Source organism: Amphiprion ocellaris, chromosome 10, assembly GCF_022539595.1.
Source record: "Amphiprion ocellaris isolate individual 3 ecotype Okinawa chromosome 10, ASM2253959v1, whole genome shotgun sequence".
Lineage (NCBI taxonomy): Eukaryota > Metazoa > Chordata > Actinopteri > Pomacentridae > Amphiprion > Amphiprion ocellaris.
The window spans coordinates 21,374,799-21,445,567 of NC_072775.1; the positions used below are offsets into that span (position 1 = coordinate 21,374,799).

Below are 70,769 nucleotides of genomic sequence, written 5' to 3' on the forward strand. Positions count from 1 at the left end.
TTGTGCTGCATTAATTTTAGCTAGTTGGATAGAAGAAATGGTAAATGAGTGTGCTTTGAATGCAGTCGTAGACCCACACAAGTCTACTGAGCCTGATCAGACCTTTGTGTGGGCGACAGTGTGGGTGTCACACATCATACTGGATTAACATCTACCTCACTCTCCTCTGGCACCTGACAAAGTGGAGCATTTAACACCTGCATTGTTCTTATGAGCCATTTTTACCACAATTTGAGGCCCTCATTTATGCAGATTAGTCTCTTTCAGACTGTCATATTTTATATACTGTGCATCATATGTGTAAGTTGTTACTACTGATACATCTACTAGTAGTTGGTATTTAAGAAGTATTTAAATATTTTAGCAGGCTGAGGTGGAGCTGATTTTAATTTTTTTTTATAAAATGTTGGTTGACTGAGGGACATTGCATCATATTTCTTAAACTGTAAAATCTGTAAACCAGTAGTGGTAAATGTCTAATCGAATGTATTTCTACCACTGTTTGAATGTCATGCAGTTGTGCACATTTTGAAATATGTTATTCTGCTTTTTTTTTTTTTTTTAAAGTGCATTGTCATTATTCAGTTAACAAGACTTAAAGACAGATTTGTGCTCTAGACTACAATGTTAAAAGTTCTATAAATAAAGTGGAAGGTCTGTGGCATGAAATGGCATTCAGTATTACCAGCTATACAACTTGTGATAACTGTGAACTGCTTCGGAGGTTTTGCAGAGAAACAAAGTGTCAGAGTTCATAAATGCACAGTGAAGTTCAGTGCATGAGGAGCATAACTTTCCAGTAAACATGAAATAAATCACAAACTGACTGAGCACATGCATTCAGTATTTTCGCCTCCCTCTAATCACGATATGCTGCTAACCGAGGACGGGTGCTCCCTGAGGAGGTTGTTGTCAGGCTTGTTTTGTCATGTTCTGCAATGTAGGATGTGTTGCTGAACACACCACTGCAGAGCAGAAAGGTACACTATCTGTAAATCAGGCCATGGTCTTCTGTTGCTCCCTTGAAGATTTTCTGTGTAGGAAATAAAGGCTGCGGTTAGTGTGTGGCTAGTGTTGCGTCCCAGCAGCTTCTAGATGAAAAGTGTCAGTGAAAGATGCCCTTTAAATGTCAGGTGTTCAAAGGTCAAACACTGTGTGGATGGCTGCCTTTACATAACAGGGTTTTGTTAAAAGACCACAAAAACTGACAACACATGCTAAGTGTTTTTCCATCGAGACTTTGTGAAAATTCATATCATTCAGGGAAAAAAAAGTACAATCAGGTGTGAGTGTCTCAGACAAAGCCAGTGCATCGACTGGCGAGCGACTTTTGTAAAGAACGAGACACAAAGAAAAGGAGGCGTTTTTAGAAATGATGTAATGAACTGGATTTTCGATCACATCCACACAGCTCCTACAGACATTCCTGTCTGTGGTGCAGAGTCCGACCTGCTCTCACATAGCAGCCAAAACAAGCTTGTCTCACACTCTCTGTGGTACCACTGGGAGGTATTTCTGCCTTTCCATTCTCTGCAGCCAGTCTTAATGCCACACTGAATTTCAATCCCATATTTTGTCTATTTTTCTGTGTGTTTATTTTAGCATGAATATGTGCAGTATCACCAAAAGACTTTTTACTGTCCGCCCACCCACCTTACTCATTTGACCACATCCCAAGAACTACCCTGGAGATATGAGCATACAGCCGTCATATATTAAATTTCAGTGGATTATGAAGGTAAAAGTCTCCCTGTCAGGATAGTCTCTGGCATGTAAACTGCAAGAGGAAAAAAAAAATGCTGCAAATATGGATGTTTTTGTTCATACAGTAGAAAGTTAAATTTTTATGGTTGCTACAGGAAGTGTTTGGCAATTTGGTAAACACACTTTTATATTTGCTTTCTTTCTAATACTTAGAAGATACAATGTTTCTGCTGTAAGTGGGAAGTTTTGTACTTTGTTCAAGTACAACAATAAGCCTATGAAAATCTGGCAGCAATAAAATTGTGTCATTTTTGGTCACACATTTTAAAAGATGCCACATGGATTTTTCATGTAGACATTTTGCACAGTGTGGTTCTTTTTTATTTATTTATTTTACAGTCAGTATGTAAATTATCACTTTTTTCTGTGATTTTGCCAGATATCTGTAATTTAATAGAACCAATAAAATCTGTAAAATAACAAAAAATAAAATAAAAAAATAAAAACAAAAAGTAAAATAACAATATTTTCTTCCTATTCAAATTCAGTAAAGATTATTTTACAGTCAGATATTGCATAAGATAAAATTACAATTCATAAAAGCACTTTTTAAAAATGTGGACATTATTTACAGTTTTGGCCTGTTTTTTATTTAATTTTTTATTGCTTTATGGTTAACATGCGAATAAGACTTTTTTTTCTGTGAGTTTACTAATTACTCCACCAAGGAGGTGGAGTCCTCGGCGGAGTTACGTGACGATCAGCGTTGGTTTGTCTGTCTGTCTGTCTGTCTGTTAACAGTATTACTCAAAAACGGATGAACGGATTTGGATGAAATTTTCAGGGAAAGTCAAAAATGACACATGGACCAATTAATGAGGTTTTGGCAGTGATGTGACTTATAGTCTGAATCCACAAATTCTTTAAAGATATCAGCCATCAGAAATGATACAACTGAGCAGCCTTGGTGGAGTATTGTGCTCACTGAGTACTTTTCTAGCTATAATCTGTAATTTAACAAAACAAGGAAACGCTTATTTGGTAAGTCATAAATGTGTTGATATACCAGCAGCATGTTCACTGACACCGTTGTTTCTTTACCAGTACAATGCTTGTAGTATGAAACAATACAGAAGCATGAAAGTTTTTTTTGATGTTTCAGCACTAACAGCACTTGGTTGAGTTTAGGAAAAATTCACAGTCTGATTTATTACAGAAACAGTTCACAGTAAACTGAGACACAATATGATTAATTATATTTAAAGGTGTAGTCTGTGGTTCTGGTTAGCATATATAGATTTAGAATTATCTTGAGCCAGATAGACTATCACTCTCACTCTCGCTGGTTAACCAAAAACGTAATAATCAGGATGTCTTCTCTCTTACAAAACGGTCAGAAATGTAACCACACAGAAAAGGCCAGCTCTCCAGTGAAACTGTCCTACACAGGCTGCCGTAGCCTGAAAAAGTCCCAGACTGGTGATGCTGCAGGCCTCACAGGACCCAGACGCTATCTGTCCATTTCCAATGCAGAAATGGAGAAACCTTCAGGAAGACGGTGATAATGATTGAGTCTTACACATGTAGCCTTGATTGCTCTGGTGCGTAATGATATTCATTATCGCCAACAAAGCGGCCTCTAAACTTAATCCAATCAGCAGCTACCTTGCACCTAATTGTAATAAGGAAAACTATTTCATCCTTCCAGAGATGCTTTTTGGCAAAACAGTGGCAAAAATCATGTATTAAAAATCCGGGAGAAAAATCTGTTCCTAACAGTTGAATTACCTCAAGCATGGTTTAACTTCCAGGCCTGAAGTAAATCAGTTTTAATTCTTCATGTTGAGTTTAACCTCCCTTAACTGTGCTAATTTGCACCACCAGTCAAAAGGATGTCGGGAGAGTCTAAAATGGAAGAAACTCTCATAGCTCATCAGTGCTTATTAGCTGAGTCACACCTGCCCTTTATATTTGTTATATAATGTAAAAAGGAGAAATGGATTGCACTTATAAAACAGTGCTGATGATACAGATTCATCTGTTAAATTCTGTGGGGGCTGCACAGTGGATCGGTGGTTAGCACTGTTGCCTTGTAGCTAGAAGATTCCTGGTTTGAGTCCCAGCCTGGGTCTGGGATCTTTCTGCATGGAGTTTGCATGTTCTCACTGAGCATCTGTGGGTTTTCTCCGGCTTCTCTGGCTTCCTTCCACAGTCCAGCAACATGCTGAGGTTAATTGGTGATTCTAAACTGTCCGTAGGTGTGTGACTATTTTTCTCTATATGTAGTCCTGTGATAGACTGGTGACCTGTCCATGGTGTCTCCTGTCTTCACCCTAAGTCAGCTGGGATAGACTCCAGCCCCCCAATGACCCTAATGAGTATTAAGCAGTGTGCAGGTAATGGATGGATGGATGGATTCTGTGCTGCTGCTGATCTGACAGCAAGTACGTTTGCTCACTAACTCTTCATGGAATAAAATGTAGTCATCCGTTTATCATCCGTCCCTTTTATTGTGATTCCCACCACAGCTTATAGATCAGTCTTTTTATCTATCTCTCAAAAAGTAAGTGATTAAGTGTATTCCCCAAGACCAAATATGAAGTTGTTAGACTGACAGCATCTTCAAACTAGTGGCCTATTCAGAGAAATGAATGAGTTTAAATCAATGCACTGGCAAACTTTTTTGAGCTGAAGTTCCCTTGATCATGACACTGGCTCTGACCCTGAGCTCTGACATTCAGAAACAGGAAACAATAATACATTTTCTCACTTTTACACTTACATTAGAATTCATACAACTTAAAATACATTCACATGCTGCTGTGTGGGAACGGAACATGCAAAATCCTCCCCAAGTCCTCCAGCTGCCTGTTTTATATCCTGTGTTCCTCTTACCTAACATGGTTCTGCAAATTCTTTATATTACAGCTTTGGAGGAAAAGTTTCCACTCTAAACCACAACAGTCAGCGATTTCCAGGCATCGGTGCATTCACCGAACTCACGCTTGTTCGCTCTTCAGCTGCTTGAGCTGGCACCGACTCAAACTGGCCTTTGTAACCTCAGTTAGATAAGAAGGAGTCCGTGCCAGTCTGCTCTGCTCTGCCTCTTGTTCTCACAGGTTATAATGAAAGGAAAGGCATTTCTCCCTGATCATTTTCATTGTTCTTTGATGTGGATGGAAGAGGATGCTTTTTATCCTGGCAGCTATTTCAAAGAAACCTACAATGTTCATCCTGAGAGGAATGTTGCTCTAGGCATTGCTTAAGTTTTCTTCTTTCTTTCTTCTTTTTTTGTGCGTGTGTTTCTCATTCTGGACGCTCTCAGTCAGACTGAACAAAGGATTCCTGAGGTTCAAACATTCCAGGAGGCTCTGCTCTCCTTTTTTGAAATACTGAACTCAAACACTAATCCAAACTCTAATCCATCCACACCCTAATAGGTGACTAATGGGAATCTCACCTGTGACTTTTAACACTGACATGGTTAGAATATACAAACCCTGATCACAGACAAAGTGCAACAGTCTAAACACAGCTTCAACCGACATAGAAATCCACTTGGTTATAGAAGTATGTAGCTTTTCCTCAATATTTATGTCAGAACTTGTGGTGGCCTGATGTTGAATCCCTCCAGGAGCTGTGCTCACATGCATGTGGCTGATGATGAAATATTTCAGGCTTCTTGCTGTTTTTTCTTTTGCCCTTTTCATAACCATATACTGTATCACCAGTAGATAAAGTGTCTGTTTTCTAGAAGAAACGTGGCCAAGAATTAAGCAAAAGCACATTGTTACACTATTATATAAACAGAAAGATAACCAGAATAATGCATTCATGCAGCACAGAAGAACTTACACTACCGTTCAAAAGTTTGGGGTCACTTAGAAATGTCTTTATTTTTGAAAGAAAAGCAATTTTTTTTCAGTGAAGATAACATTAAATAATCAGAAATACAGTCTAGACATTGTTAATGTGGTAAATGACTATTCTAGCTGGAAATGGCTGATTTTTAATGGAATATCTACATAGAGGTACAGAGGAACATTTCCAGCAACCATCACTCCTGTGTTCTAATGCTACATTGTGTTAGCTAATGGTGTTGAAAGGCTAATTGATGATTAGAAAACTCTTGTGCAATTATGTTAGTACATGAATAAAAGTGTGAGTTTTCATGGAAAACATGAAATTGCCTGGGTGACCCCAAACTTTCGAGCAGTAGTGTAAATATTATCCAGTCAAAATGCAGGGAGGAATAAAAAAGCAATTAGTGTTTAACAAAAGAACAATAGAATAATTCATAATGCAGTCAACAGTAAACAATGAAATCCATTGCTGGTTCCACTTGATGGGGAGAAAGAAATGAAAATAAAGAATGACATGGTTAAATTGGAGAGACAGTGTTGGCAGAATGGAAGCTGTGCAGGGTGGTTCTTGGCACACTGAGTGAAATGGGAGGAGGGGGGGCTTCTTATGGGCTTATGGGAGGATGTGTGGAGAAACATTCCTCTCATAGTTTCGGGACACCTCTTCAGCCTGTGCATACGTCACATCTGCCCGGGAGTGAATAAAAGGAGATGGGGACTCCGAAAGAGGGAGAGCAAGGACTAGTCACCTCCCTGCAGGTCTGCTGTTTGACTGGAAGGAGATTCTTTGTTGCTCAGGATAGATGCAGTCACTTCTGAAGATGTGGAAAGTCTTTGTCATTGTGACTGTCTTCGTTACACTGGTGAGGAACGAATCACTGTTCATTCATTTGTTCATGTGTGTTTAAGAGTTATATAATAGCTACTTTTGGAACCAAACTGCTGATTAGAAACACATGATCTTTTGTCTTATCTCAGGTGTCAGCCTCGTGCCCGAAGGACTGCCGGTGTCCCTCTGAGGCCCCAAGATGTGCAGCAGGAGTCAGTCTCATGCTGGATAACTGTGGATGCTGTAAGGTTTGTGCACGACAGCTCTTTGAGGACTGCAGCAAGACGCAGCCATGTGACACCTCAAAGGGACTGGAGTGCAACTTCGGAGGCAGATATGGTTCAGCTAAGGGCATCTGTCGAGGTACACTGACTTCTATTCTCTTTTCTCTTTTTTTAAATCTTACTTTTTCATATTTTTTCCACACTGCACTCTTCATGTTTCTCTTCAACAGCCAAATCAGATGGGAGAACTTGTGAGTACAACAGCAAGATTTACCAGAATGGAGAAGCCTTCCGTCCAAACTGCAAACACCAGTGTACTTGCATGGACGGTGCTGTCGGATGCATCTCTCTGTGTCCACATGAGCTGCTGCTGCCTAAACTGGATTGTGACAAACCAAGGCGGGTCAAGATACTGGGACAGTGCTGTGAGCAACTCGTCTGCCCTGAGGAAACAAAGACAGACAGCTCTGATACAAAGAAGCACAGAAGAAAGGCCAGTAAAGGCAAAACATCCGAAGATGAACTATTCAGCAAGAATGAGTTGGCTCCTGTATGGAGAGAGGACTCAGAGTCTTTACCTGGTGAGCAGTGACTTTCTGGTGACATTGTTAAAGCTTCTATGGAGCCAAATACAAGAAAATGGTAGTGAAATGTGCACAAGATTTTGCTTACATTTGTTTAGTCAGTTGTTTCCTTCATCCATTAACCCATTGTTTTTTTCTTTTTTTTAATCTGTACAGCTTTTGGGAGCCATCCAAAGGGCCACCTGGTTGCCAGAGGAGTCCAGTGTTTGTCCCAAACCACAGCTTGGTCACCGTGCTCTAAATCCTGCGGCCCTGGAGTGTCCACCAGGGTGACCAACAGAAACACCCGCTGCAAACTGGTGAAAGAAACTCGGATCTGTGAAGTCCGCCCCTGCAAACAGCTGACCTTAAAGGTACAATACCCTAATAAAAATATATACTCATCATTATTACATTACTGTTGTATGGTTATGTTGTACTGTACTGATATCTATTTACTAGATTTAATACATAGGTTTTGATGTCTTCTCTCTTACAGAAAGGTCAGAAATGTAACCACACAGAAAAGGCCAGCCATCCAGTGAAACTGTCCTACGCAGGCTGCCGTAGCCTGAAAAAGTTCCAGCCAAAGTACTGTGGCTTCTGTTCAGACGGGCGATGCTGCAGGCCTCACAGGACCCAGACGCTCTCTGTCCATTTTGAATGCAGAAATGGAGAAATCTTCAGCAGGATGGTGATGATGATCGAGTCTTGCAAGTGTAGCCTCGACTGCTCCAGCAGCAACGAAAAGACGCCTGACCTCTACAGACTTTTAAATGACGTCCACAAACTGAGAATGTAAAGGAGAAGCTTGTTTAAAGTGTTGAGTGGTTCAAAAAAGCACTGTGAGGTTGCAGGCATCAGTTCAGTGAACTCAAGTTCAGGATTTTGCTTCATAACACTGGAGCCTTTTGGTTTGCTTCTTTGGGAAGCTGCTTTTACATGTGAAACTTCTGTTAAACCAAAACTCATTTATTTTGTATACATACTTAACCTCTCTCGACAAAACGTGTCTCATGACAACATGGAAATGACGTTAAAAACTCTGGCAGCTATGAAATGATGAAATGAAAGTCATTACTTAATATGTTGCCATGTTTCTGTTGATTTACTGTACCTATTGAGTTTATTTATAATGATTAATGTTTCATATATTGCTTAATGTATTGTTATATTTAATGTTAATTATGGAATATTGTACAATAATTTCAGTTTATCATCTTGATTTCTACACTATACAAAAAATAAAAACTATGACTGAAGGCTGGTCACATATGGTACTGTATGTAAACTGGTCAATTAACTGCCCCATTGTAAATTTCACGATTAAATGTTTGTCTAATAAATACGAAGAAAACTGAAGACAGCTTGCCACTGTGTTACCTAATGGAAAAGAGTGCAAATATGCCTCATTGCTGAGGTAGTCACAAAAACTCGAAGTTCTCAGGGGGCTTTTTTGTAACAATTTTCAGTAGGAAATGAGCTATACTGTTTCCTCAGCATCTGGCTGACCCACTTCTGAGAGGACCTACATGTCACTGAATACTTGGGGGAACGGCTATAATGTAAACTTCTGAGTGCTTTTCCTGCTGCTGGGCAGATGCTGGGCACAAGCTGCACAATTCTGTTTAATGAAGAAGCTACAGGCTTACAAAGATAATCTAAACTTTCCACAGAGATTTATGACACGCAGAATGAAGGAATCCTGAAGTTGTTCAGCAGCAATGAACTGCAAATCTGAAATACGACTGTGTGCAGATGCAAATAACCAGGGGTGATTTTCCATCTAGCAAAGTTTACACAGCACTTAGCGAACTGTGAGAGAAAATGTTTGTTTGTTTTTGATAATTGCCTCTGCAGTTCTGAATTCTTTGAGAAAAAAAAAACACAAGTGGGTCATTCAGCTCGTTTGAGCGTAATGAGCACATATAAGTCCAGGGTGTGTTCGTCACAGTGCTGAATACCAATCAAACTGCCAAAAGTCAGAGGTCAGGTTTTTTTCCAAGTAAACAGCAGAGAAAACCAAACTCCCAAAGTGATCAACAGAATTACGTAAACGGGCAAAACCAAGAGAGCACGAGGAAAAACAGGGGTTCTGACGCACGCACAGATGAAATGGTTCCATCCCCTGATGGAGAACACAATAGAGCTTTGTCTCGGGGAACTTGAGAGGAGCCCTGCTCACTCGAGGGAATATGTCTGTTGCAGGAATATACCAGAGACTTGCAGAGGTCTGCACTCAGTAGTTTATTGCCATAGATACAGTAGAGAACCAAAAGCAACAATGGTGGAAGAAGAACATACAACTATGGTTCAGTCTCGCATGTGACTCATGCAGCAGCGGATACCTGAGATCTTGTGTTTGCCCCTAAGCTTCAGTGAGATAAAACCTCCATTACAAAAGCATTACAGTCCGCCAGTTACCGAGTTTAAAGTGGCTGGGAAATATTCCAGAGTTTTATGTACCTCCGCAATTATATTTGCAACCTACGGGCATGAGCTTCTCTACTGACAGCTGGAAAACCGATTCTCAGCTTAATTAATCTCAGTCCAGCTGAGAATCAGAACAAAAGATGATCCATTATACACCACACCTTTTCTACCATCGCTACAAAAAAAAAAAGTTTGTTGACAACATCAGCAGGATTTCAATGATATGTCACTTGTTGAGTAGGACATTTAAGATGATTTGAAATGTAGCAAAGTTAGAGCATAATTCATGTTCACATTCAACAGGTAAACAAGGTTGGGACATCAGAGGCCTGTGCTATGAAAAGCAGGCTCATCTTACACAGTATATCTGTGGGGTATCGGGCTTCACTACACCCAACAACCGCTGTCAGGCTCAGCAGTCTCACGAAGCTGGTGATCAACTGGGTAAGTCAGCCCAGGGTTTCTCAAACTGGTTATGAGGGTGTTGACACGAAGAGGAGGTGTTGGCACCAGATGACCAAACATGGACATGTTTAGAGCCACATATTTCTCACAAGAGGACAAACTGTAATCCCAAACCAATATGAAGAATTTAAAACTATGACACAGGTTCAAAGCAACACAGCTGCTGCAGCCAACACCAGGAAGAAAAGTCGAGAAATACACTGCAAAAACTCAAAATCTTACCAAGTCTGTGTCTTATTTTTAGTCAAAATGTCTCATCCCACTCGATTTAAGATAAATTCACTTAACAAGAGACATTTCAGCAAGATGGAGGGACTTGTTTTAAGACAATGCATCTTAAATATCTTGTTAAGTCAAACAATCTTGAAACTATCTTGTTTTGAGTTGAATTTTACAAGAAAACTCAAAATAAGTTTAACCCTCGTGTCATCCTGCAGGATAAAATTGACCCGTTTTAAAGTCTGAAAATGTGGAAAAAAATATATTTTCACAGTGAAACTTCTGATGTCCACATTTTCAACATTTTTGGGAAATCTTTGAACATTTTTTGGTGGAAAAAAAAAAGTTTCTTAAAAACATTCACATAAAAATCAATCAAAATCCAGTGAATTTCACTGGATTTTGGTTGATTTTTTTGTGAATGTTCTTAAAGAAAATATCAGAAATTTTACTTATGTATATGTAATCATTTTAGATATTTTTAGGATTTTTTTGGAAGATTTTTACTCATTTTTGAAAATATTTACAAGAATTTTCTTGTCAAATTTGGGGGACTTTTTAAAAAAATAAAACCTTTAAGGGGAACTTTGAAGGAATTATTGAAATTTTCTTCCTGTTTTGCAAACAAAACAGTTCAGTTCAGTTTTGCAAATTTACAGAAATTTGGGGATTTTTTTGCTGATTTTTTTCAGACAAGGAAACAATATTTTTTGGTGCCCATAAATGAGGACAACAGGGAGGTTAAAACATCTCAAATTAGGAGGTTACATGAAAGCAAAAATCTATTTTTGAGTGACAAACTACTATTTTTTTTAAGCATGTCTGGCTTATTTTAAGACATCTAAGCTTGAATATCCTGGTAAAATATAGCTTAAAATAAGTTTTCCCAGCTAATTTTAAGATCTCAATATTCTAAATATCATATCTTATTTCAAGAAATCTTACCAAGCCATTTTTCACTTGTTCTATTGGCAGATTTTTTTTTTTCCACTTATTTCATGGTAAAAGTTCCTTGAAATAAGTTTTTTTTTTGTTTGTTTTAAGAGGGGCATTTTTTCCAGTGTAAGTGCTGACTATGTGAACATAAGTTAATAAGCTCATCAATATCACTGTCTCATATAAGGCAAGATCTGTAACATGTTTTTTAGGTGATGTAGGTTTTATGTTCAACTTACTTAAACTACCGCAAATCTTAAACTGCAAATCTTACAAAGTCAAGAAATACAAAGCTGCACTCTCATCTTCCTCTCTCGCTATCTGCACACCAACTCCACAGGATCTTCCAGGAATGATGAAGTCATTTTCCAGTCAGTAGGTGACGTTTTAATACACGCTGATCTGTTATTTGGAACATAACCTGCTCTGGACTAGAGGAGGTGTGCAGTGAAAATTGCCATGGCAATTTTCCCCAGCAAGAAGTGAACCACCATCATTGTGCAAAAAACACAGAATTACACCTGAAATTTCTTCGCTAACCTCAAATCCTCCTGCTTCACAGCACAGACCTCAGCACCCACATAATGTTCGGTTTTCAAGCACCACTAATATCGGCTAACAATTGCTTTCAGAATGTTTTTACATACAGCATCAACAATAAGACTTGACAAGTTTTCCTGTCTGAATTGAGTGGAAAATGCAAAGCTGCTTTCTTAAGGCTTCCACAGCAAACTAAATATTTGCCAAATTGTTTAGGGAGGCGATCAGCTCATCAAACATAGAGCTGTTACAAGGAGGTCTCTGCCAATCTGAAGTCACAGTTAGAAAGGGAACATATTATTAACAAGTTCAAAAGTTAGGCCTGTCCTAAACAATATGTATGCAACTGACTATTTGTCTTATGGGTAGCACTAAGAGTTCACAGTCACAAAAGCTAAATGTAAGCCCAAATCTATCAGAAATCTGCTTTTTCTTCTCCTGAAAGTTCTTCCATCCCAATTCTTAAATAAGTTTATTAAATATAAAAAATACAAAAACAAAGATTGAAAATCAAACCTTCATCATTTTAGAAAGTATGATGATCCAAAACCTGATGTTTGTAGTCCTTCATCAAACATGGTCTTATACGAGTTTTTGAGGAAGTCAACATAGTTCTGAATGCTTCGTTTGTGGCTCTCTGATTGGTCCAGGCTGAGCTGCAGGTCCTTCAGACGCACCTCAAACTGTTTCTCTGCCTGCAGAATGAGAGACAACGATGGTTTTCCTCAGATTTACTCTTCAACACATCTCATCATTTGCTTTTTGGACAAGTTCTCTCTGGTCTGAACATGTATGCTCCGGGATATTCTTCTGTCTTTTAGAAAAGTGTGACACTCACAGTGAGCTTGCTCTGGCGAAGAAGCCTCAGCTCGTTATCCCTTCTGCTCTTCTCAGCCTCCAGCTCAAGGATTTTTGTCTGAAGGGCCTCCTCTCTGGAAACAGCCTGGTCTTTCACCTTATCGACCTGGACACATGGTGAAAAATGTGAAATGTTAGACAAAATGAGACACATCACTTTTGGTGCATTAAATGTTCTTTCTTTCTTACACGTACGGCATCAAAGATGGGACTGGGTGCTGGCTGTTCATAACAGAAATAATAATAGAAAACTGGGGGCAAGTGATATGTTTCTTTCACAGCCAATACAGATTAATAGCAATAAAGACAACTGAAAATAGATTTGCAGTAAAAGTAAAATCTTGGACTCAAAATTTCACTCCCTAAGTAAGATTTTGTTGAAATGCATTTAATTGTGGAAAAGATAACTTTTTGACATTTATCCTTCAGCGTTGACAGGCTGTTACTCGTGATGTGTAACCAATCAGATAGTGCTGTCGGTGGGACATGAAATCACGTCTTCGGGAATCTGATTTTTAAAGACAATACTGGTAATTAGTCAAATACAGAATTGCAGATCTGATAATTGGCTAGGGCCATAATCATTTGACCCCTAAAAGAAAATATAAAACAGTCTAGGAAACTGGAGACATAGAGGGCCCGTTGTGGTGTATTGTATCGGTTACTGACACAGGGTGGCAGAACAGATGTACAAATGATTACTTTTCAGCTGTGGTAAAACACTAAAATTGGTCCGTGGGCATGACCAGACATGTTGTCATGGTTTAAAACTATAACATATGCGTGCAGTAACTGTCATGATGTCACATGACACTGCGTCATCAACAGCAGGACCTGTGTAACGCATGTATTTGTGACCACTGGTGAGTGTGCAAATGTCCCGTTCTGTGTGTCGGCAGTGAGATGATCCAACCTTCATGTTGGAAGATCATCATTGGTGATGAGAGGCGGGTCTGCAGCTGCCATCAAGAGAAGGAACTGCAGGTTTCAAAGTGGAAGAGCCATAGTTTCCAGAACTAGACAAGGCAGATTAGGTGAAGGTGTAGTTTTAGTGTAATGTCTAAAGGTTTCTGAAGGATTTGACCTGAACTGTGACACTATTGTGTGTGAGTGTAACAATGTGCTGAGCACCCAGTCACAATGCAGTAATTACGTACAATCATCATTCTCCACCCACCCTGCTCACTAGATTTGGCTCCCAGTGGCATCTTACACTTCATCAAATAGAAATTCAAGTTGAAGGATCTCCATTTTGACACAATTTAAGCGACTCAGCGCAAATGATGCTTAATATTATATAAAATGTGTGGAACATACACTCCCGTTCAAAAGTTTGGGGTCACCCAGACAATTTCCTGCTTTCCATGAAAACTCGCACTTGTATTAATGTGCTAACATAATTGCACAAGGTTTTTTTAATCATCAGTTGTCCTCTCAACGCTATTAGCTAACACAATGTAGCATTAGAACACAGGAGTGATGGTTGCTGGAAATGTTCCTCTGTACCCCTATGGAGATATTCCATTAAAAATCAGCCATTTCCAGCTAGAATAGTCATTTACCACATTAATGATGTCTAGACTGCATTTCTGATTAATTTAATGTTATGTTACATTAATGTTTAATGTAATGTTTTTTCTTCATTCAAAAAAAAAAATTTTCTTTCAAAACTAAGGACATTTCTAAGTGACCACAAACTTCTGAACAGTAGAGTATGTCCTGCTGTTGATCATACAGTGTCACATGACATCCTGACTGATGACAGTTACTGCTTGCTCCATGCAAACATGCCGTGTACAGTCTCAAAGCCTTTTTGATCAACCCTTTGTAAGTATGTTGAGTGACTGTTAAGTTGCACTGTGTAGCTTGATGATGCAAGCGAATATATATGCTTGCATTGAAATGACCTGGTCAACTGATGACATTTTACCATAATCTGCTTGGCAGCATCGAAACAGTTCTAAAAAGATGAGATGCTTTCTTGTCGTTGTTTGGTGGTGCCAGTGCGTGCATTTATGCTTTAGCTGCAACTTAAATCTGATCCCTTCTTACAGACACATTACTATAGCACTTCAGAGATGTACCTGCTGTCTGACGTCTGACAAAGCTGCATCCAGCTGCCGGCTGAGGGCCTGACACTCTGATGAACGATGGTCCAGCTGCCGGTTACTGTAGCTGAGAGCTTCCTCCTGAGCTGCGAGCCTCCGTACAAGCTCCAGGTTCTCCTGCTGCACGTTCTCCATCTTCCTATAAAGACACGTGGCACATATAGTCAAACAAGTAAATCTGTACAAAGGAGACAAACTTTCCATATTCAGTGTCTTACCTTTGGAGAGAATTTATGCTTTCTTGTAGCTGTAAATTGTTCTCATGAATGGACTCTTTCATCTCCACAGATGATCTCAGCATTTGGGTTTGACTCTCCATCTGTACATGTAAAATGTAAAATTCTAAAACGTCTGCAGCGGTTGCAGAAAATGGTGCAGAAATGGTGGATTCACGTCACATGCAAAACTGATCAACAAGTTTCCAGGATAAAACATTTCTGCTAGAAACATGTGGCTGACTGAAAAGGACTCACAGCACAAACAATCACAAACAATTACAGATGGTTACAATCTAGATGTTGCACTGCAATCACATTATTTATCACAAACATCAAAACTCACAGCAGCACCAGAACGCTAGATGCACCAGCAGACATATTGGGTTGTACTACCGCCTAGTGGTCAGATGTAGAAAAATGACTGCATTTTTTACATTGTCTGACCGCAACAGCTGGAGTTGCACACCTTAACCTGCAGTTGTCTAACGGACTCTGACTTTTCTGAGCACTTCCGCTCCGAGCGTTGCAGGTTCTCCTGGCACTCGAAGAGACTCTGCTCAGCTGCACTCAGTAACTCAGGATAAGACTTCAGTTCGTCCACACGCCCCTGCAGCTCCTGCTTCACCTGGGCTCCAGAGGACGGCAGAAGGAGCGAAGTGTTGGGGAACAGACACAGTGTTAACCTAGAGATTCATCACACCTCTCAAAGAGGAATTAATAGATGAGCAGAAGTCTTTCAGTGGGCAAAATATGCCGTTTTTACGACTTAGACTGGGCAAGGACCTTGCTACCCAGAGTTGGTGTGCAGGTTAGGTTTGTGAATACGCATGCAGGTCCAGGTGCAACAAATGCTATGCAGCTGCAAAAGAAATCTAACAGCACACTGACTGGCCATTAAGCAGCAGGAGAAACAGCACTGCAGAGTTAGATAACACTTGGTAAAATTGCACCAAAATTGCAAAATTGCGCTGCTAGCATGTGTTGTCAGCAGAACAAAAGAGTTAAATTCACCAACTGGTAGTCATTAAGATTTGTGCACATAAGAGTTCAAAACTTTCATAAAGTAAGATGTGGGTACCTTCTCAAATTCTTTCTCTTTTCCATCTTGTGTCTTCTCTGTTTCTCTTGCAAGATTTGCATATTTTATCCTTAAATCATCTCTCTCAGCTTGAAGCTCTGCAACCTATGGAGAAATACAGAATATTATAATGAATCCTGCTGTGTGCGTCCCTACAATCATAAACTGCAAACTACAGTCTCAACCTACCATAATCATTGTTAGACATAAAAGGCTCAACAGTATGTGCAGATAAAATCCAGATGGTTACAAGACTCTTTGTAAAACTCTTTTTAAGACACAGCTTTCCAACTGCTCCAGGAAGTAGTGCTTAAAATTTGAAAGATCACGACAAAAGAAATAACTGAAAACAGTGTTAGAAGACAATTTATTGCATAAGAAGGAAAGACAAAGGGATTAGACGTTGCCTGTAGATCAAACACCTACACCAAGGCTGTTCATTCCCTCATATGTCATTGTCAGAAATGCAGCATGTTTTTTAAAAAAATTTTCTTTTCATGAATGCAGAATTTGTTTAACAGATATTGATGATCAGAAATTATGGCAACATAGAATGTGGCCATTTAATATAGATGTACCAACAAACAAAATGACCTTGCACTGAGCACAGGTGTGTGTTATGCATGTGTACGTTATGTACAGATACCGAATCGTGTGACCTAAATATGTAGCGGGCAGCGAGAACTGATGGGACTCAGAAACACCCCCACAATTTAATCAATTGTTCCTTGTATTATTTCTGATGGATAAGTCCCGATAAATCCACAGCGGTCAATTGCAACCATGTGATCATCAGCAGGCAACTGACGTAGTGTTCACTTGTTGTCATAGTCACATATCTCGCAATGACACAGAAATCTTTAACAAATCCATGGATTCGGACTATAAGCCGCATCACTGCCAAAATCTAATCAGTTGGTTCTTGTGTCATTTCTGACCTTCCCTGAAAATTTCATCCAAATCTGTTGGTCTGTTTTTGATTAATGTTGCTAACAGACAAACAGACGGACAGACAGACAAACGTACGCCGATCGTCACGTAACTCTGCCACGTTTCTTGTCAGAGTAATAAAAGGCTGTCATTGTTTCCAGATAATCTACATGAAGAAAACGTTTACATATTCCAAATGTTGCTCTACAAAAAAAATAAAGAAAAAAAAGAAAGTAAGAAGTTCTATAACAAACCTGACATTGGTGCTGTTCAGCTTCATGTTTCCTCTCCTGAGAGACAATTTTCTCCTCTATGAGGGCAGACTCACAATCAGCAAGCTGCTGCTCCAACTGAGCAATGGATGCCTGCAGTCACACAGTAATGAATATCATATTAGTGACAGAAATACGATTAGCAACACACTGCTCTGCCCATTCTTAAATATGGGGCTGATGTGCAAAACTATGTAGCTTCAAGCAAAAATGACAACAGAATAGAATTCCTTTATTGTTATTGCACAGTGTACGACTAAATTTAGCAGGAATCCTGTGGGTGCGAAACTATAACACTGTAAGTTAGCAGCAGCAACCAGCAGCCTGTGAAATGACCATTGATTTTACACTTCCTTCTAAATGACTGTGCAATTTACCACAGGAAACACATTAATGCAAGTGTTTTTATGCTTTCTACAGTAATGACTCTCACAGGCGAGCTGTTCGCCAGCTTGTACCTTGAGTGTTGCATTATTGACGCTGAGATCTCCATTTTCAGCACTGAGTTTTTCAACGCGTTGCATTACAGTTTCATTTGCTGCACTTAGCTCATCCCTCTGCTTCTGCAGCCTCACTGTCAAGTCTGCAATTTGACTACAATGGAGGTAAACACATACAGTTCGATAGTGAAAACTGCTGGCAGCCACATGCGCATATTGATTTCTACTTGATGGTGTGTGTAACAGAGAAACAACCAACCTTTCCAACAGTTCTATATGAGCAACAAGTCTGTCTTTCTCATCTGTCATTTGCTCCTTCTGCCGTCTCCTGGAGTCTCTTTCTGAATGGGCTTTGGCCAGCTGAGCGTCCTGGAGTCAAACAAGAGAAGGAAAGTCAAAGCAAGATCTTGAACGTAATATAGAAAAGGAACTACTTCCAAAACCAAAAATAAAAGCCATTTTGATTTAACACCTTTTCCCTCAGCTGTGTATAGCATTTCTCAATAGCAGCTTCAAATCTCTCAGCTCTCAGTTTCTGTGCTCTTGTGGCTTTCTTCAGAGATTCTTTGTCCTGTGCTGCCTTTTCTGTCAGAGAGGTGATGGACCCTTTCAGATCATTTATCTCCATCTTCTGCTCAGTCAGAGTTCTCTCCAGAGTCTGGAAACACCATGAACCCATACACATACACTACCAGTCAAAAGTTTGGACATACCTTCTCATTTAATGGTTTTTCCTTTATTTTCATGAGTATTTACATTGTAGATTCTCACTGAAGGCATCAAAACTAGGAATGAACACATATGGAATTATGTAGTAAACAAAAAGGTGTGAAATAAGTTAAAGCATGTTTTGACTTACTTCACACTTTTCTGTTTACTACATAATTCCATATGTGTTCATTCCCAATTTTGATGCCTTCAGTGAGAATCTACAATGTAAACAGTCATGAAAATAAAGAAAAACCACTAAATGTGAAGGTGTGTCCAAACGTCCGACTGACAGCGTACAATATAAGTTTTTACACATTTTTGAACCAGTCTACAGAACAGCCGGCTGGTAAAGGTGTTTTTACCCGTAACTGTACAGTCAGACGATTGTTTTCAGCTTCCTTGTTGCGCAGCTGGCCTTGCAGGTGAGCACGAGTTTCCTCCACAGCCTTGGACATGTGAACTGCACTTTTTATGTTCTCCTGTGGAACATGCTTTCAAATGAATAGTTTTATTCATCAAGACACACATATCGAGACGTGCTGCTGTGCTTACCTGCTCTTCTCTCCGCAAATTCATCAGCTCCTTGATTTTTCTCTCACTCTCATTAAAATCTTTTTTTAAATGCTTGGGGAGAGAGAAGAATGCAATCAAAACATGTTAGAGAACGTTTTCATCACTTTATCTTCGCTGTAGCTTTTTTTGCATTAAAAATGCCTTCTTGAATGTCATATATTTCATACAATAAATTCCTTTTTAACATGTCTTTCAGTTATAACAGTACTATTGTGGCTGTGCTTGTGACATTCATTTGAACAGCTATTACCAACTGAATCATCCAAAACTGCTACAAAGTTAACCCAGATCAACTGTTTTTACACATCTTAAAAAAGCATTTTCCTTTGTGTCATTGCAGTAAAGTAATAAACATACCTCATTTTCACTTTCAGCCTGTGTGATCCTCTTTAGTAAGACATCAATCTGTTGGTCCGCATTAATTCGATCAGCCTGTGGAAAGACAAAGGTCACATAAAATAAGCTGAGGAGATACAAAAAACAAACCCTCACATATATCCAAGAGTCATCCAAGTCTTAGTGTTGCATTTGCTGTCATGAACTTAAAGTAACTCGGAATCTAGACTCATTACCCCACGACTTACATAGCAGTAGTGTAACCAACCTCTGCATCTTGCAGCTGTTTCAGCTTCTGTCGCACAGATTTATTTATTCGTCTAAAATCCTCCAACTTCTCCAGCAAAAGTCCTCTTTGTCTTGCAGCTCTGCACTTGTCTTTCACAGACTGCCTCGAATCCTTAATTGACAGAAAAATCTGTTTGAATATTTGGTAGGGAATGTGAAAACAAGCTTAATATCGATAGTACATACAAGGGCCATGCTTGGACCCAACTTGACATGTGCAAAATTGTTGCAAACAAACGTACAGCAAATTCATCTTCCATGGCATCTTTAAAAGACACGAGCTGTATTGCTGCAGAGGTGGCAGCTGCTTCTGCATCCATCAGGGTTTTCAGGAAAGGGCTCCTTCTATTGGTTGAGTCTCCGTGGCTACATGTAAAACAGGAAAGAAAGAAAATCTGTGATATCAGTAAAAGTGTGAACACTGGTGGGTGAACTTTCCGACAGATCAGGTTACATATTCAAATGTTCATGCATCACCAGATGATCCCAGACTCTGGGGTTCTTGTTTGGAGGCTGCTCCATGCCCCGATCCTTCTCTCGGGATCATGACTGCTGTCTAGATCACCACGACTCAGAGTGAGATCAGAGCTGAATCCAAGGGGGGGACTTTGGAGTTCATCCTCTGGAGACATGCTTCTTACTACAGACACAACAACAGACAGAGTAAGTCAGTGTTCAAACACAGTAGAGGTCAGGTAGTCCACATTAATATGAGTTTTTACACGCAGTATATACACACTACACTACACAGTCCAGCTAAGACACTACTATAAAAGCCTGAGCGCCAGACGTCAAGCAAGCTACCTAAGCTTCCTCCATAGCAACAGACAAGGTTAAGTGGCTGCCACGCTTAACGTTGTACTAAACACTGCAGGAATTTTGTTAATCCTTCCACGTAAAACCACCGGAATCTCTATTGTGATAACTGGAGCTAAAACCTGGTAATACTTTATGAAACAATGCCAGTGAAAATGTAAATATTACTTACGCTTTCGCCTTGTGTCTGCTGTGACTAACGCTGCTCCAAACTGAAGAGCCTCCTCTTGAATGTTTGAACTGGATTGGTTGGCTTTGAGGCAACGTCAGGACACCAACTTATTTTCTCGCTGTTGATTTGTTCTCTAAGACCAAAATAGGCGGGATTAAGTTTGATTAGAGTGACAACCAGCCAATGAACAAAAGAAAGCAGAGCGATTGGTTGAAACCATAGAAACGAAAAGGAAGTTTACTGCCACGGCAACCTCTTTACCCATCCTCCGTTAAAATCAATTTACGATTATTATTTTGTGCATTTCATTGCGTGAAACTCAACACCCAGCCTATCGTTGTTCATATATTCTCCGCTAAGACTAAGTGAGTGTTATTCACCTCGCTGTTGAGGTATAGCGTTGCATTGCCAGACGTCTACAGTCGAAGTTAGCTGGACAGCTAATGCTCGACTTCTTTTGAAAGGAGATGTTCAAAACCAAAATACTCTTTGTTGGTCCTAATGAGGTAAGTAAATGTCCGTCTTTTATTGTGGAGTTTGTTGTTGTAACTTTCACATGACAGGTAGTAAATAAACCTAAAACTGAACATAACATTAGTCGTGTTAGCTAATGCTACCAGCTATGTTCAGCACTCCACAGACTGTTGCTTTCAAACAAACGAAGAAAGTCAGCGGAAGAAATATTCTAGTCTTTATCGTTCAAACTTAAGCCTATTCATAATTTTAAAAAATGGTTAAGCACAACTAAGATTAGTGTAAAATGGGGGTGTACAACCGACAAAAAACAAAAGTGATGTGTGTCGTAGTGGAATTTCACTGCAATTTTACTCACACTATTTACCCAGGTACAATTTTAAAGCACCTGTACTTACATTTTCGGCCACCAGAGATTTTTTTTTACTCCACTACATTTATCTGATAGCTGTAATCATCACTGCTCTGCAGGTTGCATTTTGTATTCAAAAAAAACATCTGATAAACTTAGGAGGCACAGTTCAATTCAGTTTTTAATATAGTGTCAATTCAACATATGTCATCTCACAAAATAAGGTGAATATCTTATAAAATTATGGGGAGAAACAAAATAAATTGAAAGATTCCTTTTAAAAGAAGAAGAAGTAAAAAAAAAACTCTTTTAACAGGAAGAAACCTGTGGCAGAACTGGGGAGCATGGCCATCTGCTTTGAATAGTTGGTGTTATGGCAAAGTGGGGAGCAATAAAAGGATAACACAACATAACACAACACATAACAGAGCAGTAAATACTTTGGAGGTTGGTGAGGCCAGTAACTGCAGTAGAAACATGTAGTTTTGCCACAAATACCTGCAGACAGGACAAAACACACACTACTGGAGAGAGAAAATACAAAGTTAGTGCAGTGATATGCAGTGATGGTATATAAACACACATACATATATATAGAGAAAGAGGGGAGTAGAGGTACTTGGTGCATCATGGGAAGTAACCCCAGTAGACTGGTCCTATAGCAGCATAAGGATATGCATAAGGGATGGTCGCATTAGTCAGCCCTAACTATGACTATTAAAGAGAAACCTTTAAAGCCTAATTTTAAAATGAACACAAACTGTGAGCTGACTCTGCAGGAGAGGAGCCTGATAGCTGAGGATCTGCACCTGTTCGCTTTTGAAAACTAGGCAGCACAAATAAGCCTGCAGTCTGAGAGCGAAGTGCTTTTTAGGATATTATGGTACAAGGAGGTCTACACTACTCTACTACAAGATAAAATACTGCATTCAGAATTTTACTGAAACAAAAGAACTTTATAACCTGCCACAAGAGGAAAAGGCACAGGTAGAACTGACAGAATTAATACTGGCTGCATGTCATTTGGGATTCCCAGTAATTAATGCCAGAGTAATACCAGGGCCCTGGAACAGGAATATGTACACTAAATAAAACACATCCATTTATTATTATTAGTAACACTGTTGCCTTTCCTGTCGTGACAAGTCTGTAAAGTCTTGTTGTGAAAGAGAACTATTAGTAGTACGATTTTAAAGATACAAATTATTCACTCTATGTAACATACTGGTCCTTTTCGGAATATTTTAATCAGTGAACCAGCATACAAGTGGCATGCAGCATTGTAGTTTACACAGGCAATGCTAAATACTTCACAGACAAGTTTTAAATACACAAAAGCATGTATCACAAGCACGTAATATAAATTATTTGCAAAACCTTTATTTGCACAGTAAACGTTAGCTACAACTTTCAGACAAGGCTAGTAACGTAAACTACAACGGTTCCCTCAGATACAGGGTGGAGTTCACTTGAAGTGTAATGTTGCAAAATGTTAGAAATAAAAGAGCAGAAGTTCCTCAAAGCTGGATTTGAATTGTTTGCGTAAAGGTAATTTGCATCTATGAGCTTGATTTATGCGTTACTGTTCTGGTATTGTAACCAATGTGACTAAAGCCGTATTTCTCTATGTGTTTCAGAGTGGGAAAACGGTTCTTGCAAATTTTCTCTCAGACACAACAGAAAATGTGGGAGGTGAATATAGACCTACTGAAGGAGTCAGGTACAAACCCTCACGATACAAGTTTACCCAACCTCATAAAAAGACCTAAGATGAAATAATGCCCTCTAGCACAATTTTAAACTGTTAACTTGGTGTAAAGTCAGTCATCTTGATCACTCGATGATTGCATGTGTATTTTCCCTGAGTAATATTAGCTTGTCAGTTTATAAAACTAAGCACAGCTACTTTCTATTGTTTGAAGAATACTGGAATTTGAATCAGCACCTGAGGGCAGTGGTGACAAGACATGTGAAGTTGAACTTTGGGACTGTTCAGGTGATTTCAAGTAAGTAAAATATCATAAACACATTTTTCAAAGGCTTACCCTTTTCCTTCTGGTGATATTTAAGAAAAGTCTTATTGCTTTACTTAGTACTAGTGACGTAAAATGCCTGGATGCAGAAAGTTTTTTCTCTTCAAACAGATTTGAATCATGCTGGCCTGCGCTCATGAAGGACTCCAGCGGTGTGGTTATCATTTTCAATCCTGACGTTCCAAGTCACCTCAAAGAAATCGAGACGTGGCATTCGATGTTTATCTCCTCTCAAGGTTTGCAGGATGCTCAGTGTCTACTCATAGCTCACCACAAGCCTGGCAGCGGAGTAGAAGACGGACGGCTGCCGTTAGGTAATTCCCTGCAAGGCCGACCACAGCTGTTCTATGAGTTATTACTGTCCCGGGTTAACATATTCACTCTCTTTGATGCAGCGTCACATCTGAGCAGATTGCCACTTACTCACTCCAACCTGGAAGACGAGCCAGAGGATGTGAGACAAGCTTTCTGCAGATACTTGGGAAATGTTGTAAATACGATGTCAGAGAGTCGAGAGCGAGAGGAGATGTCCATCATCACATAGCAGTAAAATCTATTAAATATGCAGCTTAATGAGGATGGATTTTGTTGGCAGTACTTCTTTATTTTAAGTTATTAATTATACATCTTCACTGTCAATCAGCTGCGCATGAGTTCTTACAAACCCCATTGCAAACTTGAATATTTTCCTACAGTTTGGTAAGTTTATTTGTGGTTTCTTTTGTGAAATAATATGATTCATTCTAGATATTAATACTCAAGAGACACAAAAAAACACTTCTGTTTCTAAACATTTGTTTATTAGAAAAATTGGTGCAGGTTGTGGGGAATGTGATTATTCTAAGTGCAAAAGGAGAAAGAAAACTTCAATATCTAGACATCATATCCAATAATGCCTCCTTTGCCAATACACTCTCCAATATAGAACCACATCAGCACCTCAGTGGTCACAAGTCCGTTCCTTAAGGCATCCTACAGCACGAAAACAAAGAAAAAGAACTTCAACTCAACACAACTGCATAACTGACAGTCACCAGAAAAACACATGATGGTTCGTGTTTAAACGAGGTCTGACAATGTGACCCAAACAGTGATTGTAGACTGCAAAAATAAGATCTTTTCAACTTTTCCATCCATTCAAATATCTGCTCCAGACACAGAGCACGTTCTGTGAATACACACATCAACTGAACATTCAAGGTTGTGTATGAAATTTGTGCAGTTGTTAACTTTTATATCGCCTGATGATTCTGCAACTGTGTTTTTCCACTTACATTCTATATTAAAATCACAACACGTTGTCAAAATTTCTTTGTGTGTCACTCAATGTTTACTTGTGTTGTCTGATACAATTCAGTCAGTCATTTGTGTACTTTGGCCAATAAATTCATCAAGGTTTATTTACGGCCTACAATTAAGTGAAGAGTTGATGTAACAGTCTTGGTATATATACTTATGTTTTGTGCTGCACATTTAAATAGTATTTTGATTTACTCATTTACTAGTTTGGTAAAAAAAAAAAATCTGGACTTTATTGTTTCGATGTGACATCTGTAAGTAACAAGTACTTCGAAAATTGACAAATGCTAACTGAAATAATTAATTTGTCCAAAAATATTCTTAGTACATTATCTGAAATGACCCAATAAAACAAAAAAACCCCCACAATCTCCTGGCCAGCAGTCCCATAAAATTTTTCACGCTGGAATCACATAAACCAGAAATCTTCAAAGTGAAGAAGCTAAAAACATTGAATGATTCATTTGACTAGCAAAATTGTAATATCACACAAATAAAACTGCAGAATGTGATCAGTCTTCTTTTCTGATTTAGAGAAAAAGCAAAAAATGATTTGTTGTTTCAGCTAAATTTAGCCAATTGCACGCAGCTTGTTTTTGAGCTGTTGAGTTAATCTACAATCAGTGATCACTACACAGACAGTCCTTTGACTTAAAAGTCCACCCTAAAATGCGGTTTTAATAAATGCCACAGATGACAAGAAAAGGATAAGAACAGGTTGTTGGCCTGCTGGATGCTGGTATGTCAGTTAGGCTCATAATCAGGTTTTGAATTTCCTCAATTACATCATTTGTTGTTTAAGAAATGATATTAGCACAGTATAACAAACACTCTTCTTTATGATGCTCTGGATGGACACGTATGACAACAGGATCCTGTCTGTAAAAATGTCTGCCTTCTAACTTCACCAAAGCCTTCAGAAATGTTAGGACAACATTGGACAAACCAGCATCAGTAGTCTTACTATTTGTCTTGTGACTGACCTGTGGCCATTGACTCCACTCTAAATTCGCACATAAATCATTTAGAGTACTTGCTCATTACTCATTTACTTGTTTTTTTTTATGACATCCATTCTGCTGAGATGCTGTGTTTTCACAACACAAATACTTATTCCCTGATGTTAAAAAAAATGGAAAGAATTTAAGAAAACAATACATGCTGTGTTTACATTTTTGTTGACTACACTAATCAATATTCATAATTGTTCCATAGAGCTTTCTGTTGCCTGACTTAATGATAAATCAGCCCCATGTGACTTCCAGTAACTATTTTCCTGATCTCCCATCGCTCCCTAACAACAAACTGTGAAAACAAGTAACACACAACAAATTAGACTTGTTTTTGATTAATGCAAGTCTATTTTCTGTAGACTTAAGCCAATCAAAGAGGTCAATTAATATATAATAAATTGTAAATATTACACACACGCACACAGCTACAAAACACACAGCCCTCAGGCTCACCTTTACTGTGGTCTGTCCCAGCCGTCCTGACTGGAGGCTCCTGACCAGGCCTGAGGAGGCCTCCACGGCTTTGTGGATCTCAGCGGGGGTCGAAGGGACCAGCTCCACCCGGGCGTAGTGCCAGAAGGTGGCCAGCCGGGGTTTGGAGTATATGACAGCGGCTGCAAGAGAGACACAAACTACCTGAGGCAAGGAGTCAGAATCAGCCGAGACATTTCGCCGCTGAGCAACAACTGCTTGAAAGAAAAAATGGAAATTTTAGAACTTTGTGAGGAAAATCTGTTGTGCTTGTTTTGACCCTTGCAGGTTTCCGTATAGTCTGTCAGAGTGAGGCTGGAACAGCTAGACCTAGCTGGTGTTGTAAAGTTTCCTTCGTTAGCTCACAACAGAATCAGAATAATAGAATATCTTATTAGAATAAGATAAAGTGAACGCGGGTAAAGTAAAGCGGGTACTTTAACAGCGAGCTTCTGAACAGCCTGAGCCATAGTGGAGACCAGAAGAAGAATTACTTCCGGGTCGCTGATTCGAAAACGAAGCGGAACGTGATATGAGCCTGTACTTTTGTTAAAAAAAAAAAAAAAAAAAGGCCTTAAAAGTGAAAAGAATTAATCAAAATCGGTGTCGTACATTCATCACATAATTGATTTGTTTTAACATGTGTAGTGTTGTTGTAGCAGTAGATTCATCCACTATTTCATACAGTGGCATAGCAATTAATTTTGTAGAATAATATTTATTATACAGTCTATGCTCTAAACAGAGACTCGAAGTGCTTTGAATAAGGGTCCGAGTATCAGGTACAGAATGATCTGTAATACATTTGGAATTCGGAAATGTAAAACATTTAAAATCTGTTGTGTACATATGGACAAATACGTGCCTATGTGTGACCGGCTGATGAGCCATCATGCCATACAGCTGTGGGGGAACTAATGATTGGTTTGGCCGTTGCAGCAGGGGGTTCAAATTGATTGACGGACGTAGCTCCACTATACTCCTGAACACTCCTGGACAGGTACGCGCTGTGCAGCACGTGAAACAATGGTAAGCTTTAGATTTTGTATTAATATTGTTTCTTCTTTTAAGACCAGTCTTCTGTGGCTGCAGTGCCGAGTCCGCCGACGGTGCTTATCGGCGGCTTCATGCCCGTGTAGCGTCGGACAGCCGAGGTAACCAAAATGTTTGTTTATGCTTGTTGTTATCGTTCTGTTGCTTGATTGTGGTTAAACATTTCTTTGTTTCATTACAATTTTACCTCTGCTGCATTGTGTTTTGGCTTGTTTATTTTGTTGTTTCTTTCCTTTAGTTTGTAGTCGTTTTGCCTAGTTTTGTATCAGTCTGCTTGGTTCGAGTTTAGTTTTGTTTCTCCCCATGTGTGTTTATCTTTAGGTTGTTGTGGCTGTGTTCTCTGGCTCAGTAATCAGGTTTCTCCCTTCCATAGCTGCGTAGGGCCTGTGTGACTTCCATTTCTAATAACTGCGTTTATATTAACATTAGTGTGTGTTGTGTGCTGAACATATTTTTGTACCAGAATAAAATTGTATTTATATTTTTCTATACATGCCTCTGTATTCATTTGTGCACGTACCTGTGTTTAGTAGGGGAAACCCTCTGTTGAGAGGCAGGATTGTTGACATTCTTAGGGTGAAAGTCCCTAGGTGGCGTTGTCGGTTCAGTGTTAAAAGAAATCAGAAGACCCTCACCAGTCCTAACTTGGTTACACCCTTTTTCTGGCGTTGTCGGCAGGATGGTTCACAATCAGAGGCGATTGTAGTTTTTGTTTATTGTGGTTGTTTTTGTAGTTGGGTGTACTGGAGGGTTATACCCCTTTTGTGGTCTGGAGTAGATGGCTGTTGTGAGCAGAGCATAGCTGAGGGAGCATTCTTTTTTTCCTTCCCTTTTTCATCCTTTTCCCCCTGTTTTTCTTTAAGACAAGGCAACAGCTGGCATGCTGCGGGATCTACTGCTGAGTCGAGGTCGTGGTTGCTGACTGATTACGTGGGTGATTGCTGGAGTGTTCCACCATGACAGAGGAGCTGCAGGACCTCAGGGAGCACTGAGACAGCTACAGGCAGACAATCGCAGATACAGGAAGCAGCTGCGGGCACTGCGGCCCATGAACGCATCATCTACCTACCATGAGAGAGAAAGTGCCCCATGTTCTGGGGTACCCATGGTATTGGGGTAGATGAGTGGGTGGAGGAGGTACAGGCCAGTATGAGGGCTAGCCATTTGGGTCCCAATGATCAGGCCAGCTTCATTTTTGATCATCTAGAGGGTGAAGCTATGGATGAAAATGAAGTATAGACCACGTATCGAACGTGAGGACCCAGACCGTGTTTTTACAATTTTAAAGGATCTCTATGGGTGTTCAAAGTCTTGTGTCTTTGCAGGAAGACTTCTTTTCTAGAAACCAGTTAGAGGGAGAATCCCTGCAAGAGTATTCTCATGCCCTATATTACTTGATGGATAAAGCTGTTGCTTGTGCCCCTAATAGAATGTCTAACTCTTCTATTCTGTTGCAAGACCAGTTTGTGGAGAATGTGCAGCGCTCAGATCTTCGCAGGGAGTTAAAGAGGCTGGTCCATGCTGACTCCACACTGTCCCTACTCGATGTACGTGCGGAGGCTATTGGATGGGAACATGAGGGCAGCCCTGCTAATGGTAAATGCCATTTTATTTCCCCTTTTTGTGCTGTGCAGAGCTCTGGTGTTCATTGTAATGTTGATTGCCCTCCTAGCAGTTCCATCACTGAGCAACTTGCAGCCTTGACTGCTTTAGTTCATAAGCAGCAGGAGCAACTTAATCAACTCACTGAGGCCCTTAAGGTGAGGCAAGCGCCCCTGGACCCCAGCCCGGGTCGTCCTACTAACGTTGTGTGTGGACTGTCAACAAACAGGCCATTATGCCAGAGAATGTGATAATGCACATGTCTCTTCTGGCCCTATTAATCCTTCACGTCCAGCCTGAATCCATGTTGCTGCTTTTCAGCCAGCGGGCAACTAGAGCCCCCTAGTGTGCAGAGCCAAACACTAGGTGGGGGGCTGGCAGGCTCCACAGACCCTAGCTCAGTAGATGAGGCACTGATGGCTCGGTTAATTGCCCCTTGTCCCCAAGTGGACATTAAAATGGCAGGTGTTGAGGTTAGGTGTGTGTTAGATACAGGGTCCATGGTATCTACCATTAGAGTGTTTTTTTTTTTTTTTTTTTTTTTTTTTTTTTTATAAAAACGCTTTCAGGATAAGTTGAAGCCCTGTCACTGGTTGCAACTTCGGGCTGCTAACGGTTTTTGGATTCCCTATGTAGGTTACATGGAACCCGATGTCGAGGTGTTGGGCCACTTTATTCCAAGAAGAGGTGTGTTGGTAGTGAAAGACCCCCTGAGCTTGCAGTCTTGTCTGAAGTCCCAGGGATTTTTTGGAATGAACATTATTAAAGCTCGTTATGACTATCTCTTTTCAGAGCATGGCCCCAAGCTGTTTGACCTCCCTTGTGTATCCGGTGCCCCAGAGCCATGGTTGAGGGCCCTCCAGTTGTGCCATCAGGCTGAAATTGGGACTCCTGCTGGTAAAGCAGGGTTAGCAAGGCTTAGGGGAAAGAGGTCAGTTTGTATACTCTGAGGCAACCACTCAGCTGGTTGCCGCTACTTGTTCGGCACGGTTTGGGTCTTCTGGGTCGGCTCTAGTGGAGCCCCTGACCTCTGGACAGGGGCTCCCTGAAGGGCTGTTGGTTTCTCCTGCCTTAGTCAAGATTAGCAAAGGTACTGTCTACATTCCTGTAGTTAATATTGGTGTTGCTCCTGTAACACTCAGACACCGCTGCCCTATAGGGCTTTTGTCACAGGTAGAGATGGTAGGTCTACCACAGGGGGTTCGTGAAGTCTGGCCTGATCAGGTAGAGGGGGTGGCTACCATGAATTCTCAGGTTCAAGGGAGCAGTTCAGTGCAGGAACAGATCAGGGCCTTGGACTTATCTGTTCTTTCAGAGGTAGAGCAGCACAAAGTGAGGTTACTGAGTCATGAGCCAGTGTTTTCTGCATTTGAGGGTGACCTTGGCTGTACTGACCTTATTACACATGACATCCCATTTACTGATGATGTACCCATGCTGCAACGTTATAGGCGAATCCCTCCATCTGAATATGATACAGTGAAAGCCCACATACACCAGCTGTTGGAAACCCAGGTGATTAGATAGAGTTGTAGTCCCTATGCTCCACCCATTGTTCTAGTGAAGAAAAAGGATGGTACTCTGCGTCTTTGTGTGGACTATCATTGGCTAAATCGAAAGACCAGGAAGGATGCCTTTCCACTCCCTTGCATTGAGGAGTCCTTGGACGCCCTTTCTGGGGCTAAGTGGTTCACTACAATGGACTTAGCCAGTGGCTACAACCAGGTACCAGTGACAGTGATTAAAGCAAAGACTGCTTTTTGTACCCCATTTGGCTTGTTTGAGTTTAACCGGATGCCATTTGGGTTGTGCAATGCACCAGGGACCTTCCAGCGGCTGATGGAGAGGATGTTTGGGGTGCAGCATTTTCAATCATTACTGTTGTACCTTGATGATATTTTTTTTTCTTCCAGTGTGGACGAGCACCTAAGCCGTTTGGATGCAGTTCTAAGTCGCCTGCAGCAGGAGTGACTCAAAGTCAAATTGGAAAAGTGCTCTTTCTTTAAGACAGAGGTTCAGTACTTGGGTCACCTCATTTCTCAGGATGGAGTTTCCACTGACCCCAGCAAGATCTCTGCCGTTACAGGTTGGCCCTGTCCTACCACTGTCACTGAACTCAGGTCCTTCCTTGGGTTTGCCAGCTATTACAGGCGCTTCGTGGAGGGTTTTGCAAAGCTGGCTGCTCCCTTGCATCAGTTGGTTGCTGAGTTGGCTGGCACGAAGACACGGAAGGGACGAGGCCCAGGACTGGGAGAGTGCTGGACTGAAAGCTGTGGGGAAACTTTCCAGAAGCTGAAGGCCTGCCTGGTGAGTGCCCCCACTCTTGCTTTTGCTGACTTCTCTCTCCCCTTTAGTCTTGAGGTTGATGCTAGCCATAGTGAACTAGGTGCTGTGTTGTCTCAAGAACAGGATGGCAGGGTGAGTGAGGCCTGTTGCCTATGCCAGCCAGAGTTTGCACCCAGCTGAAAAGAACTACAGCTCTATGAAGCTAGAATTCCTGGCCATTAGGTGGGCAATGACAGAGAAGTTTAGAGAATACCTGTGGGGCCAGTCATGTGTGGTTTGGACTGATAATAATTCTTTGAGCCATTTAGAGACTGCTAGGTTGGGTGCCACGGTGCAGGGATGGGTGGTTGAATTGTCTGCTTTGAACTACACCGTCTGCTATCGCCCAGGCCGCATCAGTAAGAATGCAGATGCCCTCTCAAGGCAGACCATGCTCGAGGAAGCCCTCCTGGGAATAGCGGTACCGGATGCTCTGCAAAAGGCGACAAAACGGGGTAAGCAACAAGTTGCATTGCAATCTGAGATAACTGTCCTCCCCTCTTGCACTCCGGCAGACCTGCAGATGTTCCAGCAGGCCAATCCAGCCATTGGGGCTGTGCAGCAAACACTGGTAAGCTTTAGATTTTGTATTAATATTGTTTCTTCTTTTAAGACCAGTCTTCTGTGGCTGCAGTGCCGAGTCCGCTGACGGTGTCTCTGCTTATCGGCGGCTTCATGCCTGTGTAGCGTCGGACAGCCGAGGTAACCAAAATGTTTGTTTATGCTTGTTGTTATTGTTCTGTTGCTTGATTGTGGTTAAACATTTGTTTCATTACAATTTTGCCTCTGTTGCCTTGTCTTTTTGCTTGTTTATTTTGTTGTTTCTTTCCTTTAGTTTGTAGTCGTTTTGTATCAGTCTGCTTGGTTTGAGTTTAGTTTTGATTTCTCCCCATGTGTCCTTAGGTTGTTGTGGCTGTGTTCTCTGGCTCAGTAATCAGGTTTCTCCCTTCCATAGCTGCGTAGGGCCTATGTGACCTCCATTTCTAATGACTGCATTTATAGTAACATTAGTGTGTGTTGTGTGCTGAACATATTTTTGTACCAGAATAAAATTGTATTTATATTTTTCTATACACGCCTCTGTATTCATTTGTGCACATACTTGTGTTTAGTAGAGGAAACCCTCTGTTGAGAGGCAGGATTGTTGACATTCTTAGGGTGAAAGTCCCTAGGTGGCGTTGTCGGTTCAGTGTTAAAAGAAATCAGAAGACCCTCACCAGTCCTAACTTGGTTACACCCTTTTTCTGGCGTTGTCGGCAGGATGGTTCACAATCAGAGGCGAGTGTAGTTTTTGTTTATTGTGGTTGTTTTTGTAGTTGGGTGTACTGGAGGGTTATACCCCTTTTGTGGTCTGGAGTAGATGGTTGTTGTGAGCAAAGCATAGCTGAGGGAGCATTCTTTTTCCTTCCCTTTTTCATTCTTTTCCCCCTGTTTTTCTTTAAGACAAGGCAACAGCTGGCATGCTGCGGGATCTACTGCCGAGTCGAGGTCGTGGTTGCTGACTGATTACGTGGGTGATTGCTGGAGTGTTCCACCATGACAGAGGAGCTGCAGGACCTCAGGGAGCACTGAGACAGCTACAGGCGGACAATCGCAGATACAGGAAGCAGCTGCGGGCACTGCGGCCCATGAACGCATCATCTACCTACCATGAGAGAGAAAGTGCCCCATGTTCTGGGGTACCCATGGTATTGGGGTAGATGAGTGGGTGGAGTATGAGGGCTAGCCATTTGGGTCCCAATGATCAGGCCAGCTTCATTTTTGATCATCTAGAGGGTGAAGCTATGGATGAAAATGAAGTATAGACCACGTATCGAACGTGAGGACCCAGACCGTGTTTTTACAATTTAAAGGATCTCTATGGGTGTTCAAAGTCTTGTGTCTTTGCAGGAAGACTTCTTTTCTAGAAACCAGTTAGAGGGAGAATCCCTGCAAGAGTATTCTCATGCCCTATATTACTTGATGGATAAAGCTGTTGCTTGTGCCCCTAATAGAATGTCTAACTCTTCTATTCTGTTGCAAGACCAGTTTGTGGAGAATGTGCAGTGCTCAGATCTTCGCAGGGAGTTAAAGAGGCTGGTCCATGCTGACTCCACACTGTCCCTACTCGATGTACGTGCGGAGGCTATTGGATGGGAACATGAGGGCAGCCCTGCTAATGGTAAATGCCATTTTATTTCCCCTTTTTGTGCTGTGCAGAGCTCTGGTGTTCATTGTAATGTTGATTGCCCCCCTAGCAGTTCCATCGCTGAGCAACTTGCAGCCTTGACTGCTTTAGTTCATAAGCAGCAGGAGCAACTTAATCAACTCACTGAGGCCCTTAAGGTGAGGCAAGCGCCCCTGGACCCCAGCCCGGGTCGTCCTACTAACGTTGTGTGTGGACTGTCAACAAACGGGCCATTATGCCAGAGAATGTGATAATGCACGTGTCTCTTCTATGTCCGTCTATATTGCTTGATGGATAAAGCTGTTGCTTGTACCCCTAATAGAATGTCTAACTCTTCTATTCTGTTGCAAGACCAGTTTGTGGAGAATGTGCAGCGCTCAGATCTTCGCAGGGAGTTAAAGAGGCTGGTCCATGCTGACTCCACACTGTCCCTACTCGATGTATGTGCGGAGGCTATTGGATGGGAACATGAGGGCAGCCCTGCTAACAATTAGTGGAGGAGGTACAGGCCAGTATGAGGGCTAGCCATTTGGGTCTCAATGATCAGGCCAGCTTCATTTTTGATCATCTAGAGGGTGAAGCTATGGATGAAAATGAAGTATAGACCACGTATCGAACGTGAGGACCCAGACCGTGTTTTTACAATTTTAAAGGATCTCTATGGGTGTTCAAAGTCTTGTGTCTTTGCAGGAAGACTTCTTTTCTAGAAACCAGTTAGAGGGAGAATCCCTGCAAGAGTATTCTCATGCCCTATATTACTTGATGGATAAAGCTGTTGCTTGTGCCCCTAATAGAATGTCTAACTCTTCTATTCTGTTGCGAGACCAGTTTGTGGAGAATGTGCAGAGCTCAGATCTTCGCAGGGAGTTAAAGAGGCTGGTCCATGCTGACTCCACACTGTCCCTACTCGATGTACAGGCGGAGGCTATTGGATGGGAACATGAGGGCAGCCCTGCTAATGGTAAATGCCGTTTTATTTCCCCTTTTTGTGCTGTGCAGAGCTCTGGTGTTCATTGTAATGTTGATTGCCCTCCTAGCAGTTCCATCACTGAGCAACTTGCAGCCTTGACTGCTTTAGTTCATAAGCAGCAGGAGCAACTTAATCAACTCACTGAGGCCCTTAAGGTGAGGCAAGCGCCCCTGGACCCCAGCCCGGGTCGTCCTAGTAACGTTGTGTGTAGACTGTGTCAACAAACAGGCCATTATGCCAGAGAATGTGATAATGCACATGTCTCTTCTGGCCCTATTAATCCTTCACGTCCAGCCCGAATCCATGTTGCTGCTTTTCAGCCAGCGGGCAACTAGAGCCCCCTAGTGTGCAGAGCCAAACACTAGGTGGGGGGCTGGCAGGCTCCACAGACCCTAGCTCAGTAGATGAGGCACTGATGGCTCGGTTAATTGCCCCTTGTCCCCAAGTGGACATTAAAATGGCAGGTGTTGAGGTTAGGTGTGTGTTAGATACAGGGTCCATGGTATCTACCATTAGAGTGTTTTTTTTTTTTTTTTTTTTTTTTTTTTAAAAACACTTTCAGGACAAGTTGAAGCCCTGTCACTGGTTGCAACTTCGGGCTGCTAACGGTTTGGGGATTCCCTATGTAGGTTACATGGAACCCGATGTCGAGGTGTTGGGCCACTTTATTCCAAGAAGAGGTGTGTTGGTAGTGAAAGACCCCCTGAGCTTGCAGTCTTGTCTGAAGTCCCAGGGATTTTTTGGAATGAACATTATTAAAGCTCGTTATGACTATCTCTTTTCAGAGCATGGCCCCAAGCTGTTTGACCTCCCTTGTGTATCCGGTGCCCCAGAGCCATGGTTGAGGGCCCTCCAGTTGTGCCATCAGGCTGAAATTGGGACTCCTGCTGGTAAAGCAGGGTTAGCAAGGCTTAGGGGAAAGAGGTCAGTTTGTATACTCTGAGGCAACCACTCAGCTGGTTGCCGCTACTTGTTCGGCACGGTTTGGGTCTTCTGGGTCGGCTCTAGTGGAGCCCCTGACCTCTGGACAGGGGCTCCCTGAAGGGCTGTTGGTTTCTCCTGCCTTAGTCAAGGTTAGCAAAGGTACTGTCTACATTCCTGTAGTTAATATTGGTGTTGCTCCTGTAACACTCAGACACCGCTGCCCTATAGGGCTTTTGTCACAGGTAGAGATGGTAGGTCTACCACAGGGGGTTCGTGAAGTCTGGCCTGATCAGGTAGAGGGGGTGGCTACTGTGAATTCTCAGGTTCAAGGGAGCAGTTCAGTGCAGGAACAGATCAGGGCCTTGGATTTATCTGTTCTTTCAGAGGTAGAGCAGCACAAAGTGAGGTCACTGTTACTGAGTCATGAGCCAGTGTTTTCTGCATTTTAGGGTGACCTTGGCTGTACCGACCTTATTACAGATGACATCCCACTTACTGATGATGTACCCATGCCGCAACGTTATAGGTGAATCCCTCCATCTGAATATGATACAGTGAAAGTCCACATACACCAACCCATGTGATTAGATAGAGTTGTAGTCCCTATGCTCCACCCATTGTTCTAGTGAAGAAAAAGGATGGTACTCTGCGTCTTTGTGTGGACTATCGTCAGCTAAATCGAAAGACCAGGAAGGATGCCTTTCCACTCCCTTGCATTGAGGAGTCCTTGGACGCCCTTTCTGGGGCTAAGTGGTTCACTACAATGGACTTAGCCAGTGGCTACAACCAGGTACCAGTGACGGAGTGATTAAAGCAAAGACTGCTTTTTTTGTACCCCATTTGGCTTGTTTGAGTTTAACCGGATGCCATTTGGGTTGTGCAATGCACCAGGGACCTTCCAGCGGCTGATGGAGAGGATGTTTGGGGTGCAGCATTTTCCATCATTACTGTTGTACCTTGATGATATTGTTTTTTTTTTTCTTCCAGTGTGGACAAGCACCTAAGCTGTTTGGATGCTGTTCCAAGTCTCCTGCAGCAGGAGGAACTCGAAGTCAAATTGGAAAAGTGCTCTTTCTTTAAGACAGAGGTTCAGTACTTGGGTCACCTCATTTCTCAGGATGGAGTTTCCACTGACCGCAGCAAGATCTGTCGTTACAGGTTGGCCCTGTCCTACCACTGTCACTGAACTCGGGTCCTTCCTTGGGTTTGCCAGCTATTACAGGCGCTTCGTGGAGGGTTTTGCAAAGCTGGCTGCTCCCTTGCATCAGTTGGTTGCTGAGTTGGCTGGCACGAAGACACGGAAGGGACGAGGCCCAGGACTGGGAGAGTGCTGGACTGAAAGCTGTGAGGAAACTTTACAGAAGCTGAAGGCCTGCCTGGTGAGTGCCCCCACTCTTGTTTTTGCCGACTTCTCTCTCCCCTTTAGTCTTGAGGTTGATGCTAGCCATAGTGAACTAGGTGCTGTGTTGTCTCAAGAACAGGATGGCAGGGTGAGTGAGGCCTGTTGCCTATGCCAGCCAGAGTTTGCACCCAGCTGAAAAGAACTACAGCTCGATGAAGCTAGAATTCCTGGCCATGAAGTGGGCAATGACGGAGAACTTTAGAGAATACCTGTGGGGCCAGTCATGTGTGGTTTGGACTGATAATAATCCTTTGAGCCATTTAGAGACTGCTAGGTTGGGTGCCATGGAGCAGGGATGGGTGGTTGAATTGTCTGCTTTGAACTACACCGTCTGCTATCGCCCAGGCCGCATCAATAAGAATGCAGATGCCCTCTCAAGGCAGACCATGCTCGAGGAAGCCCTCCTGGGAATAGCGGTACCGGATGCTCTGCAAAAGGCAAAAAAACGGGGTAAGCAACAAGTTGCATTGCAATCTGAGATAACTGTCCTCCCCTCTCGCACTCCGGCAGACCTGCAGATGCTCCAGCAGGCCAATCCAGCCATCGGGGCTGTGCAGCACGCGAAACACTGGTAAGCTTTAGATTTTGTATTAATATTGTTTCTTATTTTAAGACCAGTCTTCTGTGGCTGCAGGGCCGAGTCCGCTGACAGTGTCTCTGCTTATCGGCGGCGTCATGCGCGTGTAGCGTCGGACAGCCGAGGTAACCAAAATGTTTGTTTATGCTTGTTATCGTTCTGTTGCTTGATTGTGGTTAAACATTTGTTTATTTCATTACAGTTTTGCCTCTGTTGCCTTGTCTTTTTGCTTGTTTATTTTGTTTCTTTCTTTTAGTTTGTAGTCGTTATGTCTAGTTCTGTATTAGTTTGTTTGGTTCGAGTTTAGTTTCGTTTCTCCCCATGTGTGTTTATCTTTAGGTTGTTGTGGCTGTGTTCTCTGGCTCAGTAATCAGGTTTCTCCCCCCCATAGCTGCGTAGGGCCTGTGTGACTGTCAGTTTTAATAACTGCATTTATAGTAACATTAGTGTGTGTTGTGTGCTGAACATATTTTTGTACCAGAATAAAATTGTATTTATATTTTTCTATACATGCCTCTGTATTCATTTGTGCACGTACCTGTGTTTAGTAGGAGAAGCCCTCTATTGAGAGGCAGGATTGTTGACTTTCTTAGGGTGAAAGTCCCTAGGTGGTGTTGTCAGTTCTGTGTTAAAAGAAACCAGAAGACCCTTACCAGTCCTAACTTGGTTACATATGTATATTTTATTTTGATCAATGTCCCTGTATATTTTTTTTTTTAACTATCCCCTTTGCTGCTGTACCAGTGCAATTTTAATGAATCAAATATTACATAAATAAATATTTTTCTCATCCCATCACGCCCAATCTTACCTATTTTTTTCCACAAAAAACAAAACTAGAAAAACGTTTCAAGTGGCATAATCAAACACACAATGAAACCAAACAGGGTTCATTTTGCATAAAAAAAAAACAAAACTTTTTGTTGTTTTCATTTGGAAACCAAAAAAGTGTTTATCAATTGTTTTATGTAAGATAAATGAATCTTTTCACTCAATTGAAAACCGCATGTCTGTGGGTTACATATTCAGAAATGGGGTTTTGTTTGTTTTGGTTTTTGTTTGTTCTGCATCAGTACTGGTGGTCTTACTACCTGTCTCCCCCGCTGCTCTCTCCTCATGGGCCGGATCCACACCAGACTGCCTCTTACTGTGCACTTCACAAACTTCACACGTCACTGTATATAGTTACTCTTAGGCACGTATAGGGACATGACAGTTAGGGCCCCGAGAGCAGGTGGGGGCGTGAACGATGGGCTCTGTGGTGGGGCAGAGGGCAGGGCTTTACGGCCTTGTCTCTTCCCCATCACTCTCTTGCTTGCCTCCCCTGCTCTCTCATTTGTTTTTAATGCACCACACACACTCACACCTTGGGGTAGGTCTGGGACGGCTCTGGGAACTTGGGCCAGGGTAGGCTGCAGAGTAGCCATCCTCTGTGGTCCTCTGGCCTGCCCCCTGGACGCCTCACCCAGCCTCCCCACTTTTAATGCACCACATGACACTCAGGGTTACACTATCACGGTGCAGGGATAATGTCTCCAGTCTGGGATCGGGAGACATATTAATAGGGAGTAATGGGGGAGATTTCACTAATATGGCCTCGCGGGTGGGACCCGTGTTGCTGTGGCTGGGGGGTCCCCGGGACCTGGGGGGTGTGTCCTGGGGGGGGTTCTCCTGCGTGTCCAACGGATCTGGGCTGGTGCGGTGGCTCTTGGTGGGCTGCGGGGGCTGGATTGGCCGTCCTGGTGGGCGCTGTGGTGCGAGCTGGTGGCATGTGGTGGCTCTGTCCTGGTGGGTTGTCGGGGCGCATTGCGGGGGGTGGGGGCCCTGGGTGTACTGCGCTCGCCTGGGGCGGGGGGTATGCGGGGTGCCTCCCTGTCGGCATCGCCGAGCCCCACCACACTGTTCATTTTTATCCTCTGGACTCGCATCGGGTCCCGGCTCCGATTTTCTCTGACCGGCTCCCGGTGGCGGCCTGCCTTGTGATGGGCTGGTTGCCATCTCTTCGGTCTGCTGCTCGGCCCCTGTGTCTGGCTTCCTGGCTGTGTGGGGCCGTTGGCCCCCTCGGGGGAGGGGGTGGGGGTAGGTGGGTGAGGTGGGGGGTTTGGTGGGGACTGGGGTGGTTGGGGTTTGGGTGGCGGGTGGGTCCTTGTGTCCCGGGCCGCCTGGGTCGGTCTTGTCGCGCTGGGGGTGTCGGTAGCTGCTCCCTCTTGTTCTCTGGGTTCGCGTCGTTCACGGTGGCCCTGGTGGCTCTCTGGGGGTGCCGCCCTGTGGCTCCTACGGCCTGGGGGGAGGGGTGCCCTGTTGGCTTGGCCCTGCCTTGCTGTGATTGCTGTTCTGGACTTCGGGGTCCTTCACACTTGCATGTTTGATCAGGTCTCACCAGCTACTGCCGAGTCCCATTGTCAGCGAATGATGGGACCTGCCAGAATGTCCTGAGAATCTCTCCAGAGTCTCTACCCTAAACTCATTCTCTCCTTCACTAGTATTCTCTTCTGGCCTATTCTATTCCATCCTATTCTATACTGTCAAGACATCCACAATTATGGTGCTCAGTACTACTTGTTTATTTATTGAATCTCTTTTTCTTTTGTGTTGTTTTTTTTTTTTTTTTTTTTTTTCTGTTTTATTGATGGATAGTTAGTAGTTGGGAATAACACACCATCTCACAATCTTTAATTGCAATAGCACTGCCTGTTAGTTTCTATCCCTGTTCGTCCTGTCCAGTCTTTGTTTCCCCCACACATCACTGAGGTGTAGCACTGCCCTCCCTGGCTCATAATAGGGAATTCTAATAAAGAATATCTGCTTAGCTTTCAGGGAGGGCTGGTGATGGTCACACACATGCACTAAATATTGAAATATTTGGCTGCAAGACTAAAATATGCATCAATCTTGTATAATGTTGACACCTCTTTTGTGGAGTTAAACAATGAGAACAAATGCAGACAAAAAAAGGGGGGGGGGGGTTGTTTTTTCGCCTGAAAATATTCTCTTTCTTGCCTAACATTTCTGATATGTGGCCCTACAGTATTTCTTTTACACATACATATATATAAAGTCCCTGTCTCTCTCTTTCCCACTCTCTCCTCCTTGCTCACTGCAGGTGGAGCACACCAGCTCACCTGTGTCTCTGCTCCAACAGTGTAAAACTTCTCTACACACCGCTATTGTGAGCTGCAATATTGGAGCAATTCAGCCATGTATGTTGGAACCAAAAACGGATTCTAATCAATTCTAATGATATGAAATGTCCCCCCTTTCATTATCAGAATTGGTTCTTTTGGTTTGTTAATATGAAACTCATATTTCCCTTGTCATCCCAGCCAGTCCCTCTACAAGAAATCAACATCCAGCTTGAATCAGCTCAACTCAAACCAACAAAGTCTGCCAGAAACTTGGGTGTCATGATTGTTGACCAACTAACCTTCAAGGCTCACGTGGCCTCTGTTGCTCAGTCGTGTCGATTCATCCTGTACAACATCAGGAAGATCAGACCCTTCCTGTCTGAACATGCAGGACAACTCCTGGTACAGGCTCTCGTAATATCACGCACCAACTACTGCAACTCCTTACTGGCAGGCCTCCCTACATGCACAGTTAAACCTCTGCAGATGATCCACAATGGAGCAGCACATTTGGTTTTCAACCAGCCAAAAACGGCATGTCACCCCGCTATTGCGATTCTTTCACTGGCTTCCAGTTGCTGCCTGCATATCATTCAAAACTCTGACACTTGCATAAAAAACTACAATGAAAGCATCTCCCTCCAACCTGAACTCTCTCATTCAGGTCTGAATAGAGCCTTGCTTGTGTATGTACTCTCATATATACGTTGTTTTGGATAAAAATGTGTGCTAAATGAAATTATAGAATTCTAATTATTTTCTATTAAGTCTGAATATGCGTTTTTGAGACTGCCATCAGTACGCTGTAGTTTTAAGGTGGAAATGCTCAGCCATGGTGTTGATTGTTTATTACATTCATGACATGTCTTTCCGTATGGACAAGGTAAAAATTTAGATTTTTATAGGAGGGGTCTTCACACATATTAAATATTTGCAATGACATGCTTCAGTGATGTATTTTTTTAGGATTCCCCAAAAAAATTTAATTAAAAATTAGCTCACAAAATGGGTAGTTATAGGACCTGTACTTGGGTGTGTGAATTATGTCAAAGTGAGGGAAAGAAAAGAGTTAAAGACAAAGACAAAATGTATCAAGCTTTTTATGTATTCAGTAGTGCATGGACAGTTTTTTGTATTACAGGAATGACTAAATTATTACTCAGTCTCCTCTGCTTCACCCTGTACACCTCAAAAAACAAAGAACTGGTGCAGTAATAATGTATGAGCAAGAATGGAGGACAGACCTGCAATCCCCGAGTGGAACCTTGTACCATCTATTTTATTTAGCTTTAAAAAATTCTACTGATTTACTGTAAGCCTGCAAGATTACTCGTACATACAAGAAGATAATGTGATTAATGTCTCCCAGAGCAGCGAGAATATCTCAAAATTGGACATAAACAGCTGTAAGCTGGCTGTTATGAAGCAATTAAAAAAGCTCAGTGATACCTTCCAGAGACTTTCTTACAATGAAGTACATGGTACAAAGAGGAGTGAGAGAAGCTTAACTGCAGTGTTGACCATGAGAATAGAGATACACAGAACAGGAGAATGAGTCAGCCAAGACACTGAGCTACATTGTATTCTGCAGAAAGATTGGTTGGGCTGTTTTATTTAAGTGGTGAGGTGGGTGGTTGTGCATTCTGGTATTTTCATTATATTTTTATGAAATCCCTTTAATACAACATAAAGCACACTGCACATACCTGAAATGAAAAGTGCTCTACAATAAATTGCCTTGCCTCATGGGGGCAGTCCTTCAACTCCTTAAGCCATACATTAAATCCTTTGGTGGATTTATCACTACAAACTCATATTTCACAGACTAACTGTTACAACCCACAGAACTTTATTTGGAGCTGAATTTAGAATGCCCTGGTTTCCAGATTTACTAAATACGTCAACCTGAATTATACCGAAATACCTTCAAATAAAAAAAACCCCTTTCAAAATGCATTAGGAATTTTCCATTTCAAGAAGCTGTGGGAATGTCACATTGGATTTCTTTCAGCGTGAGTGTGAAAGCTGTTGAAAGTTGTAGAGGAGCAGAAGCATACTTCAAGCAGATGTGATGATGGTCAGACAGTGTGGAAGAATGTTTCACTTCTAGAACATTTCAGAATAAGTTTTGGTGGACTGTCAAAGTCACAGTATTAAATAATGTCTGTGATTAACTCTAATGCACGGCACAAATTGCATATCATGCCACTGCCCTCACTAAGGAAGAAGTTTGACACTAAAAAAAAATGTTTGATGACTTTCCTGCCAAGAGTTATATGAGAAGATAGATACCACATAGCTCTGACATTGATGTTCATTGCTATGTGCATCAAACGTAATTACATGTCCCGATAAAGCCTGGTACCACAGACGCATCATCGGCTTTACTGAGATAAAAACTTGATGTCCAAAAATGTCTTGCAACTGAATGACTCCAGATCAAAGGCAATTATTTCTAACTATCCCCCATGGTCCCAGTGCTAGCATCATTAATAATCTGTTCACTAGTCTGGATGTCTTCTCTAATATTCATAAGGAGGTCCGCAACCGAGAGGTTATTTTTGGCTCTGATTTGTCCTTTGATGCTCAGGTGGCTAAAGTTGTACAGTCTTGCTTTGCCCAACTGAGACTGTGAAACAAGATCAGATCATTCCTTTTCCCTGCAGACTTAGAAAAGGTCATCCAGGCTTTTATCTCTTTGAGGCTTGATTGTTGCACTGCACTTTAGTCTGCTATCAACAGATGAAACATCCAAAGACTGCAGCTCATACAAAACACTGGGGCCAGGCTTTTAACACAGAAGCAACCACACCACACCAATCGTTGCTGCCCTTCACTGGCTACCTTTGAGTTTTAAAATTGATTTTAAGAGTTTGTTTTGAAAGCCTTGAATTGTCTGGCTTCTGCCTCTATCTGGTATGTGTTAACTCCCTCTGTTCGTCATCGTTGCTTTTGATCCTCTAAAAGGGTGTTACTTATGATTTCTAATTGTCGTTTTGTCACAAAAAGTACCAATTGACCAACTGAAAAGCATTTCTAGAACGCCCTGTTTACCCTGTTGCCACAGCGAACTGACTCCTTATGAGTGAAATGGATGGATGGATGGATGGATGGATGGATGGATGGATGGACAGACGGATGGATGGATGGATATTATCATTGTCATTTCTCTAGTAAAGTCAGGCCCTGCTGATGTTCAGCGTAGTTTTACTTGCAGCTAAACTAGAAGCAGGCTTAAACTAGTGAAAACACTTACCAGCACATAACCCCTAGTTAAAACACAACTTGTACTTTTAATTAGTACTGGGCAACTATTAAAATTTTTAATCATGACCTATTGCAGAAAATTGTGCGATTAATCACAATTAATCACATTGTTATGCATAAAATCAAAAAATGAATTTAAAACTAGTGTATTCTGCACTTTTATTTTTAAAGTACTGGTATGTGAACAAAAATGCAATCACATTTGGTTTAAAAACACTTTAAAAAAATATAGTGCTTTTTAACAACAATGTCCCCTTTACACAATAGCAGTTAAGACATTTCTTGTAAATCTCAACCTAAACATGAATGTAATCAAATTAAAAAAAAAAAACCAAAAAACAAAGCTATTTGCCACGGCAAGGGCATTAATGTTTTATCTGGTTTGACGCCCATCCCAAGTACTGATCAACATCCAGCCCTCCTGTGACCTGTGATTTGTCTGTCTGTGTATTCAGAGTCAAATAATAAGAATAATAAAAAAAAAACTGCGTTAACACACAATAAACTAATTGTCGGTTTTAATTATTTAATGCGTTAACGTGCCCAGCCCTACTTTTAATATTACATTTTTTTCCCCCGCGAACACAACCAAACAAACTATGTCTCCCTGTTTCCTGCCTTTATTCTAATCAAAGCTAATCAAGGCCTGTCAAAAGCGCCATAGTTAATACATAACCATCAGTTTTCTCACTTTTGGCAATAAAGCAAATAATCATTTTACCCAACACTTCAAAGTATTTCTTTCAAGTGAGAGCATGATATATTTGATGACAAAAGTTAGCTTTAAGGGTCACATTTATCTAGAGTCATGGGCTGAAAATTAAGACTATTAATATTGGGAGAATGAATTGAATGTTCCACTTTTAAGAATGAGAGAATTTGTACTCTAAGGATTTTTTCCTGAGACCCTAGAGCACAGTGTTCATACAGGAAGGATATGTTCCACACAGTGAGACACAAGTGAGTCATAGAAACAGACGCAGACAGACAGAAATACACATAGACAGACAGGAATGGAGGCTGCAGTGACAGGCGAAATCTTGCCTTTCATGGTCTAAATGACTTGTACATTCAAATGGGATTAAAACAAATGACATCACTACCGCAGCCCTGGCAGTCAACACAAGCACACACAGTTGCTGATAGAGCAGCAGCACAGGCCAGTAATCAGTCTTATTCATTCAGGCTATGAAGACAGATAAGCACCTCATCCAGGGCTGTGTGTTGATCAGTGGAGAAGTGTAGAGTTAACTGCCAAGACTGAGGTGATGAAGTCATTCATTTTAATCTCATATGTAGTTATTTCAGAGTCTGAGACACCAAACAGATTGTTTCATTGCACGACACTTTCTCTTCTGTCTAATGATAATCGTTATCCTATCAGTGTTTTTCCTTCCTTCTCGTCTGTCTGTAACTGTCTCTTTTCTCTCTTTGGCCCTTTTCAGATCTACTATCGACTGTGTGCAGATAATCCATCAGAAACGGTCTGCAGTTCACAACTTGCATACAGTTTAATCTCAAAGACACTCTGATTGGATTTTGCTTCCCTGCTTGCAGATTTTATCTGTGCAAATCTGTGGTCCTATAGCTTCAGAGAAGGATTATTGTGTGTGTTTGCATAGTGGATAAAGCTGTAAAACTCAAAATGAGGAAAAGTTTTAAAAGTTAGATGAAAAATTATGATACAACACTGTACCTCATGGCAGGTAGGCTGCGCTTGGCACATCTGTATGCTCTACGAGTTTCACAAAATTGCCTTGGCATGTCCCCATCAGTGCAGAGGGGGACTTATTTCACAGTGTCCCTGAGGAGAATTATTTTATGGAAATCTACCAGTTTCTGTCAAAAGTGAAGCCTTGTGTCAAAGTCTGGTTTCCACTGGAAATCTCTCTCTATTCTAACCAATATTACTACAATACCGGTCAAAAGTTTGGGCTCATCCAGATAGTCGCATGTTTTCCATGAAAACTCACACTTTCATTCATGTGCTAACATAATTGTACAAGGGTTTTCTAATCATCAATTAGCCTTTCAACACCATTAGCTAACACAATGTAGCATTAGAACACAGGAGTGATGGTTGCTGGAAATGTTCCTCTGTACCCCTATGGAGATATTCCATTAAAAATCAGTCGTTTACAGCTGGAATAGTCATTTACCACATTAACAATGTCTAGACTGTATTTCTGATTAATTTAATGTTATCCTCATTGAAAAAAAACTGCATTTCTTTCAAAAATAAGGACACTTTTGAACGGTAGTGTATATGTACTGAACTGATTTTCATTGTTTTCTGTAACAGTGACAAAGATCTATTCTATTCTATTCTATTCTATGTATTGTTGATGCTTTGGTTCACTCTCACAACTCTTACTAGCACTGTTTCCAGCCACAACACACCAGTGTTTTCAATGAAAAAGCTGTGATAAACCCACTGTGCACTGCAAAGTCAAACAGCAGACATACAAAATTAATGACCAGGTGGTGAGCACAATGCATAATGCATTTAGCAGTCAGATAATGCTGTGGAAATAGTGGAGAAACAACAGAGCTCCTAAGAGAAGATAAATTTTACATAATCAGTTGGCATAAATGAATTCTACTGTTGCTCCATGTCTGCTGAAATTTTTACATTGCAAGTGTTTACAAAAAAGTTTCACATGTCGACTTAGTGATAATATGTTGCTCCCAAGTGACCAGAAAAATTCAGTTATGCTACATCTGAGACACTGAACTAGTACTTCTCCCTGGTCCGTAACACCCTCTAAACCTTGAGTAGTTTCAAAGCCTTTTTACTCACTGTGGGTTATTTCTGCAATATAAAGTCCTGCTTTTCTGTGAAAACAACCATGACTAGAAGCAGGCAGAACTCAAACCTATCATTTGTGCAGTAAGACAAAGTTAGAATGCCACAAATCATAACAAGTTTACTTTCTTTGATCTATTTTACAAAAAATGCCAACAGGTGCTACCAGTACTGAAAAGAAAACACGGTGACTCTAAATATTAGAACTATTTTGCTGCCTGTATTTTGAATTTGTTTCCATGTGTTTTTCCTTTCTGCTTTGTGCAACACAACCTGCAGTTTAGATTTGATTAATTTTCCTGATGAAACTAGAAGTGACAAATGATGTTTTCAAGAATATGATAACTCTTTCTGTTTTGACACTTTCTGGCTTTGATCTGTAGAGTAATTTTAGTGATTTTTAAAAAAACAAAATGACTTGCCTTTTTAACCGGCCTGGATGTTTAGAGGGTTATTGCAGCTTTTCCTATCTCCCGTAAAAGCCACCAACTTCAAGGGAGATCCACATTTTCAGACAGGGAGGTCCCTACTGAGTTTTAAACTGCTCCAGAGAATACTGGTAAGGAGGCCAGAAGCACGGCACCATCAGCAAATGGCAGACATCCCAAACTAATGTCAGCCAAACACTCTCCTAAATGAGATGTGTTCTGTCACCAACACAAAGACAGCAGGGGATAATGAATTCTTATTGTAGTCTAGCAGCATAAAGGAACCAATTATGGCAGGACTCCCACCACTGGATGAAGTGCGTTAGCAGCAATAAAGTGACCATTATGTCAGGTATTAGGAGTTATGTAACACACCACACAGATCTTGATTTACAGATTCATCTCTCTCTCTCACACACACACACACACACACACACACACACACACACACACACACACACACACACACACACACACACACACACACACACACACACACACAGCTGGAAGACCATGAAGTAAAACATGTATTGTTGGTGTGAAAACAAATCACATGCTTTGTAGAAAAATTAAATATGGAGTACTCAAAACATAATGGTGTCAATTTAAGGCAACATAACTTGTAAAAGAGGTGTATCAGAAACATAACAACACATAATGGTGTAAAATGCATGAATGGATTTTCTGTCGACGATAAATCCTGCTGCTCTGAATGCTGACTTCTCCTGGTGATTATTTCGAAGATCTTTATAGAAGTTTTTGGACATTTGAACACGGTCAAGTCTTGGACTGACCTATGATTTGGGACATGGTTTGCACATCATCTACTGGACTAGGAACGGCCTACCCGATCTGAACCCAAGCGATGTTTTGCTATTGGACTTCTGTGCTACTCATAGATTTTCCATAACAAGCACCATGTTCAAGCATAAGGTAGCTCATAAGTGTACCTGATGCCAGAGCACCTTAGGCCAAAGGTCGGTAATCGACTTATGTCTTGGACACTCGGGTGAAGAGTGGTGCAGAGTTGTCAACTGATCACCTCCTGTTGGTGAGTTGGATCCAATGGCAGGGGAAGACTGCCGGACAGACCAGGTAAACCCAAACATGTAGTGAGGGTGAACTGGGAACGTCTGACAGAGGACCTTGTCTGTGGGGTTTTCAACTCCCACCTCCGGGAGAGTTTCTCCTGCATCCTGGGGGAGACTGGGGACATGGAGTCTGAGTGGGCCATGTTCAAAGCCTCCAGCTGTTTGTTTTCTAAGCAGCTGTAGCCAAAAAGTTACTGGTGCCTTTCACTGCAGCAACCCAAAAACCCACTGGTGGACACCAGCGGTGAGGGAAGCCATCAAGCTGACAAAGGAGGCTTTTTGGGCCTGGCTGGCTCGAGGGTCTCCTGAAGCAGCTGACAGGTACTGGTTGGCCAGAAGTCCTGTGTGAGATGAGTTTGGAGAGGTTATGAAGAAGGACTTTCGGTTGGCCTCGAGGAAGTTCTGGCAAACCATTCGATGGCTCAGGAAGAGGAGCCAGGGCTTTGCTAAGGCTGTGCATAGTCGGGGTGGAGAACTGCTGACCCGTACTGGGGGCGTTTTCTAGTGGTGGAAAGAACACTTCAAGGAACTCTTGAATATGGTAAACATGTCCTCTGTGGAGGAGGCACAGTCAGAAGACTCAGGGGAATTTTTGTCCATATCCGTGGCAGAGATCGCTGAGGTAGTTAAGAAGCTCCCCGGTGGCAAGGCACCAGGTGTGGATGAAGGCTGCCTGTGTGCAAGATTATTCAAAAACAGATGAACAGATTTAGATGAAATTTTCAGGGAAGGTCAGAAATGAAACAAGGACCAAGTGATTAGATTTTGGCAGTGATGTGACTTATAGTCTGGAACCACGGATTTGTTAAAGATTTCTGTATCATTGCCATGACAAGAAGTGAGCACGACGTCAGCTGCCTGCTGACGATCACATGATTGCGATCCTATTACAAATCCAATGCTGTGGAGTTATCAGGACTTATCGGTTGGAAATGATACAAGGAACAGTTGATTAAATTGTTGAGGATGTTTCCGAGTCCAATCAATTCCTGCTGTCCGCTACATATTTAGGTCACGCAATTCAATATCCGTATGTAACATTTGCATGCATAACACACGCTTGTGTTCATCACAAGGTTATTTTGTTTGTGCGTACATCTATATTAAATGGCCACATTCTATGTTGCCATGATTTCTGATCATCAATAGCTAATAAACAAATGCTGCATTTCTGACAATTCCGTATGGGGGAATGAACAGCCTTGGTGGAACACTGGGCTCTCTTTGTGCTTTTCTAATTTGTATCTGGATTAGGCCATGTTGTCCCCTGCACACGATTGGCTCCAGCTCTTGAGGCATGACCAGACCACCAAACACCTCAGGAACCCAGGATCCTGATTTGAGCAGCACCAAGTCTGGCCTTCCAATCCAGTGGATGCAGCTCAGGACTGGAACCACACCAAAACCTGCTCAGCTCGTAGAATGAGGTGACATTAAAGCTTCACAACATGCTTCTTGTTATGGGTTTGATTTATAGTTTCTGCGCTAACCTTGTTGGATAAATATAGTATACTTGCTTAACTACCTGGTGACTGGGGCAGACTTAGACACTTAACCTGGTCTACAAACATGCACTCAGTGTTCCTTTGCTTGGGGAAACAAAGATCCTTTGACTGTCCCTTAGATCTTGAGTAAGGTGTAGTAGTAAGGTTTAAATTTAATTTTTGGTTTCCTTTAGGCAAAATGTTGAGTCCTCTATTGGATATATTCAAATTTCAAATCCCTTGGTTCGTAAATAACTTCATTTTACAAAGAAAACATCCAATAATAAGCTGGGATGTAACAACTGGCCATCATTAAATTACTTCTGATGTGGTTTGCATTCCTTATTTCTTGATCTCTATTTATTGTTTTCATTGCATGCAGCTGCTAAACAAAGCAGGGCAGGATGAATCGCACTGGTACTAATTAGGCAACAATCTGTTTTATTTGCTTCAAACAATAAAAATGCTTTGTTGATGTAATTATCTATCTGGTTATGCTGCCATTGGTTGTCACTGACGTTGCCAGTGATAACTGAAATAACCACAATTAGTCAAACTTGTAGTTTAAGAGGAGTCCAACAAAGTTAAGCTAACAATAGGAAAGCAAATGTCCATTGTGAGTTTCTTCAAAGTATCTGCTAACATTACCAAGGGAGAAGAAGCACTGAATTAGTGCCGTCAGAGTCACTACATCATCGATGAACCAGAGACTCAACCAACAATAATAGGTTTCTGTGGAACTATCAGATCAGAAAATCCCACTGCACTCTACAAGTTAGTGTAATTATTTTAAGTGGATTAAGTATAGCACATTTATAGATGCTGTCTTTTGCAATAGTGATAATTTTGCCCAGGTTAGTGCAGAATATTAAATGTGAGAGATGGATTTAGAGACTGAAGTATCTCAGTCAGGCTTCTTCTACATAATAAAATATCAAAACATATGATGTTGCACTTTTGCACCAAATAGCAGTGGGACTGTACTAAATCAAATGCACGGAGGTGCTGAGAGTAACATAACATTTATTAAGACAATTCATGATGTGGACTGAGCAGTACATCCTCACAGACACACAGAGAAGGCTCTAAATGATGAGACTGGTATACAGATTTTGCTTGAGGTGTCATGTTCATTTGCGATGGCATTCTAATGTTGCTCCACATCAGACAATCTATCTGCACCTCACCAACCACACGGTTGAAAAAGAAACTTAGTCCCAAAATAAATTTTCAATAAATTGCTTTTTGCTTTTTTTTAATAGATTCTTACTCAAGTAATTCTACTTTAGCACAAGTTTGTCATAGTAACATTATTTTCACTTTTACACGCTGAAACTCCTAAATCTCCAGTATAATTAAATCTCAATTTTTGCATATTTCATTTTACCGCAGCTTGACAAAAAAACACAACCAGAATTGATTTGCCTTCAGCAGACGGTGAACCGATAGGTACCTCACTTATCGCTTGCTAATTTGGGACTATGTTTCCTGAATGAAATTTCACCTTTTGTGTGTTTACAATTCTTATTACGGGATATTCTGCTTCTGATTATAATGCAAGAAAAGCAAGGATGATAACTTAAAAACCTAAATTGAAAAGGATGTATTGTTTTGTAAATAATCATTTTTTTAATGGAAAATTGTTATATAAGACATGTAGACTGGCATGGCAGATCACACATTAGTTAGTTCAAGGAGCATCAGAAAATTGAAAGTCCCATGATTATTTGTGTATTGACCGTATCTGGCTCTGATGAATGGTGTAATTCTGCTGATTTTTCAAAGATACCATACGATAACATTTCAAACCCACTGGCTGGTTTTGGAGTTCAGAAGTTTAAATCATTTGCTGGATTCTTCCAAAGAAATTGAGTGTACACTATGTTTTCACATGTTTTTTCCCCATATTTGTAAGAAATATGAGATCAGGCTAAAACACAAACTTCAAAGATGTACAAGCAACCGAGTAAACATGCAGAGGTCAAATGCACAGCACCCCGCTGACAGAGCAAAGAACACCAAACTTCACACTTACACAACAACATATGCCTAAAGGCGCATTCAGTCTTTGAGTTTTGAGAAGCATAGTAGAGCCAACCACACTGGAGCCAATTAAGGATGTTTAAATTGCCTCTGACTGCATTTTGCGTATGTCATGTCTCATCTCAGCTGACTCGAGAAAGAGTCAAAATGCCAGATATGGGCATTCCTTCAATCAGATTAATACTAAACACATTCCTCATTTTCACATACAGTATTATACTGAGTTTGGATGCTTCAGTCGTATGACAGATGATAAAGTAAAGAGTTTACTGCAAACTGAGAGACCGCTTTAGAATAGCCTGAATCTCATCAGGTTTGTCCTAATTCCTATTTAATAAACTAAAACACAGCAGGTTTGATGTTTGGCTGTTTGGTAAACCTACATATATCACATGCAGTGGTGGAAAAAAGTTTTTGGACACCTGTGCATTTGTGAAATATTACATTTGGAATCACTCTTAGATCTTCAAGTGCAATTTCATTTAGTACAGTCACAGCCAAGTACCATGGTTTGGGAATGCATGAGTGCTGCTTGTGTTGATCATCTCACTGTCTGTGATGGTACATTGAACTCTGCCAAGTATTGTGCCATTCTCCAAACCCTCCCTTCTGCACGTGCTCTGTTCCGTTGAGGTCAAAACTGGATATTTCAACAGATAATGCCTCTTGCCACACATCCAGAACCAGTAGAACTTGGCTGCAGGAGCACAGCATCCAGGTCTTAGAGTGGCCAGCTCAACCTTCAGACATGAACCCCACTGAAAATCTGTGGTGGATTATCAAAAGGTGCGTTTCAAAACGTAAACCAAAGAATTTAGAAGAATTAAAAGCAGTAATTATTAGAAGAATGGAACAAGGTTAGATCAACAGTGTGAAAAGCTTGTGGGGAACATGCCAGCCAGAATTAAAGCTAGTGGCAGGACAACTAAATATTAATTTGATGATGTGATGGTTTATTTTTTTTTTTCAGTTTTGACCACATTCTGTTATTTTTGACTTTGATACCAACAACGTTGAGAAGTGACTTATTGAAACTGTCATGAATTTACTTTTGTTAGTTTTTCTTGTAAACAATAAACAGAAAAACCTATAATTTGTATTTGTGTCTGTCTAATGCAGCCACACCTTTTGAAATACAAATGAAGATTTTTCCACAAATATTTCATGATAATATTTGAGACTGTGTAAAATTTTAAGGGTATCCTAAAACTATTTTTTCCACCACTATATGTGCAATAGTGTTGAAAATTGACCAGTAAAATGTGATGCAAGAATACGTGTGTTAGTTCATGAGTTTTCCTGGTCCAAACTTTGACTTTGGGGGTCGTTTACCTTATCTGATAGAAATCTGTCCAATTTCCTGTTATTTCTGATGATTTGATAAGCAAAAATGTGTCTTATATGTGAATAAATGAAACCTTAGTTGATAAAACCGGTTTTAAAAAATGCATTCAGTTCATACCATGCTGGTGATTTTCCTTTAGCACTGGCTAAGACCTCTTTGAGAGGCACAAAAATATCCTTGAAATTTGAAATGTCATGCTGGGTTTGGATTTGAATCTGTCACAAACAAGCCTGACACACTCTTCCAAATGATTTATTTTCATATTGAACACAGCTTGCACTTAAAACACACACACACACACACACACACACACACACACACACACACACACACACACACACACACACACACACACACACACACACACACACACACACACACACACACACACACACACGTGCAGCTGCTGCTGTGGTTTCTCTCAGATGGGGAAGATGATCTGTTGTCACGCGAACTGGCTTCTCCACCAGTGTAACATTACAAATGTGCTTTTGCTGAGATACAAGATGTAGGAACAGTCACACTGGCGGTAAATTAATGATGTGACGTTGCAAAGTCAGAGTGCAGATGCAGCCTTGCAGTGTGTGGTTGGTTGGTGTGCATCTTCTTGTATATTCTCACTGCAGCACTGTTTGAGCTTGTGAGAGTTGGTATACTTGTGGAATATTAAGCGTTACATAAGAGCGGAGCCAGTGTGGATGTGGTTTTTAAAAATGTGTATGTGCTTGCATTAATGTGGCGCTTTCCTGTTTCTGATACAGCGGGCCAGATGACAAACAAAAACAGCTACATGACTCATAATTCCAGATGGAGAAAAGATCTAGGATGAGGTGATAAAAAACTCACATCCTGTTTTTTTGCAGGTAAGACACAACACCAGGAATATTAAAAAAAGCTTTGAAACATCACAGAACTGTCCTAAGAAGCTCTTTCTTGATGTTTAATTTTCTAAATACTAAACAGAGCTCAGCTAGAATCCAGGTGGAACAACGCTTTTTAAAAAAAATTAAAATAAAATGTATATCAGCCTTGATGTGGTGCCTAATTTATTGACTAGAGAAAGAAATTATTATGCGTTTGCAGCAGACAATGAAGAAAAGACAAATTCAGCAAAGAATATCTTTCTTATATTAGCTAAAGTCACCTTTTGAATTAGGTTAGATGCAAGGATGGATCCATCATTCAAGACGGTTCTTCCCACGTCTTGCCGACGAGGATATTGCCTGTGATGTTGATGAAATTCTCTGGCCAGATCCAGCTAGGCTAAGATATGTGTAGTATTTATTTTATTCAGATTTCTTTTTGTTTTCTTCTTTTACTTTACAGTACCTTTAACCTGTACTGGTAGTACAGTATATTTTTATTTGTCTATTTTCTGGGTTTACAGTGTTGGGACATGTTTTGTTGTGATTGTCTATGTTGACTGATTTTGGTTATATAAGGAGAAATAAATCATATTTTCAGTAGTCTGCAGCATTGATCTTGTGCTGTGTTTGGTGAATTTACCATGTTGTGTATTTGCACTTTCGCTGTGTACTTCACTTCCAGTAATCTAATCATTGAGAGGTAGAATTGCTAAAAGTGTGTTAACTTAAACACAGCAGTGTGTAACTGGTTCAAATAGAATTAGACCTTATGAAATGTGTGTGTTTCATATGGTAACATAATATGCTGTTTATAAATGTGTATATAGTTTTTACAAGAGTGTTTCATTTTGCACAGGACCTGAGGTGTTCTGCATATTGTGTGTGTGGTTGTCCTAATTGTGTGTAGTGTTTTGAAATTCTGAGCCCTGTTTTCAAAATCGTGCTTAAGCAATCATAAAAAACTGTATTAGCAGAGGTGGAAGAGTTATTCAGGTGTCTTCCATGTAGGCGTAGTCTACGAATTTGGAGAAAGATTGTTTAGTATATTTTGACTGGGTTGGGCTCGGTGGTTAGCACAGTTGTCTTGCAGCTAGAAGATCCCTGGTTTGTGTCCCTGCCTGGACCTGGGATCTTTCTGTGTGGAGTTTGCATGTTCTTCCTGTTCACGCGTGGGTTTTCTCCAGGTGCTTTCTCTTCCTCTCACAGTCCAAAAACATGCTGAGGTTAATTAACAATTCTAAATTGCCCATAGGTGTGAATGCGAGTGTGATTGTTTGTCTCTATGTGTAGCCCTGTGACAGACTTCACCCTAAGTCAGCTGGGATAGACTCCGGACCATAAGGAGATATTCTCTGACTCTGACAAGAACTATACTGGATTAGAATCACCTACACCTTCTGTATCTAAAAGTATGAAGATGCAAAAATAGTCAGGATTAAACATTATTCATAATGTTGCAGAAACATTATCAGGAAAATGTACTTAGAGTGTCGTAGGTAAAAGCTATAGTACCTGTGCTGCAGAAAATGGCCACTGTGACTGACTGTTATGGTACTGATAGTAGGATTTTCCTGTTCTAGGTGGTTGCATTGAAGCTAGCTTGAAATACTTTCAGTACCTGACTCTAATCCATAAGGTCTGAGAGCCTTTAAATAATAAATGTGCAAGGAAAGAATATTGTTTTAATTTTTTTCTGGCCTCCTGACTAGACTGGGAACGACTGGCCTATGTATCAGAGCTCTGCAAATTATCCAATGTCTTTTTATGTACGCTAAAATGAAAATGAATATACTTTTTTACTTTCAACCCCTGAAACAAACAGTAGCAATGTTCAGGATGTGTATGTTATTGTAACCTACCTGCATCGGTCTGTTTTTTTCAGGTTTCTCAGTAACCTGCTGCTAGAAGTCCAAACAGAAGCTGGATGAAGGCCCGCCAAGTAATTATTGAAATACACTGCTTGTCATAAATGACACCCAAAGGAGTTTTCCTGGAACCTTTGAGCTGCAGGAGGTGGCGAATACAGCTGGAAAAACTCTGCTCCTGTGATGTTTTAGTAATACCAAACCAACAGAAGCAGATTTCCTCCATCACAAGCTTTGCAGTGTGAGGTTTAAACTCAGAGAGGATGTGTGGGTACATTTATGTGCTTCCTCTGCTCTGATTAATGGATGATTGCACTCCGGCTGGTTCTTGGAGAATGGCCTTGATGAGAGCTTATGGGAAAAATCTAAGCACCGTTCAGAGGAGTAAAGAAAAACTGACGACCAAAAAGCCATCAGAGGAAAATAGAGAAAATCCTCCCTTATTGATACGAATACAGTAAAATGTACCTAACAAACACTAATCACACATGCAGATCACTGCTCTGCAAAGTGTGGCACCCTAACTGGAGCTAGCAGTTGATGCAGTTGAGTTGCTGTTTCTAGAGGGCCTAACTCCGGTTCCTGCTGAACTGAGCCAGTGCTTGTTAAACAACTGTTATCAGCTCAGTAGGCACAGGAGGTTGAGCCCAGGCACCTGCACCACCCCGCTTCCACCACAAGGGGAAGCAAACAGCCGATAGAAGAAGTGAGAACGTCAACTTAGATAGGCATTTAAATCTTACTTGAAACTAATTCCACCAATAACTTAACAGCAGTAACTTCTCATTCCAGAAACAGGGTGCACATTTTTTCTGATTAATCAACAGATTTCAATGTAAACAGTTTTAACTGGGACAACATACAAGGTTGATGATGAATTTATATGGTACTTTATTTGAATGCTCTGAGTGCTTAAAATTAATTTAGATCTCACAGATCTTAAAACCTTGGGAAACTGAACTAGATACATAACCAAATACCATTTTCGGTGAGTGAGAAAATAAGATTATTTCTTTTGTTTATTTTTGTAGTTATCCTGAACTGATCATTTAATTCACAAGTTTTAATTAATGTATTATTTCTACCACTGGGTTTAACAGTAATTTTATATGGCATTGTTAGAAAAGTGGGAAATAATGTTGCTCTGTTAGCTTTAAATGTTGTTAATATAATACTATTGTTATTATTATTAGTAGTAATAATAATAATAATAATAATAATAATAATAATAATAATAATAATAATAATAATTATAAGAGTGTTTTTGTAAAGCCCCTTTTAAAACAGAAAATTCTGAAAATACATTTGAGCAGATAAGCTATAACAGGCTTTTAAAAAATATTCTAACGTACATTTGAAAATGAAAATTTAATTCCATAATAGCACTATAATTTTCCATGTCTTTTTAAAGGCATTTTTCATTGAAATTCAATAAGGCCTCAGACTTTTACATCTACATACAGGTATTACTATGCTTATTTTTAATCAAAATAAAAATAATATTCCGTTTTACAACAAAATGAGAATGAAAGGGGCATTTACCATTTGATTTTCAAAGCCTTAACATGGTCTACAACAGATGGTATTTAAAAGTTAAAGGTGGAACACAACCCCCATTCTACTGAATTTACATTTTCATGTTACCAAACTCTTTTGTAGAAATAAATTTTATGAAAATAAATAATTAGTTGCGAAAATGAAAAGGGCTTGGCCTGATCAAATATGAAGTCCATCATAGGTGTCCATATGCAACAATATGAAGTTGGAATAGACATATTAATATGAACAGAACACTAACACCAGAAATGAAATATAATTAAAACAAAACAAAATATTAGAAATTATTATAATTATTAAAAAACAGACTGAACACACATATTTTAAGCTTCTTTCATCAAAAACCATAAGTGATGTTAGTGTCCAGGAGCAGCTCTGTAAAATATACAATGTAAAAGAATTCTCTAGTGTTCAATGATTGTTAACTTTCAGGAAAAATCCTGAAATCTCAAGATTCCCCCAAAGAACAATGTTAATAGCACTGTGTGATAAAGTACCCATGAGAGTTTATTTTTAATACACACACACACACACACACACACACACACACACACACACACACACACACACACACACACACACACACACACACACACACACAATCAGGGCTTTGCTTTCATGGCCACCCAGACAGTAAATGAGCTCAGGGTTCACAATTACGTTGCTACTTGTTTTCCCGATGGGACATTTCCTGCAGTTCCTTCCTGTATGAGTAAGTCCTCCCCTCCCAGCCTCCTGTTCTCTTCTCACTCATCTCTCTTTTTCATAATCCAGATCCATGTCTTCTCAGAAGATGCACCAAATAGTGCTGTTTCTCCTCCGTCTGCTGTCAAGAAAATGTAAAAGAGATGGTGAGAGAACACAGACAGTGCTTTGCTGAATGCCTTTGAGACTCAATTTACCGCACTGTAACAGAGAGGTCTGAAATTCTGAATAAATCTAAAGAAAACTGTGTGTGCTCTGATACATCTGTTACACAACCAGCATTTGTCTGTAACGTCAAACATTCTCAGTATTGTGCGTAGGAAGATGAAATATAACATCCAGCAATATTTTCTGTTTATTTGCTTGAAATTAAGCTCCTTACAATGCTGGTAGTGGGTTGAGGTGGCACATCACTTCATAGAAACCTTGTTGTTCTGTCAGTGGGAGTTAGACGCTGGAAAGGCTTGTGAGGAGCGGAACTTAGCCACTGTGAACACAGGCTTTCACTGAACTGTTCACGGAGCGAGCTAAGTCCTTCACCTCCATCAAACTCAAAGGATCTGGAGGGCACTGCCTCTGCTTTGCACATTTTCCAACACACAGCATGAGCAAGAATCAAGTTACATGAAGGGCAGCACTTGTGGAAATATGCTTATTTGCTTTCCTGCTTAGAGTTAAATGAGAAGATTGGTACCACCCTGAATATCTTCGTTGTTACACTTGTAATGTCTTTAGACATTACAAGCTAAGCTAACCTGCTACCACAAGCAGCAAGCTAGCTGAACAATCTAAAAGTGCTAACCTGCCACTATCCAAAGGAAATAAAATCCACCTAATACTGCTAAAGCTCATCAAATAGTGTGATACACCTCATGTAAAATCTTTTGTATAAAAGTAACTAAACAAGAAATATTTAATTAAGTTCCTGGGCCAGGAAAGCAACAACCTGGAACATAGTCTTTATATTACCACAGTAGGTGGCTTTCCACTGCAGGAATGGCCCAATAATTGTTCCCTTCAGTCCAAGGTGTCAGTCTGACATATTTGACTGTGATGTTAACTCTGAGTGTGGAAAACAAAGTCAAATAGTAGTTGCCATGGTGGTAGTCATCTGGTGTAACTACAGTTACATGACCATGTAGGAACCAAAGAATTTAGAAGAATTAAAAGCAGTAATTATTAGAAGAATGGAACAAGGTTAGATCCACAGTGTGAAAAGCTTGTGGGGAACATGCCAGCCAGAATTAAAGCTAGTGGCAGGACAACTAAATATTAATTTGATGATGTGATGGTTTATTTATTTTTTGTTCAGTTTTGACCACATTCTGTTATTTTTGACTTTGATACCGACAACGTTGAGAAGTGACTTATTGAAACTGTCATGAATTTACTTTTGTTAGTTTTTCTTGTAAACAATAAACAGAAAACCTATAATTTGTATTTGTGTCTGTCTAATGCAGCCACACCTTTTGAAATACAAAAGAAGATTTTTCCACAAATATTTCATGATAATATTTGAGACTGTGTAAAATTTTAAGGGTATCCTAAAACTATTTTTTCCACCACTATATGTGCAATAGTGTTGAAAATTGACCAGTAAAATGTGATGCAAGAATATGTGTGTGAGTTCATGAGTTTTCCTGGTCCAAACTTTGACTTTGGGGGTCGTTCACCTTATCTGATAGAAATCTGTCCAATTTCCTGTTATTTCTGATGATTTGATAAGCAAAAATGTGTCTTATATGTGAATAAATGAAACCTTAGTTGATAAAACCGGTTTTAAAAAATGCATTCAGTTCACACCATGCTGGTGATTTTCCTTTAGCACTGGCTAAGACCTCTTTGAGAGGCACAAAAATATCCTTGAAATTTGAAATGGCATGCTGGGTTTGGATTTGAATCTGTCACAAACAAGCCTGACACACTCTTCCAAATGATTTATTTTCATATTGAACACAGCTTGCACTTAAAACACACACACACACACACACACACACACACACACACACACACACACACACACACACACACACACACACACACACACACACACACACACACACACACACACACACACACACACGCAGCTGCTGCTGTGGTTTCTCTCAGATGGGGAAGATGATCTGTTGTCACGCGAACTGGCTTCTCCACCAGTGTAACATTACAAATGTGCTTTTGCTGAGATACAAGATGTAGGAACAGTCACACTGGCGGTAAATTAATGATGTGACGTTGCAAAGTCAGAGTGCAGATGCAGCCTTGCAGTGTGTGGTTGGTTGGTGTGCATCTTCTTGTATATTCTCACTGCAGCACTGTTTGAGCTTGTGAGAGTTGGTATACTTGTGGAATATTAAGCGTTACATAAGAGCGGAGCCAGTGTGGATGTGGTTTTTAAAAATGTGTATGTGCTTGCATTAATGTGGAGCTTTCCTGTTTCTGATACAGCGGGCCAGATGACAAACAAAAACAGCTACATGACTCATAATTCCAGATGGAGAAAAGATCTAGGATGAGGTGATAAAAAACTCACATCCTGTTTTTTTGCAGGTAAGACACAACACCAGGAATATTAAAAAAAAGCTTTGAAACATCACAGAACTGTCCTAAGAAGCTCTTTCTTGATGTTTAATTTTCTAAATACTAAACAGAGCTCAGCTAGAATCCAGGTGGAACAACGCTTTTAAAAAAAAAAATTAAAATAAAATGTATATCAGCCTTGATGTGGTGCCTAATTTATTGACTAGAGAAAGAAATTATTATGCGTTTGCAGCAGACAATGAAGAAAAGACAAATTCAGCAAAGAATATCTTTCTTATATTAGCTAAATTCACCTTTTGAATTAGGTTAGATTAAGTTTAAATTAAAGTGGAACCAAACACTGATTACTCAATCAGGTATCTGTTGAAAGTCACTATCCTGCAGATTGGGTTTTTGCTGGAAGGATTAGAAGAATCTATCACTAATGAAACACAGTCTGACAATAAACTGTGTGAGGCCATCAGCATCATAACCAAATTCAAAGAGTGTTTGGATGAGCAACACTTTGCCATGCAGCGGCAGCAGTAGTCAAGAAGTGGCGCATTTCTTCTCCAAGAGATCACATTTGTGATCTTGAATGTTTCAGTCGATCTCAAACTGCTGCTAGAGCTAACAATCAACAATGCAATATGTAACAGTAAAAACAGCTATGTAACATTGAACGTTGGGACCTCTGCATTTTTGATAGACAAAGTTAGCATTTCCTTGGAGGAACATACCCCTCAGGTAACATGAGCACAGAGAAACTGCACGTATACGTGGGAAAATGAAAACTATCTCCTGGTGACAGTGAGCCCTGGCCTCTCTGACTCTCTCGGCTCCCACTGTTGCATGTTGGAAACAGAAAAATGTTCCAGTGATTCTGAGTTTTCTTTGTTTGGCCTGACAGCCTTGTTCTATCCAGCAGAAGCAACTGAGTTCAGAGGTGTGCATCACAATACAAGCACTACACTGACTGACCTCCCCTCGAGACTTAACATAACCATCTTCAGTGATGCTCTCTGCAAACTGATTCACGAAGGTTGACTCTCGAACTGTTGAGAGTGGATGAACACTGTGTATGCGTACCTTTACTTACGCACAATGTGAAATTGGGTGTCAAGTGATTTACAGTTTTTATGATTGCATAAACATTAAAAACAAAAGAAGAACATAATTACCAACACCTTACACTCAAGGAGCCAAACATTGGACCAGATTTTCACCACTATAAACACAAAGTCAGCCTCACACTTTTCGCAGAACAACACAGTGATTTGCAAAACACCAAACACACTTGTGTACATTAGACACAGAAGTATATCATGATGTCACTTCCTTGCAGTTCCAAAGCACTGACTGACAAATCACTACACCCATGAGACAGTCGGTTAAACACACGCATCAGGTGTGCAAACACATGATTACTTTATTGTAGGCAAACCAATCAGGTTTGAGCTCTATAAAACCACCATGATGCCAATATGGGCCCTTACAACACAGATCACATTCTCACATTTTTGGACTGATTGCACAACCTTGTCACAGTAATGAACCAAATGCACCAGAGGCAGCACATTGTCATCTGGGACAATGTGTCATTCCACCACTCTGCTCTGGTCCAGAACTGGTTTCAACACCATCCACAGTTTACAGTACTGTACCTTCCGCCATATTCTCCATTTCTAAACCCCATCCAAGAGTTTTTCTCAGCAGGGCACTGGAAGGTTTATGATCTCCGGCCCCAGGCTCAGGTGCCCCTCATTCAGGCCACGGAAGAGGCTTGTGACCAAATCTATGTTGCAGCTGTACAAGGATGGATCCATCATTCAAGACGGTTCTTCCCAAATTCTCTGGCCAGATCCAGCTAGGCTAAGATATGTGTAGTATTTATTTTATTCAGATTTCTTTTTGTTTCTTCTTTTACTTTACAGTACTTTTAACCTGCACTGGTAGTACAGTATATTTTTATTTGTCTATTTTCTGGGTTTACAGTGTTGGGACATGTTTTGTTGTGATTGTCTATGTTAACTGATTTTGGTTATACAACGAGAAATAAATCATATTTTCAGTAGTCTGCAGCATGGATCTGGTGCTGTGTTTGGTGAATTTACCATGTTGTGTATTTGTACTTTCGCTGTGTACTTCACTTCCAATAATCTAATCACTGAGAGGTAGAATTGCTAAAAGTGTGTTAACTTAAACACAGCAGTGTGTAACTGGTTCAAATAGAATTAAACCTTATGAAATGTGTGTGTTTCATATGGTAACATAATATGCTGTTTATAAATGTGTATATAGTTTTTACAAGAGTGTTTCATTTTGCACAGGACCTGAGGTGTTCTGCATATTGTGTGTGTGGTTGTCCTAATTGTGTGTAGTGTTTTGAAATTCTGAGCCCTGTTTTCAAAATCGTGCTTAAGCAATCGTAAAAAACTATTAGCAGAGGTGGAAGAGTTATTCAGGTGTCTTCCATGTAGGCGTAGTCTACGAATTTGGAGAAAGATTGTTTAGTATATTTTGACTGGGTTGGTCTCGGTGGTTAGCACAGTTGTCTTGCAGCTAGAAGATCCCTGGTTTGTGTCCCTGCCTGGACCTGGGATCTTTCTGTGTGGAGTTTGCATGTTCTTCCTGTTCACGCGTGGGTTTTCTCCAGGTGCTTTCTCTTCCTCTCACAGTCCAAAAACATGCTGAGGTTAATTAACAATTCTAAATTGCCCATAGGTGTGAATGTGAGTGTGATTGTTTGTCTCTATGTGTAGCCCTGTGACAGACTTCACCCTAAGTCAGCTGGGATAGACTCCGGACCATAAGGAGATATTCTCTGACTCTGACAAGAACTATACTGGATTAGAATCACCTACACCTTCTGTATCTAAAAGTATGAAGATGCAAAAATAGTCAGGATTAAACATTATTCATAATGTTGCAGAAACATTATCAGGAAAATGTACTTAGAGTGTCGTAGGTAAAAGCTATAGTACCTGTGCTGCAGAAAATGGCCACTGTGACTGACTGTTATGGTACTGATAGTAGGATTTTCCTGTTCTAGGTGGTTGCATTGAAGCTAGCTTGAAATACTTTCAGTACCTGACTCTAATCCATAAGGTCTGAGAGCCTTTAAATAATAAATGTGCAAGGAAAGAATATTGTTTTAATTTTTTTCTGGCCTCCTGACTAGACTGGGAACGACTGGCCTATGTATCAGAGCTCTGCAAATTATCGAATGTCTTTTTACGTACGTTAAAATGAAAATGAATATACTTTTTTACTTTCAACCCCTGAAACAAACAGTAGCTATGTTATTGTAACCTACCTGCATCGGTCTGTTTTTTTCAGGTTTCTCAGTAACCTGCTGCTAGAAGTCCAAACAGAAGCTGGATGAAGGCCCCCCAAGTAATTATTGAAATACACTGCTTGTCATAAATGACACCCAAAGGAGTTTTCCTGGAACCTTTGAGCTGCAGGAGGTGGTGAATACAGCTGGAAAAACTCTGCTCCTGTGATGTTTTAGTAATACCAAACCAACAGAAGCAGATTTCCTCCATCACAAGCTTTGCAGTGTGAGGTTTAAAGTCAGAGAGGATGTGTGGGTACATTTATGTGCTTCCTCTGCTCTGATTAATGGATGATTGCACTCCGGCTGGTTCTTGGAGAATGGCCTTGATGAGAGCTTATGGGAAAAATCTAATCACCGTTTAGAGGAGTAAAGAAAAACTGATGACCAAAAAGCCATCAGAGGAAAATAGAGAAAATCCTCCCTTATTGATACGAATACAGTAAAATGTCCCTAACAAACACTAATCACACATGCAGATCACTGCTCTGCAAAGTGTGGCACCCTAACTGGAGCTAGCAGTTGATGCAGTTGAGTTGCTGTTTCTAGAGGGCCTAACTCCGGTTCCTGCTGAACTGAGCCAGTGCTTGTTAAACAACTGTTATCAGCTCAGTAGGCACAGGAGGTTGAGCCCAGGCACCTGCACCACCCCGCTTCCACCACAAGGGGAAGCAAACAGCCGATAGAAGAAGTGAGAACGTCAACTTAGATAGGCATTTAAATCTTACTTGAAACTAATTCCACCAATAACTTAACAGCAGTAACTTCTCATTCCAGAAACAGGGTGCACATTTTTTCTGATTAATCAACAGATTTCAATGTAAACAGTTTTAACTGGGACAACATACAAGGTTGATGATGAATTTATATGGTACTTTATTTGAATGCTCTGAGTGCTTAAAATTAATTTAGATCTCACAGATCTTAAAACCTTGGGAAACTGAACTAGATACATAACCAAATACCATTTTCGGTGAGTGAGAAAATAAGATTATTTCTTTTGTTTATTTTTGTAGTTATCCTGAACTGATCATTTAATTCACAAGTTTTAATTAATGTATTATTTCTACCACTGGGTTTAACAGTAATTTTATATGGCATTGTTAGAAAAGTGGGAAATAATGTTGCTCTGTTAGCTTTAAATGTTGTTAATATAATACTATTGTTATTATTATTAGTAGTAGTAATAATAATAATAATAATAATAATAATAATAATAATAATAATAATAATAATAATAATAATAATAATTATAAGAGTGTTTTTGTAAAGCCCCTTTTAAAACAGAAAATTCTGAAAATACATTTGAGCAGATAAGCTATAACAGGCTTTTAAAAAATATTCTAACGTACATTTGAAAATGAAAATTTAATTCCATAATAGCACTATAATTTTCCATGTCTTTTTAAAGGCATTTTTCATTGAAATTCAATAAGGCCTCAGACTTTTACATCTACATACAGGTATTACTATGCTTATTTTTAATCAAAATAAAAATAATATTCCGTTTTACAACAAAATGAGAATGAAAGGGGCATTTACCATTTGATTTTCAAAGCCTTAACATGGTCTACAACAGATGGTATTTAAAAGTTAAAGGTGGAACACAACCCCCATTCTACTGAATTTACATTTTCATGTTACCAAACTCTTTTGTAGAAATAAATTTTATGAAAATAAATAATTAGTTGCGAAAATGAAAAGGGCTTGGCCTGATCAAATATGAAGTCCATCATAGGTGTCCATATGCAACAATATGAAGTTGGAATAGACATATTAATATGAACAGAACACTAACACCAGAAATGAAATATAATTAAAACAAAACAAAATATTAGAAATTATTATAATTATTAAAAAACAGACTGAACACACATATTTTAAGCTTCTTTCATCAAAAACCATAAGTGATGTTAGTGTCCAGGAGCAGCTCTGTAAAATATACAATGTAAAAGAATTCTCTAGTGTTCAATGATTGTTAACTTTCAGGAAAAATCCTGAAATCTCAAGATTCCCCCAAAGAACAATGTTAATAGCACTGTGTGATAAAGTACCCATGAGAGTTTATTTTTAATACACACACACACACACACACACACACACACACACACACACAATCAGGGCTTTGCTTTCATGGCCACCCAGACAGTAAATGAGCTCAGGGTTCACAATTACGTTGCTACTTGTTTTCCCGATGGGACATTTCCTGCAGTTCCTTCCTGTATGAGTAAGTCCTCCCCTCCCAGCCTCCTGTTCTCTTCTCACTCATCTCTCTTTTTCATAATCCAGATCCATGTCTTCTCAGAAGATGCACCAAATAGTGCTGTTTCTCCTCCGTCTGCTGTCAAGAAAATGTAAAAGAGATGGTGAGAGAACACAGACAGTGCTTTGCTGAATGCCTTTGAGACTCAATTTACCGCACTGTAACAGAGAGGTCTGAAATTCTGAATAAATCTAAAGAAAACTGTGTGTGCTCTGATACATCTGTTACACAACCAGCATTTGTCTGTAACGTCAAACATTCTCAGTATTGTGCGTAGGAAGATGAAATATAACATCCAGCAATATTTTCTGTTTATTTGCTTGAAATTAAGCTCCTTACAATGCTGGTAGTGGGTTGAGGTGGCACATCACTTCATAGAAACCTTGTTGTTCTGTCAGTGGGAGTTAGACGCTGGAAAGGCTTGTGAGGAGCGGAACTTAGCCACTGTGAACACAGGCTTTCACTGAACTGTTCACGGAGCGAGCTAAGTCCTTCACCTCCATCAAACTCAAAGGATCTGGAGGGCACTGCCTCTGCTTTGCACATTTTCCAACACACAGCATGAGCAAGAATCAAGTTACATGAAGGGCAGCACTTGTGGAAATATGCTTATTTGCTTTCCTGCTTAGAGTTAAATGAGAAGATTGGTACCACCCTGAATATCTTCGTTATTACACTTGTAATGTCTTTAGACATTACAAGCTAAGCTAACCTGCTACCACAAGCAGCAAGCTAGCTGAACAATCTAAAAGTGCTAACCTGCCACTATCCAAAGGAAATAAAATCCACCTAATACTGCTAAAGCTCATCAAATAGTGTGATACACCTCATGTAAAATCTTTTGTATAAAAGTAACTAAACAAGAAATATTTAATTAAGTTCCTGGGCCAGGAAAGCAACAACCTGGAACATAGTCTTTATATTACCACAGTAGGTGGCTTTCCACTGCAGGAATGGCCCAATAATTGTTCCCTTCAGTCCAAGGTGTCAGTCTGACATATTTGACTGTGATGTTAACTCTGAGTGTGGAAAACAAAGTCAAATAGTAGTTGCCATGGTGGTAGTCATCTGGTGTAACTACAGTTACATGACCATGTAGGAGCTAGAGCAATGGAGGGCATTTTATTCCACGTTGTGAATTTGATATTTTTGATGCTGTTTGAGACGAAGACTGCTACTCAAAAAGGTAGAATGATGGTTCCTGCCTTTTTCCGAGTTTAACTGATCAAAGTTCGTCTCCTCCAAGTTTAACCAATTAGCGTTAAGACCTGTTCATGAGGTTTCTCAGTACTGCTCAACTACCCACCCTGGAGTAGGTACTTTATTCTTGCTCAAAAACAGCACTTAAAATGTTCTACAAGTGTGACTCTTGCAGTCAGAACACACTAAAAAAAACCTGTAAAACAACTTAGAAGTTTCCGCAGTGGAAAAGAGCTCTTTGTGTACTACCTCACCCGTGCACAGAGCTGCTTTCTTTGTCTTTAGTCTTTATGCTACGCTAATTAGTTACGAGCAGTAAGTTAGCACATGAGAGCAGAGTCCGTTTTCTCATCTCACTCACAATATAAAAGCAAACAAGCATATTTCCTAAAATGTCAACCAGTAAATTTAAAACACAAGCAAATTTAAAGGAGAGATATATTTTGCTTCAGGATGCGTGACAGGACTTCAGGTGCTTTTCACTGCTAACCGTTTCTTCATGAGCCTCACTTGCGTCTCTTGCTCGAGTTTTAGTTACTTACTCTAAGCCCCTCCTAAAGCCTCCTAGTTCTTTGTCTGCTTGAAGCCCATTTTAAAGACAGAAAGATCTTCCATGATGACGTAGGAGAAATGACTTCCAGGCAACGAGAGAAGAGAGGGCGCGAGGGCGCGTGGGGAAGCTTAAGTTGGCATATTAAAAGCACCCGTAGTGCAGGAACTTCATGCTAATGTGGATGTTGCAAAGCAGCCATTAGGTGTTTGGAGACTTGCGTGGGTTTCAGCTGTAGCTGGTTGGAAATCCCTGGCAATGTGATTTACATTACATCACAACCAAATCACTCTGCCAGGAATCCCTCCAGCTCAACCAAGCGTTCGGTATCCTGTTTGGGAAGACAGATGCAGAGGAGGAGGAGGTAGAGAAGAGGGAGGAGAGTCGACAGACAGAAAGAAGAAGAATGTTGTGGTGAGAGAAGGTCGCAGGTGAGGACAGAGAGAGAAAGAGTGCAGACTGCAGGTGTCTACCTGAGTACACATCAGCATGGCGCGGTACATTTACTCCTTCATCACTATGTAATTATGGGACACACACTTTTAAATGGTAACACATGCACACGTCATGCTTGTGGTGTGTGTGGGTTGATGGAGTTTTCTTTCAATGACGCACCTGGACAAACAGGACTGTTTTTAAATCTACAAGCTCCCATGGATTGTAGGCAGAATGACAGGTGGGTCAACGAGTGCATGTGTGATTGTGTGTAAGTGATCCGTCAAACTTGTGAGTGTGTTTTAGAGCTGTGCAGCACTGTGTTGGTTCAGTTGTCATTGAGTTATGCCTGATATTTCTATACTCTCAGCAACAATGTAAACCTGTATGGAAGCCTGAAGTCAGTAAAAAGACCACAGTAGCTGATTCTTGTTGCATACCATGCATGTTGAAATGTTTTAAAGCAACACAAAAAATTCCAGGAGTCGGAATTTCCTCCTGAATTGAGGTGTACATTTAGTACAAAAAGACAAAAAACAATAGGGACTCATAGGTAAAGAGAAAATTTGGGAGATTTTGTTCATCATAAATTGCCAGGTTAAGGTTAGGTAGAGCCCTGATTCTTTGCAGAAAGTGCTTTATCATGACCAAGTATCACTATTCTGCAGTGTGACGATTTTTTTCCAATCTAATTATGTCAAATCAGCCCTTGAAAATGTTACTGTTCAGATTCATGTCATGTGTAATTCACTTTACATTTATCTTGATTAGATGATTCATGGCCTACAGCGAAAGTAGAAATGTTCCATAGAGTGCATTGTGTTCCTGCATGTGTCGCCACAAGCTTCCTGTAACAAAAACACTTGAGTGAGCTGGTAAAGAAAAGAGGAAAAAGAGAAGTACCACAGAAGACCTTAGCAGTTAAGCAGCTACAGTGTCAAATACAGGAAAAAGGCATCTATCATTGCTATTTTCAGCTGAGACTTTCAAATAATTAAGCACATATAAGTAAGCAGTTCTTAAAAACAGGTTTAAAACCGTGTTAATTGCTTAACTGTACTTGATTGTAGTAATAAAATCGCACGAGCAGCCTCCTTCTCCAGGTACCGGAGGACATGGTGAGGCAGAAAATCTGACCCGACTACTGGGAAACACTTCTGATTTGCTGCCTGATTTTGTTTCCCAGAAACAGGAGTAAGGGAATACGTGAGGGTGGCCTTTGCAAATATTTATCTCAACACTGTGTTTGATAAAAGAAGAAATATGACTGACCAGTCCAGAGTAAACAGCAGCCTTCCTGTGCCTCTGACAATGATATTCTCAGTTAAATGTTTCTGTGGCTGTTGGCCATAACCTCTGGAATTGCAGATGCAGATCCATTCAAACTGACAGGGCGTGTGTTCATCTGTGCACAGAGCAAGGAGGTATTTAAGGATTGATGTAAATGAGTCCGCTGAAGAACCAGCACATCAAGAAAAGAATAAATGGAACATCCTTTGAGCTTCTAAACTGATGCAATTGCACTGCTTGCATCAGCACCACTTCCAGACTTGGCAACTGTTGTCCACAATAAAACCAATAAATTATTTAAATATCCACTATATACAAGGTTAGCAACTAGCTGGTGATCATAATACATCATTTAACTGCAGAATATTGGATTAAAAACAATTCTAAAGGAATGATGACATTTCTCAGACACATAGGAAGAGTTTTCTAACATGTTCACCGCATCAACTTAAAAGGTCAACATTGCGTTCACAGCTTGTTTTTCCAGCATGACAGGAAAATCAGTTTAATCCTGTTTAATTGCTTTACTTATGTGTAAATGGTTGTGGGTGTTTGCACATCCAGTGCTGATTTAGTTCTCTACTCAGAAACCCTCAGCTCTCAGACTTTCTTGTCTTTGTCTCGTTTACCTGGCGTCGCAGCTGGCTGACAGCAATAGCCGCTAGCAGTTCTGTACTCTGCTCAGGTTTGACAGCCAGTCAAGGTAAGCCAGTAGCTAGGTGCTGTCTGCCTTTGCCCACTGTGCTTCCATCTCCCTCATGCTCACACCTTCACCAAGCTAGAGTGGTGTCTTTGGATGGCGATGTGTGCTGATGCAGAGCCGCCATACTGCATTAATGCTGAGAGTGCAGGGTTTGTCTGGACACTAATTAAGCAAAGCCAAAGCAAGACATAGCAATGTGAAGCTCGAAAAAACAGCAATCCAAATTATGCCCCTCCCCAAATGGTTGATCACGTGTCTCCAAAAACACCCTCACATGACAGCATTCAAGTAACGTCTTACATTTCAACCAATGTGAGACCTACCCTTGCCCGTGGCTGCCTCTCGGCTATGGCTGTTTGACAGCTAAATGACCAACAATTGGCCTGGCAGGGCTCCAGACCGCCTGAGCTACTCAATAACAGCAGGAAGTACATACATGACTAATGCCCTCCACTCACACTCCAAACTTTTTTTCTGTTCTCCCTCATTTTCTTCTATTACAAGACTGAAGGGGCAACTGCTGTTCATCCTGCCACATTCTGATGCTTTATATGAGCGATACATAGGATGTAAGGATAAACTAATAAGCTGTAAATGAGGGAATCTTTACTTAATGACAGATTTAGTGAAATTGTTATGGGGGCTCTTTATGTT

General features: G+C 40.7%; 4 protein-coding genes and 1 long non-coding RNA gene across 7 annotated transcripts in view; 2 read left to right on the top strand and 3 right to left on the bottom strand.

Annotated features, from left to right (window-relative positions):
* The first annotated feature begins 6,230 nt into the window (after nt 1-6,230).
* LOC111567694 (CCN family member 1-like) lies at nt 6,231-8,545 on the top strand. The gene is made up of 5 exons (XM_023268967.3): nt 6,231-6,430; nt 6,546-6,759; nt 6,851-7,201; nt 7,361-7,557; nt 7,683-8,545. The coding sequence occupies exons 1-5, from the start codon at nt 6,371-6,373 to the stop codon at nt 7,983-7,985; spliced, it is 1,125 nt and encodes a 374-aa protein (XP_023124735.1). The 5' UTR covers nt 6,231-6,370; the 3' UTR covers nt 7,986-8,545.
* Nucleotides 8,546-9,415: 870 nt separating this feature from the next.
* Nucleotides 9,416-20,710, bottom strand: LOC111567700 (outer dense fiber protein 2-like). 2 transcript variants are annotated; one of them, XM_023268975.3, is made up of 17 exons: nt 20,577-20,710; nt 20,066-20,228; nt 19,831-19,954; nt 19,569-19,700; nt 19,322-19,396; nt 18,944-19,015; nt 18,754-18,870; nt 18,153-18,338; nt 17,940-18,049; nt 17,699-17,834; nt 17,223-17,333; nt 16,039-16,143; nt 15,427-15,585; nt 14,961-15,061; nt 14,719-14,881; nt 12,615-12,740; nt 9,416-12,471 (listed from the first exon to the last, which is right to left on the bottom strand). In XM_023268975.3, exons 2-17 carry the CDS (start codon nt 20,218-20,220, stop codon nt 12,298-12,300), a joined length of 2,046 nt encoding a protein of 681 aa, XP_023124743.2. In that variant the 5' UTR covers nt 20,221-20,228; nt 20,577-20,710; the 3' UTR covers nt 9,416-12,297. The 2 variants fall into 2 exon arrangements, with proteins under 2 accessions (XP_023124743.2, XP_035803460.2); XM_035947567.2 differs by lacking the exon at nt 15,427-15,585.
* Nucleotides 20,711-20,823: 113 nt separating this feature from the next.
* Nucleotides 20,824-24,745, top strand: ift22 (intraflagellar transport 22 homolog (Chlamydomonas)). Its single transcript, XM_023268968.3, has 5 exons — nt 20,824-21,082; nt 23,040-23,122; nt 23,325-23,408; nt 23,547-23,749; nt 23,831-24,745. Exons 1-5 carry the CDS (start codon nt 21,044-21,046, stop codon nt 23,977-23,979), a joined length of 558 nt encoding a protein of 185 aa, XP_023124736.2. The 5' UTR covers nt 20,824-21,043; the 3' UTR covers nt 23,980-24,745.
* LOC111567697 (ATP synthase subunit g, mitochondrial-like) lies at nt 24,269-27,880 on the bottom strand. The gene is made up of 3 exons (XM_035947573.2): nt 27,792-27,880; nt 26,201-26,361; nt 24,269-24,407 (listed from the first exon to the last, which is right to left on the bottom strand). The coding sequence occupies exons 1-3, from the start codon at nt 27,838-27,840 to the stop codon at nt 24,309-24,311; spliced, it is 309 nt and encodes a 102-aa protein (XP_035803466.2). The 5' UTR covers nt 27,841-27,880; the 3' UTR covers nt 24,269-24,308.
* A 37,590-nt stretch (nt 27,881-65,470) lies between these two features.
* The window catches only part of LOC129349780 (uncharacterized), a 10,771-nt gene continuing 5,472 nt past the window's right edge, over nt 65,471-70,769 (bottom strand). The window contains exons 2-3 of one of the 2 annotated variants that reach the window (XR_008602899.1): nt 69,395-69,527; nt 65,471-66,015 (exon numbers count right to left, since the gene is read on the bottom strand). This is a non-coding gene — a long non-coding RNA (uncharacterized LOC129349780). The remainder of the gene's footprint in view (nt 66,016-69,394; nt 69,528-70,769) is intronic. The other variant, XR_008602898.1, reaches the window with a different exon arrangement.

What these genes read in the sequence shown, in the direction of transcription:
- LOC111567700 (XM_023268975.3), bottom strand. Translation starts at nt 20,220, where the DNA reads ATGTCTCCAGAGGATGAACTCCAAAGTCCCCCCCTTGGATTCAGCTCT. An exon ending in AGGCTGAAAGTGAAAATGAG is followed by an intron (nt 19,016 to 19,321) that starts GTATGTTTATTA and finishes TCTCTCCCCAAG; the next exon opens with CATTTAAAAAAAGATTTTAA. An exon ending in GTCTGACTGTACAGTTACGG is followed by an intron (nt 18,339 to 18,753) that starts GTAAAAACACCT and finishes TGGTGTTTCCAG; the next exon opens with ACTCTGGAGAGAACTCTGAC.
- LOC111567694 (XM_023268967.3), top strand. Translation starts at nt 6,371, where the DNA reads ATGCAGTCACTTCTGAAGATGTGGAAAGTCTTTGTCATTGTGACTGTC. An exon ending in TGACTGTCTTCGTTACACTG is followed by an intron (nt 6,431 to 6,545) that starts GTGAGGAACGAA and finishes GTCTTATCTCAG; the next exon opens with GTGTCAGCCTCGTGCCCGAA. An exon ending in AGCTAAGGGCATCTGTCGAG is followed by an intron (nt 6,760 to 6,850) that starts GTACACTGACTT and finishes TCTCTTCAACAG; the next exon opens with CCAAATCAGATGGGAGAACT.
- LOC111567697 (XM_035947573.2), bottom strand. Translation starts at nt 27,840, where the DNA reads ATGTCAACAATCCTGCCTCTCAACAGAGGGTTTCCCCTACTAAACACA. An exon ending in GTTTCCCCTACTAAACACAG is followed by an intron (nt 26,362 to 27,791) that starts GTACGTGCACAA and finishes TCTCTCTTGCAG; the next exon opens with CCGCTGTCATATACTCCAAA. An exon ending in TGGGACAGACCACAGTAAAG is followed by an intron (nt 24,408 to 26,200) that starts GTGAGCCTGAGG and finishes TTCGTGCTGTAG; the next exon opens with GATGCCTTAAGGAACGGACT.
- ift22 (XM_023268968.3), top strand. Translation starts at nt 21,044, where the DNA reads ATGTTCAAAACCAAAATACTCTTTGTTGGTCCTAATGAG. An exon ending in TCTTTGTTGGTCCTAATGAG is followed by an intron (nt 21,083 to 23,039) that starts GTAAGTAAATGT and finishes TATGTGTTTCAG; the next exon opens with AGTGGGAAAACGGTTCTTGC. An exon ending in GACTGTTCAGGTGATTTCAA is followed by an intron (nt 23,409 to 23,546) that starts GTAAGTAAAATA and finishes CTCTTCAAACAG; the next exon opens with ATTTGAATCATGCTGGCCTG.